At 35.2% G+C, this 72,089-nt stretch overlaps 1 protein-coding gene across 1 annotated transcript; it reads left to right on the top strand.

Annotated features, from left to right (window-relative positions):
* The first annotated feature begins 26,799 nt into the window (after window positions 1–26,799).
* On the top strand, window positions 26,800–27,345 carry LOC115884649. The gene has a single exon (XM_030903305.1). It carries the CDS (start codon window positions 26,800–26,802, stop codon window positions 27,343–27,345), a length of 546 nt encoding a protein of 181 aa, XP_030759165.1.
* Window positions 27,346–72,089: the final 44,744 nt, after the last annotated feature.

Raw genomic sequence — 72,089 nt, 5'->3', positions numbered from 1 at the left:
GAAATATATTTATTCAAATCTTAGAGTCATGTAAAGTGATCTGAAAGGAAGCCAAAAATTCAATAATATACAGGGTGTTCCATTTGAAAAAAATCATCCAGGTCCACTCACACTTTTTTGAGCCACCCAATAGAAGTTAAAATATTTTCCTGAAATACATCCTGATATATACTTCAGGTTTGCACTTAAACAAAATTCTCAAGTTTTTTATTCTAGGAGCTACAGATGCCCGACGCACTATTGCCGGACCCTGTATAAGATTTTCTAATAATTTGTATAGAAACATTGCTAAGAATCAGAACTTTGATTGATTTTCTATTATATCAATTTTAAAAAAGTTAGGTATTTATAATTTCCGTGAACAGTTGGTGCATTATGTCTGTCTCATCCTCCTTCCTATCTACGTCTCTATGAGAGTATAGTGACATTGTGAAGCAATCGCTTTTACTGTGTCTCTTCCATGTTATTCTGTCTTGCGCAGCAGTACTGGCGCTCGTGCAGATTATGATCTATTATTATCTTCATTTGGTCCACCCACCGGTTTGAGAATCTTCCTCTAGGACATTACCCGTTTACTTTTCCTTCCACAATTAGTTTTCTAGGCCATTGATTTTCTTGAATATAATAATAATAGCTCTCGTATATAGCGTTTAACGCCTTGGGAGTAGCAAGGTACAGCTTGCCATACTTGCCACGCTTCAACCGCCTCAGGATTGTGAATCCCAAGTACTCATTTAAGGCTGAGTCGACCTAGGTACCCAAACTATTTTTATTTTAATAAAAATAGTCGGCTGATGAAATGCCGGGTGTGGGGATCGAACCCACTACCTTCAGATTGGTAGACGAAAGCCTGTACCTCTACGCCACCGAGCACCATTTTTTTGAATATACGGCCAAAATATCGCAAATAACATTGGTTAATAGCATCCGTTGAGGCACCGACCTTGTGAGGAATGAAGACATTCTCATTGCAGAAGAGCTGGTCTAGAAGAATGTGAACTCGAAATCATCAAGAAGAGGAAAATGGCCTATTTGGGACACATACTACGTGGAGAACGCTATCACTTTCAGCGTCTGATTCTCCAGGGAAAAATAGAGGGAAAAGTGGAATGGCCCAAAGGAAGCTATCCTGGCTGAGAAATATTCGTCATTGGACCGGCATACAGGACTTCCAAGCACTCCAAGTCGCTGCAATTAATAGAACCATCTGATGAGGAAGAAAAAAATTATAGAAGAAGAACGCTTACTCCGGAATCCGCACGGCACCTTAAGGAGAAGAATAACATCCGCAAACTTCCACTAGACATAGCCATTCCAGACTTAAAGAAGGCTTTCAGCTCGATATATCCTAAGGAAATAATAGAAGCCCTAGCGAAACAAGATATTGTTAGGCCTTATATAGAAACGCTCGCCAATATATACAAAGAAGCCAAAGCAAGAGTAATGATATATAAAACAACCCCAGTGTTCCCAACTGGCAAAGGATCCTGTCGTACATGGAGACGCGATATCCCCAAAGCTGTTTACGGCAACACGAGAAAAAAACTTCCGTTAACTAGACTGAACGAACAAAGGATTAAAAATAGATGGAGAACCATCTAGTATTCGCTGATAACCATCTAGGATTTGCTGATGACATAGTCCTAATTGCCAGTAGTTCTGAAGAATTACAAGCAAAAATTAACGAACTAAATACAACCAGCAATAAAGTAGGTCTCAAAATGAAATTAGCAAAAACTAAAGTAATCTACAAAGAACTATTAGACAAAAAAGCCATTCTAGTAAATAACACAGGAAATAGTGGAAGAATACAGGGTGAGTTTCCTACGCTGTTCTCTATGGGTATCTCGGAAACTAATGGAGATAGAGATTCGGTTAAATGGGGAAAGAATTGCAGTTTTGTGGGGTCATAAATATGCGCCTTTCAGATTTTTGAAAAAGTGCATGGCTTACTAGATATTTCGAAGAAAAACAAATTTCGTTTTTTTTTAAATTGTCCCTAATTCCATTATAAGCTATTTTAGACAAAAAGTTTTCAGATAAAAGTTGTAGATAATTACATCCTTAATGAGACTGTGCTTTCCGTTTTCTTCTAATGCCTATCATTTTTGACATATGACACAAACATATGTTTTTTTTTTTAAATGGAAACCATAGTTGGCCATGACTTCATAAAAAGCGCCATTTTTTAAGTTTTTCAGCGATATAAGCTATAATATGTTTTCTTCGAAAAATTACTAAGTTATAACCAATTCTTATCATTTTTAAACAATTTTACTTAGTTAGCCATGGAAACAAGTTTAATCGTCGTTGCTCTCGAGGTACTGAGAAGTTTAATTAAGTCGACCGGTCCTTCTATGAGAATAGGTAGTAATTAAGTTTTAAAAAGATGCGTTTAAAACTCAAAACAATGGCGGATTTTTTTGAACATTTTCTAAAATAACTTAAAGTGTATGCAGCGATATCAATTTTTTAAGTTTCAGTTTGTGTAAGGGACCATTTAGTAATATATTCTGACTTTTTATAAGTTATAAATCATAACAGAATAAGAATACCATGCAATCTAATTGAAATTAGTCAAGAAAGATAAGAACTGGCTATAACTAAATTTAACTTTCCTAACATGTCTTCAAAACCGTTCTCTAAAAAACGTAACATTCACCGGTCAACGTATCCTCGAAAATGTAGTGTCAAAAAAAGTTGAACCAATCATCCTACACGCTTTTCTTCATTTGGAAAATTCATATTTACAATTTTTGCTTATTTTAATTTACAAAGTTTGGATGTGGCAGCTTCACATTTCTGAGAGCAAAGGCGATTAAACTTGTTTCCATGGCTAATTAAGTAAAATTGTTTAAAAATTATAAGAATTGGCTATAACTGAGTAACTTCTCGAAGAAAACATATTATAGCTTATATCGCTGAAAAGCTTAAAAAATGGCGCTTTTTATGAAGTCATGGCCAACTATGGTTTCCATTTAAAAAAAAAACATATATTTGTGGCATATGTCAAAAATGACAGGCTTTAGAAGAAAACGGAGGACACAGTCTCATAAAGGATGTTATTATCTACAACTTTTATCTGAAAACTTTTTGCCTAAAATAGCTTATAACGGAATTAGGGACAATTTTCAAAATAGTCGAAATTTGTTTTTTTCGAAATATCTAGTAAGCCATGAACTTTTTCACAAATCTGAAAGACGTATATTTATGACCCCGCAAAACTGCAATTCTTTCTCCATTTAAGCGGCTCTCTATTGTAACAGGGGGAAATTTTGAGGGTCGGTTTGATGAAGTAAAAGGCGATAGTTTAAGTTCCTCGTGTATTTCTTTCTCTCTCTCTTTTGTAACTCTTTGCTATAATGGCTAGAAAATTATATAAATGATTTGCTGATCTTAAATATTATGGATAAATCTTACCTAGCACCAAGTTAATTCATACAAAATATAATAACTAATAAGATGTATGGTGAAATTTTAAACCACAGGCTGCCGCCGTTATTTGCAAAAGTTAAGAATAAATGTAGAAATAAATTTACTTGAATCGAAGAAATTTTTTATCCGCATACCAGATTTATTTAATAAAATGGGTATAAGCGGCGACATCTACAAGACGGATGTTTGAACGCATTGAATGTTAATAAGGTTTACTACATTTACACTAAAATATTCCCATGTAGTTCCGCAATTTAACAACAAATAATCAGTAACCTAATATATTTTGTTTCACTATCTCCAGTAGTTTCCGAGATACCCATAGAGAACATCGTAGGAAACTCACCCTGTATATATATTTGGGACAACTAATACACAACTCGGGATCTCTACTACCAGAAGTCAACAGGAGAATTAAGTTAACATGGAGTACGTATGAAAGAAACTCAATCATATTCAAATCTATAATATCACTTTATCTAAAGAAGAAAACATTCGACCAATGTGTACTACCACAGTCATGATCTATAAACATAACACTTAAAACGGATATTTTAAGGAAACTGCAGGTCGCCCACTGCACAAGGGAACGAAATATGCTGGGAATAAGCAAGAAAGACCGTAAAAGAATAGAGTGGATACGACAAAAGACCCAGATAATAGATGTCATCGACAGAATCAACTCCCTCAAGTGCCGATGGGCAGGACATTAAGAGACCTAGAAAAAGACGAAAACTGAGATATGATATTAAGAAATTAGCAACTTGGGCCCGCATATCCAAGAATAGACAACAGTAGGTCCAACTACTACAAAGATATTATTTAAATATGTGAGGAAGATTACACCATAATTAGAAATGGTTGAATAAGCTGAAAATGATGATAATGATGATACGAAAGTGCCTTTTAGTTTGTGTTCTCGATATGAATAATATATATTGTTTTAGAGGTTGGAAGAAACTAACCAGCTGTAGCGCACAGATGGTTGTAAAAATAACTGGATAACTAAGGTACTGGTACATCACTACTAGTACTGGTAGGTAACTAAGACAGCTATCAAAATATTGCGGCGTATGGACTTAAACCTGAAAATACTTAGTGTGCTAGATACATTGCTGTTTCTATAAATCCTGTTAAACCAGATATGGGACAATTTCGACAAAAGACATCAAAAAATTTACAGAACCACCTTATAGTACCCATATAACACAACACAATCCTATAGATATCTTGAGGATATCCACCAAGGATATAGTAAATATCTTAGGAATATCCAAAAACCAGAGGAGGGTATTTATGGGATATCCAGATGGGACAAAAAAAGTCATCTTCAAGACATCCCTAGGCAAGCCTTTTACGATTATTTGGGATATTTATAGGATAATACAAGGATGATGTTGGGAGCATTATAGAATATTTTTGGACATTATATGAGGAATGTTATTTGACAATACTTACTTCATCCTTAGTTTATAGTAAAAACGCTCGCGATTTAGTTTTATCTAGCCACATTTTGACGTTATTCATTGATATTTTTATTAACAGCTCTAAAATATACCTACATATTATTTCAATGAATTTTGCGTCAAAATTTAGAAGTCTATTTGTATGAGTTAAGATCTTTCAATTTATACTGTACCATCGAAAAAAACGACGACGAAAAACGACCATATAATTTTACATACAAAATAACAGCAATCTTCATTTCCAAGCCACCTCTGACGCCGTTTTTTTCGTTCGTATGGTATTATACCAGATTATACTACACTTTATGGAGTCTAGCAGCAACAGTTTACATCAAAGTTAGCACACAGGATACAGGTATATTTCTAACACCACACATTCCAAAAACTCACAATTTAAAAAAAAATAGGATTTCTGTTTGAATAGATCACACGAAATGGGTTTAGGGATAAAGAACAAGCGTTTTTCAACAAATTTTCACCTATAATTTTGTCACAATTTTTTTATTGTGAGACCCTGAGTCGTTCTTGGTTTTGGACATTAGTTGAGGTTAGGATAGAATTTCTGCTAGAACAAGGCTAGAACTATGAGTATAAGAAAAAACTAAATCAAACTCAACCAGTTTTTGTTAGTTTCAGTCATTTTTAAGCCCATTCAATATCGACAAACGACAGAATTTCACTAAATCAAAGAACTGAATAATACACGATGCAAAAAATAAAAAACAACTGTCGAGATGGATTGTGGGATATTTTTGCGCGGGCGTTTTAAATTCTCTGTATTACTGGGAGTGGCTAAGCTCATAAATATCTGGTTATCCAGAAGATACCAACAGGATATTTTGTTGCCTCGACGTAATATATATCTATCTATATGGTTTATTGCATTTTATGTAATATAAAAAGTAGTACATTATTTATTTTTCCTAAATATCTAGACGATATTGTTAGGATATTTTATTATCATGAGCATGTTTGGATATCTCAGCTGGATGTACATTAGATATGCGACAGAGATATCCATAGGATATTCTATTCTGAGACATCTACAGGATTTCGGGATGTCTGGAGGATATCCTATAGATGTATTTATAAGATGATCTTATAATGGGACATTCCGACATTTTATGAATATCCTGCGGATATTGTGTGTTATATGGGTATCATCTCCTGATGATGCTTACCTATGCATCTCCTGATGAACCACGTATAGTATCATCTCTTGATCTGCTGCTGATGCTACTACGTTAGCATCATCAGTAGATGATTAAAAATAATAATTTAAAAATTGAGCCTCTATAATATATACACTAAATTTGCATTGTGACTGAGCATCAAAATATCAATAATCTTATATATTTATTGGTATTAATTTATTTCAAATCATTTTCAGTCTTATTATATCAAGTCAATATCTAACAGCAAAATTATTAAAATTTAACACACATGTTTAAACAATATATTCTCTTAATTATCTTACAAGTCTTAAAACTAAAACTCAGCTTAAAGTCAATATTTGATAAAGATATTACAAAAAACATTAACTTTCTTCAGTAAACATCGAGTAGACGTTAAATAAATAGAAAAAGGTCTCTTGTAGAAATGTTCTCGTCTTCCTGATTCGACTGATGTGTTTACAAGACGTTGCAGATTTTCGGTTGGCAAAGGGGCGGTATGAGAAAAGAGATGGGCCGAAACCTATCCAGGAAATAGTAAATTGTGTACGTTCGGGCACGCGGAATTTATTTTTACGAGGCCGGAAAATCGTTCGCCTATGGAGCAGGGAAGAAATGGCAACCATCGGAAATCCTGCCGAGGAGATGGAAACATGCAGTATTACAAATATATAAAATATGTCACAAGCTCTCAGTAGTATTCTCATTATATACTCAGATGCAAAAAACGCAACGGATTTTTTTTTCGTCAAATTTAAAGTGTTACATTTTTTAATTTTCAGCCCTATTTTCATTATTTTTTTAGTAAACTGTATATAAATATATCTACTTTAATCATTTATAAACTCAGTTTTTTATAAACTTTAGTATTTGGCTTATTATATAGGATTAATCAAAGAGCTATTTTTACCTTAAATCGAAAACACCCTGTACAATAAGGTTTACCACATTTTAACCTTACCGTTTTTGAAATATTTAGGTTTTTGTCAAAATACATTAGTAATAATTTTAATGCTTTATTTCTCTAGGCGTATTAAGTTTTAAATTCAAATATTGTACTGAAGTATTTCTATGTACTAAGTTGTGTGTTCCATTAATATAAATTATACTACCTTATACAGGGTGTCTAAAAATTTATTTTAAATAATTACTAGCTTTAAACGTAATAACTTGTTTAATTTAAATGGAACATTCTGTATATTCTATAAGAATCAGATGGGGCACAATTTCATTGTCTATCAAATTGTATTATGCAATTGTGTGATATTCCTATCTGTTTAAATCTTCGTAGAAAATGCATTTTCTTATAATTCAGACCTTATTTACCCATGGAATACTGACATTATACTGACTCATTTAATATTGACATTTAGATCATTTTTAAAGATGTAGGGGAAACTGGGGTAAGATGACGATTGGGGTAAGATAACTATAATGCCAAAATTTTCCATTATAAATAAATAATTTGATTTGTAAATTTGGCAACATCTAAAGCGTAGCATGCGGTATTAAGGAAAGACAGCCATTTGCCGCAGCAGTTTGTAGTTTAACGCACACGTGGCCGAATTGTTTTTCTCAACGGTTGTTATAATATTTTGGCTAAAGTTTTTAGTGGTTGTGCTTGTTAATGAGTAAGTACGATTTTCAATATTTTTACAAATAATATCCTGATATTAAGAGTAAACAACCAATACTTGGATGTATTGATATCTTTTTGTTTCAACTTAGAAATAAAAAAATAAGGTTATATGTGCATGGGGGGTCAGATGGCGGGGGTAAGATGGCGACATCGTCAAAAGGGCATCCATAACTCGAAAAAAAATGTCTGCCTCAATTATAAGTAGCACGCCTGTAAGGGAAGCTTTGGAAATAAAACAAAATGAACAAGCAGAAAAAGAGATGAAAAGAAAATTAAGATTGGAAAAAAAGGCTATGAGAGACAAAACAAATGAGGTAAAGGAAAAGAGAGTAGAGAAAAGAAAAAAAAACGTCAAGGACCCATACGTGACTACGATGAGGCTGGCCCAAGTGGTGATAATTCTAATAATCAGAATATATCTAATGGAAGTCACTTCATGTGTCTGGGATATAATGAATTATATGCAGATCCTCCAATTGAAAATTGAATGTTCATCTTGTTCGTTGTGGTGGCACGAGGAGTGTTCTTCTTTTGAAGATGGCGATTATTATTGCGATTTTTACATTTAAGTCATCTTACCCCAATGTGTTCGTCATCTTACCCGTTATATGGGGTAAGTTGACTAAATTGACTTGTTTTTTGTTTTTGCTTTTTTAGAAAAAATGATATAGTTTATGTGATATTTGTTACCTATATAATATAGCAAACATGTTTGTAGTTTTGTAGTTTCAATATTGTTTCTTAAAATAAATATTTTCAAAGTTAATTTAAATTAAACAAGTTATTGCCGTTTAAAGCTATAAATTATTTAACATAAATTTTTAAACACTCTGTATGAGGTAGTATTATTTTTATGAATGCAACACAATAACTGATCAATAAATAAACTTCAGTAAATATTCAGTATTAAAAACTTTTATACCCTTGTAGAAATGAAGCCTTAAAAATTTTACTGCAATTTCACAAAATTGAAAATATTTCAAAAACGGTAAGGTTGAAGTGTGATAAGCCTTAATCAAATTTACCCTTATTTTAGTCGTAGAAACTAAAAATGTAATAATGTACAGGGTGTTCCATTTAAAAAAAAATAAACTTAGAATTTTTTTGTTTATTTGGGACACTCTGTATCTTGTAAAACTATTTTTAAAGTGCAGCTCTAATCGTTTATTAACTACAATACTCCGTTGCGTATGTGGTGAACAACCGTGAATTAAACTTTACTTTAAATTTGACGAATTTTTTTTTCGTTGTGTTTGTTTTGCATCAATATTGTATGAGTTTAATACAATATTGTATAAATTTAATGTGTTATTAATGTTTAATAATGCGTATAATATTGCATTTCTTGAAAAGACTTCTTCTGGGTTTTTCGCTACTAGAAGAAAATCTGTAAAATAATAAAGTATTTTTTATAAACACCACTATATTGATCCAACGGAGACCAATTTGTCAATGGTATTTTATTAATAAAGCAGATTTTTCTAACTGACAAAAAATTAACGTTTCAGAAGAATATCTCATCTCGTCGTCAGAAGCAAAAAAACACAAAGAGCAAATTAAATAATAAAGAAATTTATAACATAAAACATTTTTTCACATTTTAATTGTTTATAAAATAATGATCAATTGGCTTGTCAATTTATACTCTTATGAATCGTACAACAATACTTTTTTTATTTAATAACCATTAATATTTTCCAATGACTAATAAATTTCAATCTGACAACCTATCTCTTAAACAATCCGTCTATAAATAACGAATTATTAATACTAATTTCTAAATTTATGTTATATGTCTATAGAGATATTCATCGGTCACACTAGTCCCATAAGTACTTTATTTAATATGTTAAGATGTATTAGTATCGGAATGAATCTCTGATCAAAATAAAGATGTTATGGAGAAAAAAGAAGTACCTTTATCGATTGTATGGGAGGGAGGAAGTTAATTCCGACCCTGTAGATCTATCGTGTCCCCCTTTCTTGAATTATAACTCATCATACAGTATCATGATCCAGAGAACGATCTGAGAAGCCAAATTAACAGAGCATCGCCCATGTCAGGATGTCTGAGGCAAATAGCGCGGACAAACCGCCCCCCCCCCATAACAAAACAGACAGCAAAATTAAAATTTATAAGACCTGGAAACAAACAAAACCAAAAGCATGTTGAGTATGGGGAAAAAGAAAAGAGACATAATTAGAAACACAAATATCCGACAACAATGTGGAATACAGGATGTAGTGAGATGGTGTAAGCAAATAAAAAGACAATTGATCGCATACGTAAAATGCATGGAAGAAAACGCATAGCTCATGAAGGGAAACCCGTGGGTAAGAGACAGCCGGAAAGACCTCCAAAAAGATGGAAAGACAGTTGGCAGTCCATCTCCCAAGAACTCCTTCAGAGGCAATCGTAAAACTAATAGATCGACTAGATCTCAAATAAGTAAAAGAAGAAGATACAGATCAGAGCTTTGACAAAAGCCCGTATCTGAGACGATTTTACAGAGGTTCTTCATCTCCTATATCAGTCGTACCAAAGTTTATGGCATGAATGGTTGTCGTCGTCATCGCACTCAGTGCTGAGTTGTTCTGGTGGTTCCCCATTTTCACCACAGAATCTGTATTCGCCGTTGTTTCTTAGCTTCAATCTACTGAGAAGACAATGTTCTGTTAAAACCCGTAGCGATTAAGAAATATTTATTTATGGTACTAGTGTGTCCATATGTGTACTAGTGTGTACCATATAAGTCACGCTGGGAAATGTTTAGCTAATTGAGCTAATGTTCTCAAGTGACTTATACAGGGTGAGTTTCCTACGATGTTCTATGGGTATCTGGGAAACTACTGAAGATAGAGAGTCGGTTAAATGGGAAAAGAATTGCAGTTTTGCGTGGTCATAAATATGCGCCTTTCATATTTTTGAAAATGTTCATGGTTTACTAGATATTTCGAAAAAAAAAACAAATTTTGGCTATTTAAAAAATTGTCCCTAATTCCATTATAATCTATTTTAGACAAAAAGTTTTCAGATAAAAGTTGTGGATAATCACATCCCTAATAAGTTTGTGTTCTCCGATTTTTTCTAAAGCCTGTCATTTTTGACATATACCGCAAACATATGTGTTTTTAAATGGAAACCATAGTTGGCCATGACTTCATAAAAAGCGCCATTTTTTAAGCTTTTCAGCGATATAAGCTATAATATGTTTTTTTCACAAAATTAATGAGTTATAGCTAATTCTTATCTTTCTTGACTAATTTCACTTAGTTAGCCATGGAAACAAGTTCAATCGTCGTTGCTCTCAGACCTGTGAAACTGTCACATCCAAACTTTGTAAATTAAAATAAACAAAAATTGTAAATATGAATTTTTCAAATGAAGAAAAGCGTGTAGGATTATTGGTTCAACTTTTCTAGGTCATACAATTTTGGGGATACGTTACTTACGTTTTTTAGAAAATGGTTTTCAAGACACGTTAGAAAAGTTAAATTTAGGTAATCGAGCATTAATAGAGTAATCCAACATGACTCATTATGACACCCCCCCTCCACAATAAAAGAAATGTTGAAAATTATTTATATCATTATTATGTAGACTCAAGGAGAGAAAGAGGTGGACCAATTGCATAGGCCTCCTCGATCACCTGACCTATCCATTTTAGTTTTTTTTATGCGGTATGGTTAACAACAAAGTTTACAAAAAAATTCATGAATTAAGAGAGGCACTCGAAGAGGCGGTACAGAGAAGATTAATTAAGTTGACCGGTCAGCAAGATGAATTTATGTACTCAAAACAATGGCGAATTTTTTGAACATTTTCTAAAATAACTTAAAGTGTATGTAGTGATATTATTTTTTTAAAATTTTAGTTTGTGTAATGTAAATTGTAAAGAGCCGCTTAATAATATATTTTGTCTTTTTATTGTAGGTTATTTAATATAAACCGAGAAAAAACATGTTTTTGTTTTATTTTTTTTATTCGTCCCTTCAAATTGTGTTACAAAAACTGTTACATAACATGTCCTCTAACAAATATTTTCATAATACATAAACATCATTGATTTTATAAGGGTATTATTATTAGTATTTATCCTGGTTTTTGTCGACAATAAAAACTCAATCTTGTAATAGAACATCAATTTTATATTTCGTAAAATTATTTTGATACAAATTCAATTTGTCAATATTCAAGTCATTAATATATTGATAAACAACCCAAATAATTCCTAAATATTTTATTATAAAAAAAACTGTTACCGGTAAGTTTGTAAAACACATTATGGTTTGTCTTAATACTAGAAAAAATCATTTATTTTTTGCACAAAAGAAGCTTGTCGATCCTTAATTGTCCATAACAAAATTCTGTATGTACAACATACATATACCTAATTTATTATTAAGAAAATTAGATTATATGATCTCAGAATTTTAAGAAAATTTTTTTAAGATAAAATAGTTTCTTCTCAACTGTAATATTGTAAACTTTGGCCTGTATTTTATCTATTTAAAAACATGGGATTGACAATCCCCTTACCAAAATACATACTGGAAGGTACTGATTAAGTTTCATTGCATCAAATACCTTTGCTATAAATCCTGTTATAAATCATAACAAAATAAGACCACCATGACAACTACTCGTAAGTTAAATTAATCAAGAAAGATAAGAATTGGTTATAACTCATACTGCAATTCTTTCCCCAGTTAACCGACTCTCTATCTCCAGTAGTTTCCGAGATACCCATACAGAACATCGTAGGAAACTCACCCTGTATGTTATAACACGTGAGTGCCATATAAAATTTTATCCAACAGCAGAACTGTTTCATGTCCAATCTCTAAAGAATAATTGATTTAAAAGGATCTACCAGTTCTACTTTCATTGTTGCGAATTAATAAATTATCAGGGTGCGTTTATGTTACTATGCAATATAGATGTGCGTTTGTTTTGTAAATAATAAATAGCACTGACATTAAGACGTCATTTATATAAGTCGCGATTTTTTATCGATAAAATAGTGAATTATCAACCAGCAAGTCAGATTTTAGAGAAAAATGAAGGAAGATCTTCCGCAGGAAATTATTGACCAGGCAGAGGCGGCTACAGCACAAATGTTTTGCCTACCAGAAAAGTCTCGTGGCCTATATGATTCAAGAGAATTCAACGCGTTTGAAGAGTAGACGAAAGTAAAACATATCAAAGGTATAAAAGAAACTATCTTGCTTGCTTACTTCTTTGAACTACAAAAGAAATTTGTTCCATCATTCTTATGGACTAAATATTAAATTATTATTATTTTTAGTATTAATTTCATTTAATGTTAATGTCAATTTAAATAAATAATTGAATTAGTAATTTATGAATAAAGCGTAATAATTTCTATAAAATGGTGTGGCTTTGAAGTTATAACACACTAGTTTGTTATAACTTCAAAAACTCACGCGTGTGTTATTATTTATTTTATATGCATGTATTCATGTGAGTAATGTCTGTATAAGTAGTGGCTGTTGGATAAAAAATATATTTCTTACTTAAATCAAAGAAAATCTTCGATTTTTCTCGTTCGTAAGTCCTGAAAAATTTATTGGAGTGGCTTAGACCATGGGAGTATTTACATTACAGGATATGGATGGAATCTTCTAGGTTCTTGGGTTCTGTTTTAAGTTGGTTTCCACTTGGGAAGCAGAACAGTTCTGGTTCAGATAGTGGAGTGTCCGCTCCTTTTCTAGCTTGTTCGATTGCTTTTTCATTACCTTCTATCCCTTGGTGGGCAGGCATCCAGAATAGGAGGACTTTATTTTCCTTGCATAATTTGTTCATCTCCTCTAGGCATTATTTGACCAACTTCGAATTGATGGTTACTAAGGATCGCTATAAGATAAATTGTACGAATTTTTTGATAGAGTAAATTTCTGCCTGAAGTATGCTGGTGTACATTGTTTCGGATTATTTACTTTTCGGCCCAAATACTCCTATCCCTTCTTTAGTTTTGGAAGCATCAGTATACCAGATTATTGTATGGTCTTTAAACTACTGATTAAATGTTTCTCTCATCCAGTTCTTTTCGTTGCTCAATACTACGGCAAGGTGTTTTTCAAAGTTGTAGATTCTTGGTATGTCATCAACTGGGAGAGGAATTTTTCTTTTGAGAGTGTTCCAAGCTCCTAAGACATACATGCATACATACTGCTATTACTCGCTGACGAGTATTTGACACGCATCAGGGGAGGCGTTTTCTTTCATGAGCTTTACTGTGACTGAAAAGCCCGATACGTGATGTTATCTGTCTACCGCACTCCACTTAACTGAGTTTAAAATTCTCCTCCATTCCGTTCTATTGTGAGCTGCTTCTTCCCACTCATTCTGCTTGTTAATCCCCTTTAAGTTTTCGTGGAAAATATCCTTGTATTGTTTTGAGTTTACCGTAAAGCAGAGATTTTGGTATGCGGTTTTCTTGCATTCTGCGTACTTGACCAGCCCATTTTAAGCGGGACTTTGTAATCATGACTTCAATACTCTCGCAGTGGGCTTTTTCAAGGACCGATATGTTTGAGACATTTGGACAATGGAACCATTTGATTCTTAAGAGTTGTCTAAGATGTCTCTGTTGCAACTTGTTTAATGCGTTCATGTGTCGGCGGCACGGTACCCAGGTTTCGCTTCCATATAACATTGTGGGGTTTATTATTACTCGGTACACTGCAAGTTTCGTTTTTGTTCTCAAGTCATGATTGTAGAAAACCCAGTCTTTTAATTTCGAGAATGCTCTTATGCTGCTAATCCTGTGCTGAATTTCAGAGTCGATATTGGCCTTTTCCGAAATCAAACTGCCGAGGTAATTGAATTCCGCTACATATTCCAATAGTTCTTCTCCAATTTTTATAGCATTGTTGTGATCTTCTTATATATGTATATATCTTTTTGCCCTGAGTCTTTTTATGTTGAACAGACCGCCGTCTTATCTGTATCTAATGCCCAAACCTCTCTCCTCCAGTTTGCTGTCAACTACAATGGAGAGCGCTGCCATGAATATGTTGAATAGGCGAGGCGTTAAGACACATCCCTGCCCAAGCTCCTAAGATGAACCTTTATGGTTGAGTGGATTTTAAATTCCATACAGAATAATTAAATACAATATTAAACCAATCCAAAGTGTGTTTCAAATTTTCACCAAAATCACAACAATTTTTTTTCATTTATTAAATATTTTTTACAATTATTTTTAATTTCTGATATGTGTCAATAGAACCATTAAACTGTAAATTGTTATTACCAAAAAACATTTACTTTACCACTAAACCAGAAATAATGTCTTTTATCTTAAACCCATACCGCATCGCCACAAAACAGGGCTAGATTGCTTTTAAGATGAAGCCGTGAATGACGGCCCTAGTGCAATTTACGAAAAGTGCCCATAAATATCACCCCATCTCCCTTCGGTCTTATTGCTCTGCCTCTGACAGGCCCGCAACAATAAAATTGATAAAACATTCAAGGCCATTAGTGTCGTGCGGACGAGAATTGCGACCTGTGGTGTACGGAAGAGCGGCCATATTAAACTTGCCAGGAGCCGGAGTTATTACGGAACAGGATAAGTAAATTCCCAGCTAATTTGTTTTTTTTTGGATGGGGGAGATAGAAATGGGGATGAACGGCACACGGGGATGGATGTAGAAATGAGAATATACTAGTAAATTGTTGTTAGAAGTCAATTATCAATAGTCAAGTATACTTGGGTTGACTACCTCACAATTAATACGTAATGTTAAATATTAATGATATTTAACAAAATTTTGGTTGCACATCATAATTCGACCACCAGCAAAATTCATAAGACGACTCATGGTGTCACTGATGACGTGCAACCAAAGTTTTGTTAAATATACTATAGATATGACGCTCCGACAATTAAAAAACAGAAAAAGTCCTGGACTAGACAACATTCCGAATGAACTACTTAAGAATGGAGGACAATATCTAATCCAGCAACTAACTAAACTAATTAAACATATCTTTCTCTATCAAAGAATACCCGACGAATGGCGAACAAGTACCATTATCCTCATGTTTAAGAAGGGGGATAAAGAAAGGCCAGAAAACTATAGAGGCATAAATCTTCTCAGCACAACATTAAAAGTAACAATAAAAATAATAACAGCATTATATCTCTATTAGATTAGCAACAAGGATTTAGAAGGGGTAGATCATGCACTGATGCGGTTTTTGTTATAAGACAGATTGCAGAGAAATCGATTGAGTACAACAGACCAGCTTACATGTGTTTCATAGACCTGCAGAAAGCATTTGATCGGGTTCAACTAGAAGATGTACATTTACTTTATGACAGACAAATACCCCATAACTTAATTAAAGTCATACAATATAGAAAATATATACAGTGCTAACAAAACCCAGGCTAATATCCACGGGGATCTTACTGAACCAATACCTGTAGAGAAAGGCATACGATAAGGCGATTCATTAAGCCCACTTCTTTTTAATATAATCATGGACGAAATAATCAAACAAGTGCGCCATTTAAATGGATACAAAATGGGAGATCGCAATATGACATTTCTATGTTATGCCAACGACGCTGTGCTATTCGCAGAAAATGAGGACGACATCCAAAGACTAGTATATCGCTTCAATCTAGTAGCAAAATCTTATAACATGATAATCTCTCTATCCAAAATAAAGAGCTTCACAACATCAAAAATACCTATCAGATGCAAGATTGTCGTGGATAACACAATAATACAGCAAGAAATGAAATTTAATTATCTCGGTATAGAGTTATCCGGTGATGGCGATATTGAAACAGAGGTTAGACAACAAACAACAAAAGCAATGAGAGTGGCTGGATGTCTGAACGACACCATATGGAAAAATAAATACATAGTTGTCGAGGTCAAGTCAAGAATATACAAAGCTGTCGTCAGACCCATATTATATTACCCAATATTAAAGATTGGATAAAATGCGACCAAGCAAACACGGACTACTACATCACGCAAGCCATGACTGGCCATGGAGTATTCGGCGAGTATCTGCACAGGATCCGCAAGGCTGACTCACCTAAATGCTGGTATTGCGAGATGTCAGACTCGGCTAACCACACACTATTTGAGTGTCACGCGCACGAAGATTTACGGGAAAACGCAGAAACAGTATGTGGTACGAAGATTACTAGAGTAAACGTCGGAAACCTTCTAATATCATCGAATAAAAATATCGAAGCGATTTGCGGCATGTTAAGGAACATTATGAAGAAAAAGGCGAAGGACGAAAAAGACAAGATCTGGGTAGAGACAAGACCAACATAGAAGAATGATAAGTCTCTAATATTGATGAAATGCTTTCGGCGGTACCGAGATTGGCGAGCTTAGATCACAAATGGGTTTTTAGTGGGTAGACCCTGTCGCATGAGGGAGATCCCCACACTCCGACCCTAAAGGCGTTTCCCATCTATAAAAAAAAATGTCGTCAGACCCATAATGACCTACGTTTTCCTTCTACATTTCCCTGTACTAGTCTTTTTTTTCTTGTCTTGTAGTGTGTCCAGAGTATTTCAGTATTCCTCGGCGACATATTGTGGACAATTTAGTATAGATGCATTTGTGCGTGTCTCTGTCCATGATATTCGTCACATACGTCGGCGTCGCTAGCACCACATTTCAAATGCATCTATTTTTCGTATGTCTGATGTTCTCATCGTCCAGAATTCTGCTCCGTACAGGAAGATTGAGAATATGAGGGATTTTACAAACATGATCTTCGTATTTCTTTAATCTTAATTGATGTTCTTATCTCGTAATCTTTCCATGTTCTTGTGAGGTTACTCATGGCTCCTCGTGCCATGGCCGTTCGCCTTTTTATTTCCTTTTCGCATCCTCTTTGGTTACTTAACACTAGCTACTAGCTATTAAATTAAAGGATTTTTAGGATATACACTTTTTTTATGAATGCTTTTTAAAAACTTCAAAAATATTCTTACAACATGACACCCAAAATCTCAACAAATCGGAATAACGGTTCTTAAAATATCTGAAAAAGAAACGTGTTTATTATTTTATAGTTTGATACCCTCTAGCAGACAAACGAAGCACTTTTGTATAGAGGTAAATTGTGACCAATGAACATATTTTGATTCTAAAAATACGTAGTAGTTCTGTGTCCACGGAATACTGAGACACCCTGTATATTTTATTTCAAGTTTTTACACCAGTGAACTCTTATTTGTAGATGTTACTAAAAAAAATTACTTAATCTGAAAATATAAGATGTCTCTTATCTCCACAATCCCCACTCGGCTGCTCCAAATTAATTTAAGGAAACTTCACGCATGGTTTAGTTGTCTTGGTCCGAATCAAGAAGACGCGATCCAAGATGCCGCCGCGCCACGCTACTTCCGTTTCTGGTGGCGAAGGGTTTGTCACGCGAGACTCGAAGCATACGGAACGTGGACGTCTTCCCTACCCTGCTATCCCTCTCCGCCCATATACGGTCACAGAAACTGAGAAAGAGGTCTGGAAGTGACTCGGTTAAGTCCGGGGGATCCTTTTCTACGACGGTGACAGTTCTGACTGTGGAGATGGAATTTTGCGTGTTTATAAATTAACGGAGACATTTCGCGGGTTTTCTTGGGGATGTTCTTGTCTCTGTGTATCAGAGACGATTGACTGGAATGTTTTAATTTTAGGATAGATATGATATGATGACATCCAATGTAGATGTTCCATAAATACATATATTTCAGACACAGCTTAAGTAAAAACCAGCTCGGACAGTGTAGCGTGCCGCTTTGATCTTTTTACGCTCGGATTTGCGATTCGAAAGAGGGGGAACACTGGAGCGGCGAGCTCTCTCGCCAAAACCAAGAGCCGCGTAAGCGCCAGTCAGCCCAGAGATGTATTAAAAAAAAATTTACACGTGACGTAAAAAATTATTCGACTTGTGCTAGAACATAATTTAGATACACGTTTTTTAAATTGTTGACTTTAAATAAATATGCATTCTCAAAGAAAAACATTTAAAAAACAAATAAATTAATTTATTTCTAGAAATAACAGCAAAATGAAATAGGTACATTGATTACTTATCGTTATTTACGAATGTTTCTAAATTAGGAGCTTTCGGTTTTTGTTTGCTACATTTAAGTTCTTATTAATATTCTTTAAGGTATAATAAATTCTAACTTTTGCGTATAATTTTAACAAAAAATACATTATAGGAAAATTTTGATTGATGGTTGAATTTAATTGTCTGAAATAATTTAACGAATTTACATAATATATTTTCATTTAAGGAAAGTTCTTCAAAATTGTTCTGAAAAATTTTATAAAAAAACTTTTTTAAAAACAAGTTTTTATTTAAATACACTAAAAAGAATAAAATAAACTTTTATTATGAACTTATAACGTCATTACACAATTTTAATATTATATAAAAGCTTGTCGCGAGATTTGAGTGTACATTTGCACTCATAAAAATCTGGTACGACAACTTTATCTTGTAATTCCTGGTCTAGTGGTCTATCATAACAGAAACTTTGAGAATGAGACAGGGTAGACACAGGTTTTAGTTAATTTACTTGTTTATCGATGTAGAGAAATCTCGCGACAAGCTTTTATATATCTAATATTAAAATTGTGTAATGACGTTCTAAGTTTATAATAAAAGTTTTAAAGAAAAAGAGTTTATTTTATTCTTTTTAGTGTATTTAAATAAAAGCTTGTTTTTAAAAAAGGTTTTTTTATAAAATTTATCATCTACTTTTTAGTTATGCTTGTTTCTCAGTGCCACACACTTAAACTCAATTTTTTTTTCTTAAATAACTTTCTATGGGTATCCTAATAATATGTATATCGATTTTCATTAAAAAAGGAGAACTTAAAAAAAACGACAGCTGTCAAATTTGACAGTTCAAATGTGAGACAAATAAAATGAAAACCGACTATGGGGTAGGGGGCATCCAATATATCGATTTTTATCAAAATCGGACAAATTTGAAATTATTTGACAGCTGTCACATTTGACAGCTCAAAATTTTTTTCTTTCATTTTAGCCCACGGCCATCATCGATTTTTATCAAAATCGGACAACTTTGAAATTTTTTTGACAACTGTCAAATTTGACAGCTCAACATTTTTTTTTCATTTTCGCCCATGGCCGTCCTATATATCAATTTTTATCAAAATCGGACAACTTTGAAATTTTTTTGACAGCTGTCAAATTTGACAGCTCAAATTTTTTTTCTTTCATTTTAGCCCATGGCCATCCTATATATCAATTTTTATGAAAATCGGTTGACTTTGAAATTTTGACATGTCATTAAACTGTCATTTTTTCAAGATGGCCGCCCATATATTTTTTTTCATATGTATATACCCACAATATACCTATACAGGTTGTTAAATTGTTCATTACTCGCGGCAAGAGTTTTATGGTTGAAATAACCTCGGCCCGCTCGTCGATAGACGACGCGACGGGACGAGTCGGCAGAAAAATCAATAATGCATACGTTCTCAATAGGCAGTGTTGCCATTCTGTTTCCCTATAAGTAACTGTCGAGTTAACAACCTGTATATATATATATATATATATATATATATATATATATATATATATATATATATATATATATATATATATATATATATATATATATATATATATATATAACAAATCAAAAACCTCAAAAATGCCGCCATTTTGACAGCTGTCAAAAATTCGGGTCATGCCTTGCAAAAAAATGTATTATCATCGGGACTGAACCTACATGCCAAATTTCAATCTCCTACAATAAAAGAAAGTGGTTTTAATTTAGCTTACAAGATTTGCCCCGAACAAACATACATACATACATAGATAGTTACATACAAAGCAAGTTAAATAAAAGCTTATAAAACTAGCCTCCAATGAGGAAACTAAATAAAAAAATGGTCACTTGGCATTAGCAAGCCTCCAAATAAGTAGTCTTCATCGTTTTGAAAAGCACTAAAGTGTGAATATACTTTTGAATTGAACATTAATTTTGAATTGAATTGAAAATTAAACAGACTATATTTTGAATTATTTCCATAATTATTTGTGCAACCAGCAGCCGCACATCCCGGAAAACCTTTTCCCATTCCATCAATAAAAATAAAATTGAAATAAAAGCACAAATACCTATGGTTAAATATAAGAAAAAAATTCACAGTCCTTTACAAAGATGCAACCGGGGGGGCATTGAAAATGATGAATAAAAACGTAAAAATATGATTAGTGTTAATATGAGTGTATTACATACATATGTTTAAATAACGAACTTAACAAAAAACAACAGATTTAAAGATTCACTGAAAAAGTAGTAATGTTAAAATTAAATAAAACATTATCAATAATAATTATGCGATTGCACCTATCCGTAAAACAAGCAAGCAAAAAAAAAAGAATTCTTACGGAAAGTTACACTTTACGATATAATGTTTTAATGTTAAAGGCAAACCCCATTTAAACACAAAACTTTTTAATACCTACTACTGTATCTAAAAGACTTTTTTTTTAAATTATTAAATTCTTAGCCACGCTTCTGTTTTTCTTGGCTGTTGTGCGTCACGTCACAGATTAACAGGCCAACGTTTGCACCACAACGCGATGCTGCAGACCACTAGGTAGACCGGTCGTAGAAATTTATGTTATACAACTTGTAGTCAATCTACACAAATATTATCAAAAACTTTTTTTCTTTTAAAACGTGTTCAGATTTTGTAAAAAGTATAAGTCAAAATCGCAAAACTTAAATTTGATATGAGTTTCTTAGTTTTTAACTAATATAGTGGCGAATTACAAAAATTCCTTTTCAATGAAAATTAATGAGTTAAATAAGATAATTTAATAAATTACTAGCTTTTTCGCGCGACTACGTTCGCGTTACACCTCGAATCGTTCATGCATTGATTTAAATGATTTTTTACTTCTTTATAGCTAGTGAGCATAGATGTTTTTTATTTTTCATCTTTTTTTTTATTTATTAAGGGCACTAGTACTCTCTTTATAGGTTATTTTTTATTCTTTGAAGGATAATTGAGGAAGATATATTTCGTTATGATGTCACTAAATAAACCCTTGTATAAAATTTTATACTGTCTGGTTTATAATGTTATAATATTGCATTTTCGTACAGCAAATTTTCATTCCCTATTCTACTCCCTAAGGGTATAAATTTCATAAGTTCGCTTTACCTTTGTGCCAATTTTTATGTGTATAATCCAGAGTCACCAAGTTTTATATAAATTTTTACTAACTTTACCCATTTGGTTGATGAATTTCAAAAATTTCTTCTAATTCTTTTTGTAGGATTTCATTCTTCTAGACCAAATAGTAAGGAATTTTCATACAACAAACTGTTCCGAGATAATTTTACTCTCTAAGAGGATGAATTTCCTAAAATCGCTTTGTGTAGCTAATTCACTAATGTCGTTTAAACGAACCTTTGTGCTAATATTTATGTATCTAAAGCTGGCGGCATGAACTCACTCTAAAATATCTAAAAACGTAATATATAATCTAACTGACACACCACTGACAATGACAAATAATTTATTTCTGGAGGTATTGTGTGTAGGTGTTTTTCAGGTATGTTTTAGTATTTAGTCGTTTTACACAAAGAAATAGCCATTAAGCACTATAAAAATACTTCATAACAAATCTACACATATATACCTTTCATTTAAAAAAAGAATCATCAAGATTGGTAAAGCGGTTTCGGCGGGATGGATGCAACAAAAAAACCCTTTGAGCTTTTATATATGTATGGATTAATTATTTTTCCAACATATTTTACTTTGCAAATTTTTATAAATATTCAGACTCGCCAATATCGTACTCCACCGTGTCCAGCCTGTTTAGCCAAACGTAGGCCGATTCCTCTTCGGCGGCGTCGTGACCCTGGCCGAAGGAAGAGTCTTGAAGACGCTCATCCGCGCATAGGAATAAGTTGACTGCGTAGCGTATTGCGTATTAATCGATTCTGAAACTTTCTATCTCGTGTATAACATGTTACGCAAGTTTATTATTTTAATCTCGATTTTAATAGATAAATGTGTGAAATGCCACCTGAATATCTTCCGCCATGACATGTTTTTACTTTTTTGTTATGGTAAAGTGATTTGTATAAACTTTATTCAATAACGTATATTTTCCTCCATTTGTGATTTTTTAATTTTAAGCGAAAATTAAGTATAACATTTTAGGAAAAAGAAACACTGTAATATTTAAAAGAATAAGAAGAAATTAGTCTTATTTTGAAAGGAAAATATAGAAAAAACTCTTTCTATAGAAAAAGTCTTTATACTAACCAGAATCCGGTGACATATACGCGGTCTCACCGGAAACATTACTTATTACTTCGCATAACTTGAAGAATATCTACTTTTAATAATGAACACTTCAGAAATACACCAGTAAAAACATTTATTATTTGAGATTAAAACTCGAATTAAATTATAAATATTAGTTACCTATGTTGTTATAGCTTTTATAGGCCTGTTTAACGACTTAATAAGTTACCTAGCGAAAAAATCTGTGCGCGTACCTACCACTATTGTTACAGGTTAATTCGTTAAAGAAATATGTTACACAAGTTAAAAACGCTAAAATTTTAATGGTATTACTTGTGCATTATTGGCCTTATAATGTAATTTGTTGGAATTATATCTTCTTTAAATATAATTAGACTTTTTAACGACTTTTAAGTTACCTAGGAAAAAATCTGTGCACGTACCTACCAGTATTGTTACAGGTTAATTCGTGAAACAAATGTGTTACATATTATTCGTGGTATTAGTGGTATTATATTGGAATCAGCTTGGCATTAGTGGGGCATTATATGAGAAATTTGGTATTTAATTTGTATTTTTGGCATTACTTTGGCATTAGTATACAGACATTTGTCAGCGGTTTACTCCTTGTAGATAATCAAAAAGTTTTTTGATAAAATTTGCTTTTCATGTCAGATCATTTCTATGAAAAATTACATTAGATTTTTATTAAAGACGCTGGGTAATTAAAACATTGACTAATAAACCTTGTCCACTTTAAATACGGGGTCACGAAATATCCTCCTTGGAGTGTTTGGGTTAAGGGGTGTATAATAAATTAATCGTTGTTTTATAATAAAAACCATAAAACATTTATTTGTGAGTAAAATAATGCAATGGTTGGATATCTCTCCTTTATAATTCGGTGACTAAAAATACACTAAAATAATTAGAAAAAAAATCTTGTACTTATTTAGTAATTACGTCAATATTAATTAATTGACTTTCTAGTCTATTTTATTTTATGTACAAATATATTATTAAATTTTAAGCATTAAGTAATAAAACACTTTGTGCCCTCTTATATCGTAAAAGGTTACGAAATATACTCCTGGTTACACCCCTTACAGAAAACAGTGTAAGGGGTGTAAATAAATTGTATAATCACTGTTTTTTATAATAAAAACTATAAAATATTTCTTATTTGTGAGATTAAAAAAACAAAACAATGCATTGGTTAAAATAAGTACATTCAATACTGTTTTCAATTGTTAATTCAATAATGTGTTATAACATAATATAGCCATTACTATTATACTATTATTATTAAAATAATATGTGTGTAACATATTTCTTTAACGAATTAACCTGTAACAGACATTTATATGCCCAGTATATTTTTGTTTAACAAACCAATCAGGAAAAATCCAAAACCTACCGTTATAGGAGGTATAAGACGATTAAACTTATATAATGACAACTACTTATCGGATAACAAATTAATTACTACTGTCAGCTAGTTCAGCTACTGTCTAGGTAGAATTTACCTAGAGTACCTACACCTACCTATGATGATGTAGGTAGATTAAAGCTTATTTTGACGTTACCTCTCACTTCGGTGTCACAAGCTGAATTTTTCAGGGATGGAAGTACAGTACATCACAGTACATGATATGGGGACCCTTATTCCGAAAGTAGTACAAAATTAAACAGGGTAAAAAGGCACTATCATCAAAAATCGATATATTAATACCACCGTATAGAGAAAACAAATACTTATTTTTTGATCCAGTACAGAATAAAGTCTTCGTAGGGAGTAATTTTTTATAATTATTTACAAAAAAACATTTCCATTAGCGCTTATGACCAAAAAAAAACTTTAAACATGAATAATCATTTCAATCATGCGAAAATTTGGTTTAAAAATAGAGATTTTTTTTTAATATAACTTTCATTTAACGAAAAACGAAGGCCTAAATGAAAAAAAGAAACAATTTAAAAGTTTCGCTCATGTCTTGACAAGGTATCAAAGCAAACCCCATATTTTTTGCTTTTAAACTAATAAAGATATATCAATAAACAATTAGCGATGTAATGGTTTTTGCGCGCGCTGGCCGACTGCCGCCGCTGCGCCGAGATTTCCTATACCCTTGTATATATGACGTCATGGTGTGGCAAATGTAGCATTTTAATTCGATTTGGGCTCCCTTATATAGGATAACAGAAACATTTTCAGTGTTAAAAATCGAATTAAAATCTTCCGTAATACGGCCCTACGCACCACCGGTGGAGGCTATGCATCGACTGAATGAGGCTGACTGTCGGTCGCTTAATTCATTTAGCGCATCGTCGGAGTAGGGCGTTTTAAATTCGAGCGTGGGAAAAATTGGCGATTGTCCAAGCTATATTATTCTGTAAGCTGTGTTTCAGATAAGATTAATTAGTTTTAAAAATTGGTTAGACGTATGATGACTACATAAAATATAACTCTTTGTCTGTGGCGGTATGTGTATCCAAGGCAAGGGATATTTTTTCATAAATTTCAGTGAAATAACTAAAGTAAACCTAGACGTTTTTGAAATAGCTGTTGTTACGATGATATTTCGTTAATTACATCTCGTTTTATGTTATATTGATAAATATTCCACAGAATTAATATGCGTAGTAATTAACACGCGTTTATAGTAGATATTTAGAAACAAAACTTTTCACTCAAACTGCAGGAATATAATTTTATTACAATATTTTGATGATTTAATTATAATGAATTAGTATATAAAATTGTACATGATATGTTTGTTTACGGCCTTAATTGATTAATATAAAGTTAGTATTGCTTGATGAGTAATACTGGTACTCAATCATTTACTCATCATAATGATAAGTATTGCTTGATGAGTAATACTGGTAACATTATCAATATATCCGCTCGGGAAAATTATTAATTGACCCGATGTTAACAAAAGTATGGTCCACGGACAATCTGTAAACAATACTTTTATTAGCACCCAGCATGGTTTCATATAAATCAATTCAACTAGTACCGCATGATCGAAAAAAAACGGCGTCAGCGATGGCTATGAAATGAAGATCGCTGTCATTTTATATGTAAAATTATATGGGAAATGTCAACGATCGTCATTTCCAAGCCAACTGGACTCCATTTTTTCTCGATCATACGGTATTTATTATGAAGGGATGTAGACAAAAACTAGAAAAACAAAACCAAATTCGTAAACTAAACTTCGCTGCAGTCTACAGTATAAATGTTACGTTACCATAACCAGAAATAATTAATAATTAGACGATGTTTTAAATAATTTTGTGTATATTTTGTTCATGAGGCGCAATACCGTGGATTATAAGCCGATAAATGGTAGACCGCTAGTTAGTCACTGTTTTATATGTTTTTACTATATTGCAATTAATAATATTAGATATTAATTAAAACTAAATATTCTTGTGTAACTTTCGAGGAATAGCCAATTTCATTTACCATCGGTAACTGTTTTTAAATCAGTTTATCCATCTTTACATATTTTTCTGAAGCCACTACAACGTTTGACCTTGATTGCCTTGTGCTATTTCCAGAAATATTTCGTAAAACATTTTGGGATAGTGTAGCGGCTGTTTAACAGATGAACAGAATCAATATCTCCATGATGAGGCAGTCGTGATATTGATTTAAAACGATTTTAGAACTCAATTTTTTCTTACGATGTTGTAAGATATTGTAAGATTTTTTTATAAACTAAAGACTATTGTTCCTCGAACAATGAATCTCAAACAAACATATCTGATTTCTCCGCCGCTGGTTGATTTACAGCAGCCCAACAAACTTGCAAATAGTGAACTCAGTGTCCAGTTTGAAAACACTACTCTCAAACATAATAAAAACCCAAAGTACCTAGGTGTTACACTCGATAGAACACTTTCGTTTAAAGAGCACTTATCAAAAACAGCAGACGAGTTGAAAACAAGAAATATAATACTAAATTTGTGCGGAACATCTTGGGGTGCTTCAAATTCTACTCTACGCTCGTCAGCTCTGGGTCTCGTCTATTCAGATGCCGAATACTGCGCTCCGGTATGGCTCAATAGCCCACATTTCCACAAAATAGACGCACAGACCAATAATACAATGCGAATGATCGCTGGTGTTATTAAATCCACACCCACACAATGGCTTCCAGTACTGAGTCTCTGTACAGAGAGTTTAACAAGATATTGGACAACAGAGAATTGCCGATCCATACAGACATCGAGGATGCTAACCACAACCGCCTCCGATCTAGAAAACCACCCACCAAGACCGCACTAAATGCAACTGAAGACGAATGGAGCATCACCGACGCTTGTTATCGGGAATGGACGTCGTAACAAAACAGTGACATGCCATGCAACACCAACTCACCACCAGGTTTCGACTTACCAAGGAATCTGGTGCACGCTAAACAGAATTAGAACGCAGCATGGCAGATTTGCCTATACTTTACACAAATGGGGCAAGAGTCCAAGCCCCTTCTGCGAGTGCGGCAAAATCAAACCGTCAAACATGGAAATCAAACCGTCAAACCGTCAAACATGGAGGAATGTCCTATGAAACGGCTTATAACGGTAGACCAGAAGATTTCCTATTGGCAACTCCAGAATCAATAGATTATATAAATTTGTTAAATGTTGGTTTGCAATTTTTTTTCTTTTTGTCATATACGTACTTTCCGTCTTAATATGCCATACGCTAAATAATAAATAAAATAAATTGATTTAAAAAAAATTTAGGACGCAATTTTTTTTTACGATGTTGTAATATATTGTAAGATTTTCACGAACTAAAGACTATTATTCTTCGAACAATGAATCTAAAACAAATATATCTGATTTCTCCGCCGCTGTTTGATTTACAGCGGCCCAGAAATAGATATATAAAAAGTGCCTGATATAGTGACGTATATATTTCAGGGAAAGGCCTTCTGGCGTGACAGTGACTGATATGGGCTGGCACTGTCTCCGACAAGATAGATTGTCCTTCACAAATCCATCATTCCTCTACAAACTTCGACTTAATTCGTCCTCGTTCAAGATACGTTTATTTATAGCGTTCCTTGTATTCGATATTTGGTTGGCTGGAATCATATCCTCATTTTCATTGTATTCTGAGAGACAAAGAATTTATATAACTCCGACATTAACTAAATATAAAAAATGTTCTGAAGTGTAAAATTAAATACTAATAATAAAGGAGTGTGAAATAAATAATGCTCCTCAAATATATTACAAATCACTTAGTATACCGTTCTTTCTTGTATTTTTTAGCATTAGATGTTTTACATTATAAAGAAAAACATATTAACATCCTAATCATCATCATCATTTTCAGCTTATTCAACCATTTCCAATTATGGTGTAGCTTTCCTCACATATTTAGAGCCTCTCTTTGTATTTGAGCCCATTTTTGTCTAATTGTTGGCTATGCGAGCCCAAGTTATCCCTGCTAACTTACTAATATCATGGTGCCATCTCAGGTATGGTCTTTCTCTAGGTTTCTTGATTCCTGCACTGAAAAAAAGGACCTCTCAGTCGAAATGAATATGACTTTGACCCAAAAGATTGGCGCTTTTCAATAGGACCAAGAACGACGTTTCTTTGCCCAAAGCATTAGCTATCTTTTCATAAGCTTTAAAAAATTACTTTAGAGAATAGAAGAATCTATCTGTCCAAAGTATTTCACTTTTGACCCAAAATTAATATGCAAAGAAGTTCTTGCTATAAGAACAATAGTTTATTTGATTCATGCAAAAATTCTTGATTGAAAAGGGACATTTCTTGATTAAAGAGACACTTTTCTTAAACCAATAGCGAATACCATTGACGCAACTAAAATTTTTTTGATCTAAGAGAAGTCTATAAATCATATACAGGCATAATATTACGAGGTATATTATTTTCTGATAAATTTAGGTTTTCCTAATCTGTAGTAAGTAAAGTGATATTATTTTCCTCGATAGTAGTTATTTCTGCTTCTTCATTTCTTGGTATTTTTTGGGGTGGTTCATCACTCTACAAATTACAAAAAAATGTTACATCACGATTAATCAAAGTAAAGCAAACAAATTATTAAAATTATAAGCTTTGGTCCCATTTTGAATTTTTTAATACGACGACTTAAAATTCTAAAATTTTTGTAATTATTTGCAGAAAAAAATCGATACCTATATTCTTATTCTATCTATAGTCACGCATGCATTATCTAAACAGGTGCATTAGGTAAATATCTCTTACCTTCAAATATAGCAAATAAATGCTCTAATTTCCATTTTTTCAGAAACTCCTTTAAATAATACATATATCCTAAATTTGTCCATAAAAAATGACAAATGCATGATAACGATCACTAATTTGTTATACGATATGCGTTTAAAAAGCAAATTATGCAAAATTTCAAGTAGAAAATTCCAAGCAACAAAACCCGTGCGTACTATGATGCCGCGTACGCAGTGCGTACTGCCGACTGATTGCATATACCGTCCTCGTCATCGTCTTTGCGTGTCGTTATTATTTTTCATCAAAAGAGTATTTAGCTATTGGAAAAATGGCCATGTTTCTTGAATGAAGTACTTCCTAGCGTAGTTTTGTTAGTATCTTAAAACAAAAGTACTTGGTTGAATGAAAATAGATTCAAGAGAAATTTTCGAATTTATCAAGAGAACAAGTTTTCTTAAGTTAAGACAATTTTTCTTCAGGCAAAATATTTTCTTTTACGCTAAAATAAATTCTCTTGCCAATATTTTTTTTTTCAAGAACGATGACGACTTTAGTTCAAGTCTATCTTTTTATCAGTGTGGTGGGTACCATGCTGTAATTTTTGTGGTCTATCTGTTGTCTGTCCTGGCAAGAGGTGTCCTGCCCACTGCCACTTGAGGGATTTGGTTCTATGGATGACATCTATTACCTGGGTCTTTCGTCGTATCCACTCTATTCTTTTACGGTCTCTCTTGGTTATTCCCAACATATTTCGTTCTATTGAGCGTTGTGCGACCTACAGTTTCCGTATAATGTCCGTTTTAAGTATCCATTTTTCGCATGCAGATAGGTCATGACTGGTAGTACACATGTCGTGTTCGAATGTCTCTTCATTAGATAAACTGGCATCCTCGGTGGCATCCTAACATAAAATTATATAAGTAATAAACAAACTTCCATCATCCACTTAATACTTTACTGTACTAGTTAATTCGACAGATGTCAACTAGTATGAAAATAAACAGATGTCCAAACTTTTGTAGTACCTAGTACCCTCATATACAAGACTAGTTCTACTGAATATATACAGTGTCGCAGATAAATTCAGCACCATAAGGATTTTTTTTATTAATTTATTTAGGTGATATTTGATTATTGCGTTACTTATTACCTTGAATTCAGTTAAAAATTATATTAAAATCTGACCAGTTTGACATTTAAGGAAATAAATCAGTAACAATAGGTTTTGAAATGAATGATAAAAATTTCAAAAATTAATTTTTGAAATTTTTATTTTTGCAAATGGTTATTTCATTTTCATCATTTTACATAAATATACCATTTTGAGAGAGATATATATATACCAAGAGAGACCATAAAAAAATAGAGTGGATGCGACAAAAGACCCAGGTAATAGATGTCATCCATAGAGTCAAATGCCTCAAAAAGGCAGAACACCTGGCAAGAAGAAGGGACAACAGATGGACCACAAAAATTACAGCATGGTACCCACGAGAAATTAAGAGACCTAGAAGAAGACCGAACCTGAATTGGGACCATGATATTAAGAAATTAGCAGGGATAACTTGGGCTCGCCTAGCCAACAATACACAACAATGGGCTCAACTACAAAGAGAGTATATAAATATGTGAGGGAGGCTACACCATAATTGGAAATGGTTGAATAAGCTGAAAATGATGATATGAGTCTATGCCATTGGTAACAAATGCGGGAATGAATTTTACATAGAAACAGGTGACTTTTCCTGCAGTTGGGGACTATGTTTATGTAGATTTTAGGGTACACTACTAAAGTATATCATTAGGCCATTTTTTTTAAATGGATAAGGCGGGTTTTGCAACTTGACTTCTCAAATACTATCATTTCCGGCAAAGAACTATCTACTCAATATATTTATTTTTTGTCAATAATGACATGTATTGGCTATTTTCATTCTAAATATCTTGAAACCCGTTGCTCATAGCTATTTTTACCAAGATACATTTTTTATGTAGAAACTGACAAAAATTAATATTTTTTACTCACTAGTTTTATACAGGTATGGACAAAAAGTTGTTACTCTTTGAAACTGTTAAAACACATGAAGGTGACACCCCCTACAAATAAGAGTCATATTGACATCGAAATCAAATTTCTCATGTCTAAAAACGCCCAGACACAATTTTTTTTATCGAAATATCGACTATAATTCAGAAATTACTTGGAAAAACTCGAAATTAAAATGAAATTTCTACACCCTGTATCTCCGAAACAAAGCATTTTAGGACACAAATTTATACGAACTTTTTTACTTATTTTTATCTGCAAAATACCCAAGTAGCATTTTCACGACTTGCGACCACATGTTTACTAAACACAACGTTGGATTAGTTACAAAAAATAGTTAACTCCCTACCTTGGGTATTAAAATAAATTTAAACGTTTTTATAACGTTGTGCCGACGTTGGACTAGTACTACAGCAAAGTAGAAGCTTCTGCGACGTCGAATAAACGTTGTCTTGTAACCTTTTTTGCTTAAGTGATCTTTAGGTGATTCGGACAACGTAGTTACAACGTTGGACAATATAGAGTTTTCCGACGTCAGTTTCAGGACCTATTCCAACGTTATGCAAACGTCGTCTGTTTTACTAATTCCAACGTTGTTTAGATTTCCTTATTCTTACGTTGGTAGGACGTCGAGTCACTACCTTTATGCAACTGTATTGAACCATAACCTTAAATCTTAAATTTTCACTTCATTGTTCTGTTCAGTCAGACAGTTCAGTGCTGTTTTTGTTTTTATAAAAAAAACTTAATTAAAATGGGACATAAGAAAGGTACATAAAAAACTAAATTTAAATATATATCGACATATATTACCGATAGTTTATCCACTCCCTCGTTTATTTAGATTATAGAGGGCGGCACAAGCTAGATTCTAGGATGACTAAATTAGGCAATCTTGCGACTAGTATACTACCTGTTAAGGCCGAACTGCGACTTTATTAGTCCAGTATGCGACTACTCGAACTACTCCATCTTAATCTCCAAAACAACAAAGTGAAAACCGCCATGTTGTTAAATAAGAAAATATTTCGTTCCTAAAATAGCAATTCCTGCTTTTTGAATCCATTAACTTGAAATATTTGACCCTAAAAAACACGCGGAAACAATTTTTTCGACTGCGAATAAATTATTTTCATTTTACTAAAAAAAAATTCAAGAAAATTTTTAAAACTTCTTTAATTTTAAGGCCCATTAGTATTTTTCAAAGTAGAAACAATACATTTATCAATAAAGTTGTTGGCGTTTAACTTTTTTGCCTTGGGTATCGAGTTACAGAGTCGGTTAAAGCGTTTCACTAATTATGATCTTCAAACATCCTCCACACTTAAATACTTTTCTTTTGTTTTCCTTCACTGCCATCTGACATATGTCTCTAACTAAATCGTAAAAATAATATTTTTACTATAATTATCCCAATTTAATATAAAACGCGACTTAGACGCCATATTAGTTTTGTATTTCTGTGAATTAGGATTTTAAACAACGTTGCAGTTTGTACTAAATTAGGCTTCTAGCCAACGTCGGTATCCAACGTCGTTTCGACCCAAAAATTATTCTCCAAACTAGTGCAAACTAGGGTTGGCACGAGGTTGTGCCGACGTTGCGCCCCGACGTTTGGTCGCGTGACACAACGTTGTCCCGACGTCCAAATGCTGCTTGGGTATGCTGCGGAAGTTTCCCAAATATATTTCGGACCACCCTGTATAGTATTTGTTTATACCGCTTCATCCTCAAGTATTGTCCTTCGAGTTACCTATTCGACATAACGTCCGTTAAACTCATAACTCAGCCTGCACATACTGGCCCACTATAACACAGCACAACTGTTATTACCGTGCGAAAGACGACGGAAGCTCCGAACCGATCCGTCACATTGCCGAGACGGGCCGGCAAGATGAAACACGGACGCGCGATGCGTCGTTGCCGCCATATTGCCCGTTTCGACGTGAATTAATTTGCCGGATTCGTCGGCGGTATCGGCCGTAAGTCCGGTCCATGCATCAAGCGAGAAGGTGTCGCGAGATAAACGACGACCCTCGCTAACGGGTTTTTCCTCTTCGGACGGTAATGAGTCGTCGCAGGGCTCGCCCGTGATTTGTGTGATTAATTGTTCGTGGCTCGATACTATTCAGATACAATAGCGTGTCAAACATACGCCTTTGAGTCGTTTTAAACCATTAGTAGAGTGGTTAATGTGGTCGTGGTGTTCTTTTGTAGGGTTGCAATACTAAGTTGAAGTTTAATGATTTTATATTTAAATACCTTTTTTGGTCTATAAATAAGTATTTTTATCCATTTATAAGACAGATTGCAGAGAAATCGATTGAGTACAACAGACCAGCTTACATGAGTTTCATAAACATGCAGAATGCATTTGATCGGGTCCAGTTAGAAGATGTTGTACATTTACTTTATGACAGGCAAATACCCCATAACTTAATTAAAGTCATAGAAAATATATACAGTGCTAACAAAATCCAGGCTAATATCCACGGGGATCTTACTGAACCAATATCTGTAGTGTAGAGGAAGGCATACGACAAGGCGATTCATTAAGCCAACTTCTTTCTAATATAATTATGAACGAAATAATCAAACAAGTATATACGTCATTTAAATGGATATAAAATGGGAAACCGCAATATGAAAATTCTATGTTATGCCGACGACGCTGTGCTATTCGCAGAAAATGAGAACGACCACCAAATGGTCGTACAAAAGTAGTATGTCGCTTCAATCTAGCAGCAAAATCTTATAACATGATAATCTCTGCATCCAAAACAAAGAGCTTGACAACATCAAAAATACCTATCAGATGCAAGATGGTCGTGGATAACACAATAATACAGCAAAAAATGAAATTTAAATATCTCGGAATATCTATGGAGTTATTCGGTTATGGCAATATCGATACAGAGGTAAGACAACAAAAGCATTGAGAGTGGCTGGATGTCTGAACCACATCATATGGAAAAATAAATACATAGGTGTCGAGGTCAAGTCAAGAATATACAAGGCTGTCGTCAGACCCATAATGACCTACACAGCAGAAACTAGACCGGATACAGCAAAAACAAAAAGATTCTTGGAAACAGGCGAGATGAAAATCCTCCGCAAAATCACAGGTAAATGGCTGCTATATAGATAGAGAACGAAGGGACAACATAAGGCAAACATGCAAGGTGCATATCATTAATGAATGGGTATTGAACAGAAGGCGCGAATTGGAAATTGTATGGAATGAACATACAAGCCGAATGGACGAGGGAAGAATAATAAGGTCAGCTCGAGACAAATCACCACTGGGAAGAAGAAGTACGGGAGGGCCAAGAAAAAGATGGTGTGATAACCTTACCATCGATTGAAACTGTAGGCATGATGTGAAGAATGAACAGGCAATCTGCCTATTATAGAGTAGGAAGAAGAAGGAAGAAATATGTTTAATCCACAATCGAATAATAATAGGAGTTGTATCCACTCATATGATGCGTTTAAAGCGGTGTAGATGTATATTGTATGAGAGGAAGGAAGTTAATCACCGCGACCATATTATATATCTATTGTCTCCGCCTCTTCAAATTTGCTAATGAGCCACCCCCGTCCCATTTGAAAAAATTGAGATATGATTAAATACGTCAATCAATCCTAATTTATGTCATATACACAACCAAATCACATTTTTGTATCTGAAAACTCAAAAAGTTATAGGGGTGAGCCACTTTTGAGACGCACTCAGTATGTCGTAGACATAACGCAAATTTAGGCAAATTTGCCTAGGCATTTAATGTCTTCAGCTACTTTAACTTCGCCAATGGGATATATTAAAAACCAATTTTTAATATATCCAGTTTTGGAGCCTTGTTGTTAAACTCCATGACGTTCGTCTATTAGAAACCAGACAATATTAGGATGATCTAGTGGTCCTCGATCTACTTTTGGAACTATAACTGCAACATGGCTAACTAACGCAAGTTTTTCGAAATATTCTTTCATTTTTTGATCGTGCATCGGCCGGCGTATGAATCCACCCTCTGCTTTAGAATATTGTTCACTTGAACTCAAGTGAACATTATTTGCTAGTTATAAAACAGGGACTGAATAATACATCTAAATGACATAGTTTATAATTATTATAAATCTTATATCAAATTATCAAATAATCTGCTAATATTATTAGGAAACGCAAATATCCCATTTTCCATAATAATAGTATATTGTTTTATTAGGAGTAAAAATGATACTTTTCGTGGGGAGGCTGTACGTTTGACAGGCAAGGCATAAAACAAGTAATTTATACTTCGAATCGAACACGCTATTTTTCTTCAAATGTCATAAATGATTTTTTAAATAATTTTAAACGTTGCAAATTATATAAAAATATTTAAAAGTAATACCTTGTAAGTAATTATATATCGGGAAATTATTGTTACGCTCGTTGAATTTAGCACTTTATGGCAGTTTAATAATACAGTTTCGTACTTTTGTGCTTAGGCTAAATGTGCTTCACATTTATTCCTAAGCATTAAAATGGCGTTTTTATATTCTCAATCACGTCGCAAAAATGAATACTTTTTTCGCAATCGAAAAAAAAATTGTAAAATCACCCCCATCTTATAAAGATAAAATCAAAGATTAAACATCACTTGAATAGATAAAAACAAAGCAAATAAGAAAGAATATCATTTTATTTAACAATAAATTTGGGTTCGTGTTGTCTGACAATTAGCACATATTTTTTCCTTATACAGTATAGTTTACGAAACCTTGTACCCAGCTAATCTTCATAAAATTATCGTAATCTGACAGAGACCCAATGCTTTATGAACTCAGTGATTCCCTAAGCGCTATTTATTAGAGATTCCATGATTCTCTCATTGCCATATCTTTCATATTTAACATATTACAATAAGCTTCTTCGTAAGCAATATTATCTAAAGAATAATAATTTCATATTAAATGTTTATAGGATTCGAGAAAAGACATCATCAGCAAAACTAATTAAAATTCCAATAAACATCATTAATAAAATATATCATAAGGAATAATAAAAAAAATCTAGGATATAATAGTAAATTGACTTAAAAATAAATTATTTTTTTTATAAAAATCGTTTATATAAAGTCGCTTAATTCTTTTATAGCACTGTTTGCTGTTACATCATTCGAGGTGTTTTCCACCTTTTTTACAACCGAGTGCTGTAGCCAGCGAACGCCACGACATTACTTATAGGTTCTTGTGACAGAAGGAGATTCACAACAACCCTGTGGCACACCAAACAGAAACAGTTAACTTCTAAGCTCTCCTTTCTATGCATCACTATATCCACCCTCCATGGACACTATAGAAGCTCGATCTACCGAGAACCTTCCCGTGATCTACGCAGTAGAATGCCCTGCTGGTATCACAAAAGATCCCAATACACTCGGCCACCTCTAGACCATCAAATACTTCTTCCAGAAACTCTAAAATTCTTGTTGGCCTACAAACCCTATATCCATGGTATCTAGTCTTGAGATACTATCTACTTCTAAATGATTTAAAATTCTAAAGAGCATAGCATATTATATAGACATTCACCCTTTATTTCAACCTCTTAGGAGATGAATTTCTAAAAAAGTCGCTTCTAAATACTTACTTTCGTCACTTAAAGAACTTCTGTTTAATATTTTACATATATACCATTATACATTTATACTTCTAGGAATAATTAAAAAAAAATCACCCCCCAGCTTCACACCCTATCCATTAATCGCTTCTGACTGTTCAATTACGCTACTTAAGGGATCTCTGTGCAAATTTTCATTCTGCTAGCACTGATTTAAATTTTTTGTATACAACATTCACCTCCTCATTCCACTCCCTTAGAGAGTGCATTTCCAAAAATCGCCTTTTAGTGCTCAATTAAATTACTCAAGGAGTCTCCTTGCAGAATTTTATACTCCTAGAGCAAATTTTAATATATTTTTATACAAACTTCCATCCCAAATTTCACCCCTTAGGGGTCTAATTTCCAAAAATCCATGGCATGAACGGTTGTCGTCTCGGCGCACTCAGCGATAAGGTATTCTGGTGTTTTCCCATTTTCCCCATAGAATCTGCATTCGCCTATTCGCCTGTTTCTCAGCTTCAATCTACTGAGGTGTTCGTTGAGGAGACAGTGTCCTGTTAGAAACCCCTTGACAATCCGAAGATTGTTTTTACTTAAATCAAGAAAAGTCTGCGATTTTTCTCGGTCGTAAGTTCTGAGGAACTTTTTCGAGTGTCTTAGGAGGAGGATTCCCATTCCAGGTTACGGATGGAGTCTTCCAGGTTCTTCAGTTCCGCTTTAAGTTGGTTTTCGCTTGGAAAGCAGAAAGGTTCTGGTTAGTTAGTGAATGTTCGCGTCTTTTCTAACTAAATCGTTTGCTTTTTCATTGCCTTCTATCCCTTGGTGAGAGGGCACCCAGAGTAGAAGGACTTTATTTTCTTTGCCTAATTCGTTCAGCTTCTCTAGGCATGCTCTGATCAACTTTGAATTGATGGTTACTGACTTGATCGCTTTTAGAGCTGCTTGACTATCGGATAAGATGACTTTGAATTTCCTGTTTTCGATAGTTCCTATATAAAGGCGGCATCCCACGGCAAGCCACGAGCAAGACTCGCCGATGCACGAGTCGTCGGACCGGGCAGCTATGGGGCAGCTCGTCATTTTTGGCGCGGTTTGGATGCATCCGCTTTCTGTCGGTAAACTTGACGATACTCAAAGGAAGGTGAGCCTCTTCGAGCTCGGCTCGTGTTATGTTCAACCCGATTCAACGATCCTCGAAACGAGTACGACGGAGGTTCGGTTCAGTATCAGTGTCCTCTTGACTTTTGCTGCGAACGGTTGGCAGGATGACGGAAAAAATAATTATGGAGTGGTCCTTGGTGCTCGAGTTTTTATCTTTCTACGAAGGTGAAGCGGCGATATGGAACCCAAGAGACCCAGACCACAAAAATAGGAACATGGTCCATGATGCGTGGAAACGAATTGAAGAACAAATGTCCAAAGAGTTTACGGTGACGGAATTAAAAAAAGGGATAACCTAATGGCTTCTTTTCGAAAGCTTTTATAAAAAGTCAAAGACACAACAAAAACTGGGTCTGGATCCCAGAATGTATGCAAACCTGATTGGTTTGCCTTTGAATTCATGTACCGGTTTTTGCACGGTGTTTATATGTCGAATAAAATAACAGATTCGGAGGTAAGTTGGTTTATATAATTTCTGTCTTTACTTTACTATTATGCTACTTAAAAAGTAGTCAATTTTCGGAAAATTTTCTTACAGGGTAAACTTAACGGGGTAGAAATTTATGTTTTTATACAATAATTCTATGTACAGGGTAGTCCAATAAGAGGGGATGGCGGCTGTAACTCTCCACCAGCACCTTTTTCTTAGCAGTTGTTGCTGGTTCAAAAAATTACCCAACACGATGTAATAAGCGGCTGCAACACAAGCTGCATTTCGTCTTCGTCGATTATACATGTTCATGTCGCAACACCACTGGCACGACTAAAAACTAAATTTGCCAAACCAACACGAGCCTTCTTCACGACCTTTCACGCGTCGTGGGATCGCATCCATTTGCCAAGCCCAGATTAACGAGCCAAGCCAAGGCGAACCTAGACGAACTCAAGCCACGAGCCAGGATCGCCGATACGCACGCCGTGGGATGCCGCTTTAAGATAAATTGTACGCATCTTTCGATAGCGTAGATTTCTGCTTGAAGGATGCTGAGCAGGTGCCTATTGGTTCGGAGTATTCAGTTTTCGGACCAAATACTCCTATCCCTGTCCATGCTTTGGTTTTGGAAGCATCAGTATACCACATTATGGTATGGTCATCAGTATCAGTATACCACATTTACATGCCGAGCAAACGTTTCCCTCTTCCAATTTTTTTTATTGCTCAATACTACAGTGAGGTGTTTTTCAAAGTTGTAAATTCTTGGTATGTTATCCACGGGGAGTTGGAGGTTCCAGAACGCATTTAAACAAAACGTTTATTTTTATAAAAAAAATATTTCTTAGATATCATTCTTCTTCTTCAAATGCCTTCTTCGTTGCGAAGGTTGGCAATCATCAGTGCTATACGTATTCGTGACACAGCCGACCGAAATAGTTGGTTTGTGGTGCACCCGAACCAGTCACGTAAGTTTCTCATCCATGAGTGGCGCCTTCTTCCTACACTTCTCTTTCCTTGAAATTTTCCTTGTAATATCAGTTGGAGTAGGTGGTACTTTTCTCCTCTCATGACGTGTCCAAGGTACTGAAGTTTACGCTTTTTTACCGTTATGATAATTTCTTTTTCCTTTTTATTCTTTTCAGTCACTTTATCGGTCCATTTTACCCTAAGTATTCTACGGTACAACCATATTTCGAATGCCTCTAGTTTCCTTATGTCAAGTTTCTTCAGAGTCCAAGCCTCTATACCATAATACAGCACCGACAAAACATAGCATCGCACCATTCTGATTTTTAAATCCAAGCTGAGATCGCTGCCACAGAGCACTCTTTTCATTTTCACAATTGTTGTTCTCGCCTGTCCTATTCTAGTTTTAATTTCTTCAGAACAGTCGATATTTTTATTTACAATTGTACCTAAGTATTTATAGCTGTCAACTTTTTCTATGGTGTGGTTATTTATATGAATTTGTGAATTGTTTTGTGTTGTTTTGGATATTATCATAAATTTTGTCTTTTTACATTTAGTGACAGTCCGAGCTCTTCACTCGATGTATTAACTTTATCTACTAATATCTGTAAATCGTTTAGGTTGGCAGCCATCAGGATCGTATCATCCGCATATCTTATATTGTTGATGAGTGGTTTTAGAATTTAGAATGAGTGGTATATTGTTGATAGTCACTCCGTTAATTTTTAGTCCTTTCGTTTCATCGTCCAATGCTCGTTTCATTATTTCCTCTGAATAGAGGTTAAATAACATCGGTGATAGCACACACCCCTGCCTAACGCCTCGACGGATTTCTATTTCTTCGGTGTTATTCCTTCTATTTTACCACTGCTTTTGATTAAAATAAAGATTCGTAATAATTTTTATATCTCTGGTGTCTAAGTTCTTTTCTTTCAGAAGCTGGATAAGTTGTTCGTGTCGGACCCTATCGAAGGCTTTGTTGTAATCAATGAAACATATATAGAGATCCTGATTCATATCCATACATCGTTGGGCGAGAACGTTCAAAGCAAATAGAGCTTCTCTTGTGCCTAAGCCATCTCGGAAACCGAATTGAGTCTCGCTGATATCCTGTTCTAATGTTTTGTAAATCCTGTGATTTATCACCTTCAGAAGTATTTTTAGCGTAGGACTCATTAGACTGATTGTTCGAAAGTCTGTGCATTGCCTTGCATTATGTTTTTTCGGGATAGTGACGAACGCTGATAGCAACCATTCCCTGGGTATAATACCTGTTCTGTATATGGTGTTGAACAGATCTGTTAGACTGTGTATGTTTTCCTCTTCTATCAACTTCAGAATTTCAGAGGGTAACTCATCAGGCCCTGCGGCTTTTCCATCTTTTTTGATTTTTATAGCATGGATGACCTCTTCTTTAGTTATTTCCGGTCCGCTGTTTTCTTGTTCTGTTACTATTCTGTTTATATCTCTCTCATCATCGAACAATTCTATTATGTAATTCTTCCACGTTCTTAGTTTTTCTTCCATTTCCATAATGATTTTGCCATTCTGGTCAGTGAGTATTGACGGTTGTCTTTTTTTCTGTAATCCTGCCAGTTCTTTTACTTTCTTGTGGACATTGAAGCTGTCATGCTTTTCTTGAAGGGCTTCTATTTCTTCTTTATTCTTCTATTTTTTATTTTTTAGATATCATTACATATCGATTATTAATTTAAGGCATTCTCTTATCAAATTCGAAACGCCATTCGTATAATTATCGGACGATTTAGAGCCGGCCGCATGTTTTCCCAGTAATAAATAACGCAAGTTCGTTATGGAAGTACGGAAAATTGCGGCGTCAGTCGGCGGCGCGGCAGAGCGGGGGGAGCCATAACTTCGAGGACCCCCCCATTTAGAAGACGTCGTTTTTATTATTCCCGCGCAATATTTATAGCGATCATATCGGGAAAAATAATGCGAATTCCCTGTGTGACTTGAGTGAACACGGGCTTCAATCAAGCTGCGCTCCGACCGATATTAACTTACGGCTAATATTTATGGGCAATTTGGTGTCATTTCGCAGGGCGCCGATATCGCCCCCCGATAACCGCCCGCCGATAAATCAACGTAATGCGCTATTATTGCACTGTCGGCGAAAGTTGCGGGCTATAGTCTGGTGGAGGGGGGAGGCAGGGAAAACGACGTTCCTTTGCCGTCCCTATACGCTTTTTGGACGCTTTTACTGTTTATGACTGGACGGATGGACATAGAGCTGTCGAATATTGGTTGTTATCGTGATCTATACTATACTATTTCTGCTTGAAGGATGCTATACAAGGTGAGCCTTTAGAATAGAATTTAGAATAAGTGGGAGGGGGGTTAATCTTTGCGACCTTAGAGATCTATTGTGTCCCCCTTTCTTGAGTTATAACTCATCATACAGTCTCAGGACTTCCTACGGAGACCCGTGTCCTTCACAGTGGAGGAGCTACGACCCAGGCCGGGTAGACGAAACGGTAGCTTGTGTCGCCTGTTGGGTTTAGAGGTAGGAGGTAGGCTCCCGACCCTTGGAGGAGGTGGTAGCTTGTATGCCACTTGCGGAGGATGGTCTCACGCAAGTCTCAGCCACCTCTGTTCCCAGTGTCGCTAGGGGGTTTCTCCACAGCTTCACCGGTGATGTTTTTATTACTATTATTACCAGATCTCATGAGTCGCTAGGGACAGTCGGTCCACTTCTACAGAGCCCTGCATGTAGAAGTAAGGGGTAAAATACAATGGGGTGCCCCCCGATGCCCCAAGGTTGAGGCTGTCCGTAGCCCCGCCCGGTATCGTTATATGTCTTGGTGCAATTCCCTGGCCACGACACTACAGTCAGGGATAAGACGATGAGTGAGATGCTTCTTAGAACAAGCCAAGTGCTAGGGGGGATTCCTCCCAGCACCTGACCAGGAGCTTCCCCACCAACGACAAGGTCTTGCATCTCTTAGGGGAAGAAGGTGAGTCTTAAATAAGTTCAAATATTTTAAGGGGTATTTTTGGGTGATTTTTTTTGGGTAATTTTTTTTTCTTTCAGTGTGAAGAAGGTAGTATAATCTCAACCAACGGAGGCACAGAGCAAGCTATTATAAATAGAATAAACAAAGCCAGAATAACATTTGGAATGCTCAACAATATTAGGAGATCCAGACGTACTCAACTTACTAAGCTTAAGATTTTCAATTCGAATGTCAGGTCAGTATTATTGCTGTATGGTGAGACCTGGAAAATTACATCGCCATTAATTAACAAACTTCAAGTTTTTTTTTTAAATGGAGCTTGACCAACAAGAGACAGGTGTATAACGAGATCAAACTTAGGAAATGGAGGTGGATTGGTCACACTTTAATGCGAAGCGGCAACAACATCGCTGGTAGAGCTATGGAGTGGAATCTACAAGGCAGTAGACGAACTGGCCGTCCCAGACACACATAGCAAAGGGCAATTAAAAGGAAATCAAAGCAGTAAACCGATCATGGCGAGATGTCAAATCAATTGCCAACAACCGAACCCGCTGGAGAGCGTTTATTGAAGCCCTATGCTCCACGTAGAAGTTAAGGACAAAATGAATGAAATCAATGGTCCAGAAGTATCTACTGCCAGTATTAGTGATGGGCATTACGATTATTTTTAGTGAATCGAATAACACGATACAATTTCTCATACTTGGTGCTCGAGTTTTTATCTTTCTACGAAGGTGAAGCGGCGATATGGAACCCAAGGGACCCAGACCACAAAAATAGGAACATGGTCCATGATGCGTGGAAACGAATTGAAGAACAAACGTCCAAAAATTTACGGTGACGGAATTAAAAAAAGGGATAACCTAATGGGTTCTTTTCGAAAGCTTTTACAAGAAGTCAAAGACACAACATTAAACTGGGTCTGAATCCCAGAATGTATCCAAACCTGATTGGTTTGCCTTTGAATTCATGTACCGGTTTTTGCACGGTGTTTATATGCCGAATAAAATAACATATTCGAAGGTAAGTTGATTTATATAATTTCTGTCTTTACTTTACTATTATGCTAATTAAAAAACGGGGTAGAAATTTATGTTTTTATACAATAATTCTATGTACAGGGTAGTCCAATAAGAGGGGACGGCGGCTGTAACTCTCCACCAGCACCTTTTTCTTAGCTGTTGTTGCTGGTTCAAAAAATTACCCAACATGATGTAATAAGCGGCTGCAATACAAGCTGCATTTCGTCTTCGTCGATTATACATGTTCATGTCGCAACACCACTGGCACGACTAAAAACTAAATTTTCCAAACCAACACGAGCGTAGAAGAACTGGTCGTCCAAGACACACATGACAAAGGGCAATTAAAAAGGAAATCAAAGCAGTAAACCGATCATGGCGAGATGTCAAATCAATTGCCAACAACCGATCTCGCTGGAGAGCGTTTATTGAAGCCCTATGCTCCACGTAGGAGTTAAGGACAAAATGAATGAAATGAATGGTCCAGAAGTGTCAACTGCCAGTATTAGTGATGGGCATTACGATTCTTTTTAGTGAATCGAATCACACGACTCAATTTCTCATGTTGAATCGACTCCTACGATTCGTTCATTTGAACGAACCACATGCACAATTTACGTTTCATAAAAACAAGAATCGTAACTGGCACTAGGTGAGCGGGGGGCACGTTGTTACACGGGTAAGAAGTTACATGCTTTTTTTACCAAGATTTTAAACTCTTTGATGGATACAAGTGGACTCATTTGTTTTCTTATAACATTGTGCATTACATAAAAATGATCAGTGACTCGCCAAGCGCCAAGCTGCTAAGTTGTGTGCATGTGTCTCGATTTGAACCAAGTAAGTAAACAAATCCTTTACGAAATTTTTGATTCCTGATGTCTATACTTTTATTTTCTCAAAAATGTTTACCTTGAACGTTCATAATATATCTACCTTTAATTTGCAATGTTGTGTTCTTCTACTATCGATATCCATTAATGCTAACTTCAATTTATATTTAAAAACGTGCCATGGGGCAAGTAGTTACAATTTTTGTTACATGTAACATCTTACCCCAAAAAATTACCATGCCTTTTATTGTACCGTTCGTCTACATATTTTAAAAATTCTAAATATTCTTTGTTGTAGAGAAACTATAACAGAAAAACAGAAAGAGGTACAACTAGTCAAGAAGTTTATGAATCGCAAGATGTACTGCAGAATAAATCGAGCATTCGTAAAGCAAGCAAAATGTTTAATTTGTGTCCGACGTCCTTATCCAGGTATGTCAGAAAAAACAAAACAACGAAAGTTGTTCATTGGGTTACGTTAAACCTAGATTGGTATTCTCACAAGAAACAGAACATAAATTAGCTTCTTATCTACTCAAAAGTTCAGAAATATATTTTGGTTTACTACCAACAGAAGTTCTAAAACTAGCTTACCAATATGCTGTAAAACTCGAATTAACAAATACAAAGCTGACTTCCCCCCAGCGGGCTTAGAACTAATATGGCTGGGCCGGACTGGTTTAAAAGTTTTATGGATAGAAATACTCGACTATCTCTACGAACACCAGAAGCTACATCTTTGACTAGAGCAACGTGGTTCAACAGAACTAACGTTAAAGATTTTTTTGACAAACAGCAAGGCTTACTCTAAAAATATGAATTCACTGCTTTGCGCATATGGATCGTTGACGAAACAAGTGACACAGTCAAACACTTATAACACTTGACAAAAAGGAACACTTATAACACTTGCATGTGCCATAAATGCTGCTGGAAAGTCAGTTCCGCCGATGTTCGTGTTTCCCAGAATGAATTTTCCCAGAGACACGGTCTTTTTCTCCACATATATTTTTCTCCTATGATACGGAGAGTTCAGGTGTACTTGAGAAACGAAAGACAGTGTTGTGTTTCTCGGCAGAGTCGTCAGGGAACGACCGTTACGACAGAGACAACCTATCTATTGCTCGTGTCGCACTCGTTATAACCTAAAACAATAACACAACAATAACAAGACAGTGTCTGACCGCATGTTCCAGCTATTTATGAATGAGATGCTCAGTCTATATTTTATTTTAAGTCTATGGTTCATTGTGAAAAAATTACATAAATTTTAGTAACTTTTTAATCCTATTTTAAAAGCTGAATAGACATACTAACGATAAAATCAATCAAATGTATAAATTATTTAATAGCTTTTGTCAAATTGACAATTATCTAAAACTTGTAACAACATGCCCCCCGCTCCCCTACCGGCGATAATTTGGTAGGACAATTACTTAAAGGGCCAGAAAAAGAAATATACAGTTCTTTCACTTATTTTTCAACACTTTATGACACTGGCGTAATTGGATTGATTATTTTACCAATAATATTAAATTATCACCCCCTGCCAGTATACTTCAAAATACTCTACACTTGTTGAACTTAAATAATTTTTAAAAAAGTTCATTGCACTTTGTCAATCATTAAAAAATAATTTCTCTCTCTCTCTCTCTCTCTCTCTCTCTCTCTCTCTCTGTCTTTATTCCTACAAGAGGAATGTAGTGGTTAGGTGATGTATGAGATTTGTCTCCATTATTCCCTGTCTTGTGCTTCATGTACAAGCGTGTGCAGCGGCTTGTGGGTGATCTATGATAGCTAGTCTATCCATCGGGAGGGCGAGCGGCCTCTTGGTCTTCTTTCCGGAACCTTGCCTTGTATAATGAGTTTTTCCATACAGTCAGTATCCCTCCTCATAACGTGACCGAAATATTTAAGTATACGTGATTGTATATGTAGGAGTTGAGAGAGGCAAAAAATAATTTAGGAACATCCAAATTATTTTATTAACAAAAAATAGGAAGTGGTTTGATTAGATACAATGCGTAGTCCTTGCGCCGGGTTAACCTAATCTTCATAAAGTCATCGTAATCTGACAGAAACCCGATGCTTTATGACGACCGGAGGGAGCCGCTTAGCAGTCTTTATGTGAGGGACCGAGGCGTTCCCACTAAAAACAGTCCGGACTGGAGAAAGAGAGAGACGGCCGGCGTTGTTTATGGGACGGTACGGGCCGTCTTGTATCGTACGTACTATATAGACATGCGAAGTCATCGCTTATGACACTTTATGGCGGCCGACGAACCACCTGGACATTCAATTAAGTGACGCGGCCAGTAAAAAAGCCGGACTTACGTTGTTTTCGAGGCGAAGAGGCGGTCGCCTGTCGATTTATCTCTAATATATCGTTTTGATTTCTTTGGCTTTATTACGCGTACAACGAACGTCGCAGTGCTTTATTCAAATGACCGTTTTCTCTTGGGGCCGGTAATAAATGCGCCAAGGAACGGGCGGGAGACGTTTTTTCGACGCCAACGTAATGGAAACGAGAGATATTCGCGAAATATCTTTATAACAATGTCCGTTTTCGAAACGACATAAAAGAGTGGCCGGTCGGTCGAGTGTTGGTGTTTACTTCAAGTTTTATGTTTGTTGTGTGGTATATTATTCGGCATTAAAATATATCTTTATTGGCTTTATTGATGGCCCCAATTGACAAAGTTTCGAGAACAATAAAATGGAATAATTTAGCTTTTATTTTCCCTCTGCGAATTTAATCAGAAGAACACATCGGTTCTCAATATCATATTTCCAATTGAAGAAATAGGTATACTCGTATTATAGTCAAAGGTTTGCCTTTAACTATAACTATATTTTTACCTCAAAAGCTCCATCACCCCTCTAAAAGTCCTTTCGGAAAACGTTGCTTAACTTTTAAGGAATCGGATTTAAAGTTACAGAAAAGTTTTATGCTCAAAATGATAGTTTGCATATGGGTTCATCACTTTCTCAAGTGATAGCGAATATATATATGGAATGGTTCGAGACCAATGCCATTAGTACCACAGTCGTCAAATCCCAAATCTGGCTATGATATGTTGATGATACCTTTATAATCTGAAACGGAACCGATAGACAGTTGGATTCCTTTCTTAATCATCTTAATTCGCGGAATAATTCAATCGGATTCACAAATGAGAAAGAGAAAAACTTCTGTCTACCGTTTCTGGATGTTTTTGTCAGTAGAAGCGATGGGTCCATTAGCACTGCTGTATATAGAAAACCCACACATACGGGACAATACTTAAATTCTCAGCCGAACAATTCTAAAGCAACCAAAAGAGGTATAGTTAAAACACTATGTCACTGACCAATAATCTCTGAATTCTGAACTAAATAATATTAAAACCGATTTGGAATATTGATATTTTAGCTTATTTTTAAAGATGTAATAAATTTTCAAAGGGTACAGATACTAATATTGTCGATATAGTTCGCTTATTTAATTAAAAAATAAAAAAACGACTTTTAAATATTTTTTGTTAAAGAGGACCAACTAATATGATCCCAGTATTCAAACTACATTAATTAACTGTTTACGTTGTAGTAATAATTGCTCCAAATACTAAAAAACTGAATTTTGTGTGTGTATTAGACAGTGTGGTAAAAATTAACATCTTATAAATTTTATTTCATTTATTGACGAATGCTTATTTATAAAAACAGAGACATTTATTTTCATAACTTATTATTATATAGGTCTCGTCTCCATAAATAAGTACAATGTAGTTCCCTTTTCTCCGTGCGGCGACCACACATTTTAAAGCCTAAACAAACAAATTTCAACATGCCCCTCGCTTCCCTGCTCCCTTACCTCATTACATGCCCTTGCATCATTTCTTATTTAGTCTTTTTTTGTGTGCGGTACGACCCACATCGAATATCGCGTAAAAGATATCGATCGGATCTCGCTCCGTAGAGCGGAGTGTTTTAGATTATCTTAAACGGTGGATAAGCGATTAAAGTTATTAGAAAATAAAAACATGCATAAAAGAAAAAGATTAGTGACAAGTTCGGAAGAGGAAAGTGTAACAAGTTTTGAGAGGCAGGCGAATAGTAGTGATTATTCGCAAGATTCTGAGGACGAGATTAGAAGCAGTGTTTGAGATGTTAGAAATAAAGGTAAATAAACATATAACATATACATATACAATACCTGAATAGTAGGGGGAAATTTCTTCTAAGCTTGGGTTTCTTCTAAGGTATTGTGGGTGAATACCTTAGTGAATGCTTATATTATCTAGATTTTTCCACTTATCCTTATATTACACTAATATGGCAGAGTACGTTGGTGGTTACTCTAGCTTGGTTTATAGGACATTAAATTTATTCACGTTAATTGTAGCGGAGTACAGTGGTGGTTACTCTAGCTTGGTGTGTAGGTATTGTTGGTGAATACCTCAGTGAATGCTTATATTACCTAGTTTTTTCCCACTTATTACATTAATACAGCAGAGTACGTTGGTGGTTACTCTAGCTTGGCATATATAAATTATTGATGAATACTTATCGCATGCTGTCTTATTATACTAATATGGCAGATTACGTTGGTGGTTACTCTAGCTTGGTTTATAGGACATTAAATTTATTCACGTTAATTGTAGCGGAGTACAGTGGTGGTTACTCTAGCTTGGTGGGTAGGTATTGTTGGTGAATACCTCAGTGAATGCTTATATTATCTAGTTTTTCCCACTTTTTACAGTAATACAGCAGAGTACGTTGGTGGTTACTCTAGCTTGGTTTATAGGACATTAAATTTATTCACGTTAATTGTAGCGGAGTACAGTGGTGGTTACTCTAGCTTGGTGGGTATGTATTGTTGGTGAATACCTCAGTGAATGCTTATATTATCTAGTTTTTCCCACTTTTTACAGTAATACAGCAGAGTACGTTGGTGGTTACTCTAGCTTGGTATATATGTATTATTGGTGAATATTTATCGCATGGCTGTCTTACTACAATAATATGGCAGAGTACGTTGGTGGTTACTCTAGCTTGGTTTATAGGACATTAAATTTATTCAAGTTAATTGTAGCGGAGTACAGTGGTGGTTACTCTAGCTTGGTGTGTAGGTATTGTTGGCGAATACCTCAGTGAATGCTTATATTACCTAGTTTTTCCCACTTATTACATTAATACAGCAGAGTACGTTGGTGGTTACTCTAGCTTGGTATATATGTATTATTGGTGAATACTTATCGCATGGCTGTCTTGCTTTTATTTTCAAAGTTGGTAGTCCCATAAGGGCACGTTGGTGGTTGTCCTTATGGAGTGACGTTTTGCTAAGCTAGCTGTATAAGATTTATAAACTCCTTAAGCATGAGTTAGCCCAATATGTGTTTACATATCATGATATTTTCTTATAGGTGAAAGCGCTAGTACACTTATTGAAAAAGGTATTGGAAAGAGCCTACCTAAACCTTTCTAGGAAGGTTTATTAGCGGTTTTAGGAGATAAGGTAGACGGGAAAAATACCACGACACCACCGATTGAACCGGAAATTGCAGAAAGATACATACACATCGCAAAAACCGGCCTTGAAGAACCCGTTCTTAACCTATTAATGGAAAAGTACCCCTCTCCAGAGAATGCCACCTCTTTAGGACCACCACAGTTAAATTTAATGGGGAAACAGGCCATACATGATAATGTGGAGTGCAGAGATGAAATTGGCTAAAATTCAATCAAGATTAGCAGCCAGTTTGTCGGCTATAGGCCAAGTAATGGCAAAAATTTTAGAGGAAAAGGGAAAGGGGGGAGAAAGGAATATAAAGCATTATATAGAGACCCTAAACGACACAGAACGTTTTATAACTGGTGTTATCCATTCCAAGTCAATATCGAGGAGGGAACTAGTGTCTTTCGATTTAAATAAAAATTGGAAAACCACTCTAACGGAATCCCCTTTGGATACCTGGTTATTTGGTGAGGATTTGGAAGGAAGATTAAAGGCGGGCAAAGAGTTGTCCGCCTTTAACTGTCATCCAGTCAGTTAAAGACTGTCAGAAGTACTCCAGGAAGAATCGTATCAAATGCAGCCAGATCTCGGTCCACGCCGCATTTAAACTTCAAAAGTCTGCCTCAACATCAGCAGGGAGGGAAACGGGACAGACTCAATGTTCGAGAAACTTCCTACAACCGCCCACGTCAAAGGCGGACCTGGAACCGAATACAACACTTCGGCGTAAGGTCGCGTTCTCAGGGAAGATGTATAGGGATAATAGATGTATTATGGCATGGTTGCAAGGTTTTAAAATTCCGTTTGTGACGAGACCATCACATAACATAATCTCAGGTAGACATAAATGGTCGGTGCAACAACATAAGACAATTGAGGGCAACGTTCGGAGATTGCTTAGTATAGGGGCTATTTCTAAGGCACAGCCATGTAAAAATCAGTTTATTACAGAGATATTCACGTTTCAGTTGTTTATTTAGATGATTTTTAATTACTAGGAGATTCTTATGATGCATGTTTAGCAAATGTATTAGAAACAATTGGACTACTCGAATATGGGGTTTATTGTAAACTATAAAAAGAGTATTATCTCCACAAAAAATTGTGACGTTTTTGGGGTTTAAATTAAACTCTATGGATATGACTATTTCTGTTCAAGAGGAAAAAATCACAAAAATAATTTTGCATTTAAAAAAGTTTTTAAGATGGAAGAAATGCACTACAAGGGAGTTTGTAAGGCTAACAGGGAAGTTGATATCCATATGTCCAGCCATAAGTACGGTTATTTATATACCAAATTGTTTCGAGAGAGAAAAAAATTTAGCGTTAAAGAGTAATAAAGGAAATTATAACGGAACTATGAAAATTTCTAAGAAGTTATGTGTTGATACCGATTGGTGGATTCGAAACATACCTATTAGCAAAAACTTATTATCATATAGTAAATACTCTATGGAAATATTCTCTGACGCATCAGATATTGGATGGGGTGTTTGTTGCAATAACATAAGTTCTCAAGGTCTCTGGCCTACCTACGAATGAGAAGAACACATAAATTTTAGGGAGTTACAAGCTGTTTATTTTGGCTTGAAAGGCTTTGCTAATGACTTATCTAACGTTTCTAGCTTGTGCAAGGTAGACAGTGTTGTCTACCCTATATGCCAGTGCAGTAGTGTTACTGCACTGGCATATACCTATATTACATAGAACATAATGTGTTCAATTTCCAAGTTAAACAATATCCCTCGAATAATTTGGCAATGGTGTGAGGAAAGGAGATTATTTATCGTAGCCTCTTATATTAGATCTCAAGAGAATAAGGAAGCTGACAGGGCTTCCAGGGAATTTAAGGTCGAGACAGAATGGAGTTTAGCGAGCTGGGCATTTGGGAAATTGGTCACTATAAGTGGGGTTTACCGGAAATAGATTTGTTTGCTACGCATATAAATGCTAAATGCAAGAAATACATATCGTGGCACAGGGACCCAGATATGTACGCCATTGATGCCTTTACAACAAACTGGGAAACATTTTATTTTTTGCTTTCCCTCCATTTTCAATGGTCCCAAAGGCTCTGCAAAAAGAAAAAAAATTATTTCTGATCAGGCAGAAGGTATAATGGTTGTACCCAACTGGGTTTCGCAACCTTGGTATTCGGTTTTAAGGGCGATGTTAATAGATGAGCCGATTATTTTTTTAAATTAATAAATATTTACTTCTTTTAGCGGATCTCCCCACCCGTTAGCCAACATCTTTCTCTGACGGGAGGTCCGGCTATCAGGCAAGCCTTGCTCTTAGGGAATGTTCCAGAAGAAGCGCTGGAAATTTGCATGTCTTCAATAACAAGTAACACCTTAAAACAGTCTAACTCAGGGCTTAAATAATGGTGGGAATTTTGTAGCGTTAAGAACTTAGATCCCTTCTCGGTTTCGGGTTCCAACGTTCTAATATTTTGACTCAACTCTTTAACGAAGGCGCATCTTTTAGCTCATTAAGTTCTTATAGAGCAGCCATAGCACAGATAGCGGGCCCAGACCTCTTACAAGATTTTCGTATGCAAAGGTTTTTTAAGGGAATATATATGTTGAGACCTAATAAGCCCAAGTCCGAAAATACCTGGGATCCTACGTACGTAGTACTTAATTATTTAAAAATAAAAAATAATTATGAGTTAACCTTGGAGGGGCTTACGCATAAATTAGTGACATTACTGGCCTTAGCATCGGGTCAACGTTTACAAACACTATCGCTTATTGATATAAGGGAAATTTTTCGGAAGTTAGGGGAAATACATATAAAAATTAGCGCAAGATTAAAAACATTCGGTAGAAATAAGCCGCAACCCTTTTTACGCTTACCTTATTTCAAGAAAGACGCTAATTTATGCGTAGCTAGCACGTTAGTAGAGTATCTAAAACGAACAGAGAGCATTAGAGGAAGTATAACTTCTGTTTTCGTAACAATCAAGAAACCGCATAAGAAAACATCCACTCAAACCTTGGGGAGCTGGATTAAAATTGTCCTAAATAAGAGTAGGATTGATACGGATCATTTTACCGCTCATAGTACACGGCATGCTGTAACTTCAGCAGCTGCCAGGAAAGGGTTAAATTTTGATACCATCAGACTCGCTGCTGGTTGGTCTAAAAATTCTAGAATGCTCGCTACTGTTTACAATAGATCCTTGATGGATAATGAGAATAGTTTTGTTGAGAAATTAATCTTTATATATTTTTCAATATAGAAATGGGAGAAAAGATTATGTTGTTGTTATTACTTTAAAAATCTACATTGTACTTATTTATGGAGACGAGACCTATATAATCACAAGATTAAACGAACTTACCTGAAGTGAAGTTCAATCTTGATTATATGAAGGTCTCGTCGAAATAAATAAGTTCCCTCCCACCCTCAACCTCAATTTACAACAACATAATAAGTATCTTTAAAATTGACTAAATAAGAAATGATGCAAGGGCATGTAATGAGGTAAGGGAGCAGGGAAGCGAGGGGCATGTTGAAATTTGTTTGTTTAGGCTTTAAAATGTGTGGTCGCTGCACGGAGAAAAGGGAACTACATTGTACTTATTTATTTCGACGAGACCTTCATATAATCAAGATTGAACTTCACTTCAGGTAAGTTCGTTTAATCTTGTGATTATATTGATTTCTGAGCCAAATCCACATTTATTTAGAATAATTTATTAATTAAAACAATTTAAAGGTATGTAATTAACTAATTTTTGGTAGGAAATAATGGTGGTATACTTAATTGGTATACTCTTTTACAAAGATTTAAATAGTTTTTTTGTATGCCAATAGGATTGCAATATTTACCACCTGTACGTTTTGTACATATTATGGTACTATAAAAAAATCGGAAATGTCAATATTTCATGGGTATAGTGATAAATGAGGTCTAAATTGTAAGAAAATGCATTTTCTACGAAAACTTGAAGAGATGCGTAAAAAATGTATATATATATATATATATATATATATATATATTATATATATATATATATATATATATATATATATATATATATATATATATATATATATATATATATATATATATATATATATATATATATATATAATACAATTTGATAGACAATTACATTGTGCATCTGATTCCCGTAAAATATATAGGGCGTTACATTTAAATTAAACAAGTTATTGCGGTTTAAAGCTAGTAATTATTTAATATAAATTTTTGGACACTCTGTATAAGGTAGTAATATTTTTATTATTGCAACACAATATCTGATCAATAAATAACCTTCAGTAAATATTTAGTATTAAAAACTTTGATACCCTTGGAGAAATAAAGCCTTAAATTTTTTACTGCAATTTCATAAAATTGAAAATATTTCAAAAACGGTAAGGTTTAAGTGTGATAAACCATAATCAAATTTACCTTTATTTCAATCGTAGAATCCAAAAATACAATAATATACAGGGTGTTCCATTTAAAAAAATACAACTATAATAATTTTTACTTATTTGGGACACTCTGTATATTGTAAAAATATTTTTAAATTGTAGCTCTAATAGACCTTCAAAAAACCCAAAACTTACAATTTGTAAAAATCTAATCGTTTAGCTACAATACTCCGTGTCGTATGTGGTGAACAACCCTGTATAAGCTCAGTAGTTTTAGGATTTAGTTTAGTTCACACTTGATAACGGTCAGTAAGTGGGGGACTCGTGCACCAAATTTGCACACAAGCGGAACTCAAGAATCTAGAAGACTGTCCGTAACCTAAAGTGGGAATCATCCAATAGGAAACACACTCGAAGAAATTTCTCAGAACTTACTACCGAAAAAAATCAAAGATTTACCTTGATTTCAGTAAAAACAATCTTCGGATTGTCACAGGCTTTTTAACAGGACACTGTCTCCTCAACGAACTTCAGATTCGGCAAATGCAGATTCTGTGGAGAAAATGGGGAAACACCTCATCATTGAGTGCGCCGAGACGACAGCAATTCGTGCCATAAACTTTTGTACGATTGATATCGAAGATGGAGAACTAACCTCTGTGAAGCCATCTTAGATACTGGCTTTCGTCAAAGCCATGAGACTGTATGATGAGTTATAGCTCGTTATAACCCAAAAAAGAGGGACACACAATAGATCTGTAGAATTGCGGTGATTATAACCCTCCTCCCATACGTTCTACAATAGAAAGACTGGGCACTAGGCTATAATTTAGCCAGGTTGATGGCTATATTTTAGCCATTTTTAATTTAATTCATTGGTTATCGTGATTGTCCTTATAATACTTCCTACGTTTATTTATTTATATTATAGTTTTTTTTTATATTTTTTTCATCCAACATTTTTGTCAAAGTCTGTAAAGATACTTTTGTGTCTCTGAATAAACTAAAAATGTATTGCATCGTAATTGTACTTAAATGGGTATGGATTATTTTACGCCACTAAATAGACCTTAATGCGGCATAAAAATTATATATTAACAAAAATATACACTACAACACAGACAGCGGTCCATAAAAATTGCCATCTCGGGCCAGTTTCCACAATCAAATCGCGTAGCCGGACGTATCTAGGCTAGGGGATTATCCAGCGACAGGAGCTGTCAGCCGCAGACCGTCGGCCAACATCTTCCAAGAGGATTCGCGGACGGGGCTCTCTCTCCGCTCCATTCAGTCACTGCTGGACTGAGTCCAGTCGATAATGGGCTGGTCAATCAGCCAGAAATGTCACATAATGGACTTCGCCGGCGGACGATAACAATTCGGCTGACGGATTTGGAGACGGTGTCGTTGACAGAGACATACAGAGGAGTATTTCCGTCTTAAAACTGACCATAAATCGAAAATTTAAACTACAGAAGCGGAAGCTCTAATTTATTTTTACAGCTAAATAACAGTATAAGGTGGGTCAAATTAGATGCTTTTAAAAGGAAACACCCTTTTCTATAGGAGATAGACGAAAACTAATATCGGTGTTTGGAGCTCAATTTTTATCAAAAACATGATAGTGAAAACCGCAAGTTGTTATTCATTCTAGAATTGTTGAAATGTCGTCAAATGTTTTAGAAGTTGTTGAAGAATTAATTGCTTCACCGTTTCCATTCAGCATTCAATTGGATGAAAGCACCGATGTGTCACAATGTAGCCAACTCTTGGTATTTGTTCGTTACATACAACAAGACACACGTAATATTAAAGAAGTGTTTTTTTTGCAATTCACTTTTAGATACTACAAAGGCTTCAAATGTTTTTGAAATGGCAAAAAGGTTTTTCAACGAACAAAATATAGACTGGAAGGCTAAACTTGGTAGTATCTGCACCGATCGATGGAGCTCCCGCTATGCTTGGTAATACGTCTGGTTTCGCAGCGTTGGTCAAGAAAGAGATCCCTCATGTCATAATAACTCATTGTGTCTTATATCGACATGCCTTGGCTTCACGGACTTTACCTACATTTCTGAAGGAAGTTATGTCTACATGTGACAAAATAATTAACTTCGTCAGAGCAAGAGCCTTAAACCACCGCGGCACCGCCTGTTTAAAAGACTTTGTCAAGAAATGGGGTCAGAACATAAGTACTACTTTACTACACAGAAGTTTGTTGGCTGTCAAGGGGACAGGTCTTAAAGCAATTGTTTGAGTTGAGGACAGAAATATTACTTTTATAAAAGAAGGAAATTCACTGTCTGAATATCTTGCGTATTTGGCAGATATATTTACTCAATTGAATGAGATTAACTTGTCTCTTCAGGGCTCTGCGGTGACCATCGTGGGTGCATCTGAACGGTTGAATTCTTTCATATGTAAACTGCCATTTTGGAAGAAAAGGAGAGTTGAATCTGGTAACTTTGCAAATTTTTCGATGTTAATAGCACAAGGTGACGGCAACACGATATCAAAAATGCTACAGAAAGGGGTGTCTAAGCATTTGGATACATTGCAAACTTCTTTTGAAGGCTACTTTAACTTAGAATCGCTTGAAAATGAAACGTGGGTGCGGGGTCCATTTATAATCGACACGGATAATATCAGCGATGAAGATCTCATTAAAGATGACTTAATTGACATGAGATCAAAAGAAGTTTTGAAAGCTGAATTTCATGCAAAAGATCTTGGCCAGTTTTGGTGTTCTTTAAGTCAAGCTTGCCCTCTTCTGGTCAAGCGAGCTATGTCCGTTCTGATACCATTTGCTACTACGTACATTTGCGAGGCAGGGTTCTTGGTTCTGGTCTCAATAAAACCAAAAAGTCGCAACCAAATTGTACAAATTGCGAAAGTGGTCCGTGACTGCAAAAAGTTTAAGAAACCCTGTTATAGAGGAAGACAGAATACCATCAACATAAAAGACAGAATGGAAAGGCGAATTAAAAAAAGCAATGATTGAAGTTTTTTATAACAATCGGGTTTAAATAAATATTGTCCTAAGTGCTACAACATTAATGGTGATTTTTTTAAAACCTATTTCACCTGGCGTGCCACTACTGATTCCTAGCATTGCTCTTTCCATGTATTCGTATTTTTCGATGTGAATATTCATATTTTTGCCCAAGATCGGTATAAGAAGGGATAATCAGACACACGAAATTCTACGAAAAATAGGTTTGCCGTGGGTGGCATTCGGTAAACTGAAGCATATATTGAGATCTGATCTTCCAATATATTTAAAAAGAAACCAGTGTGTCTTGCCTGTCCTCAGGTATAGAGCTGAAACACTTACTTTGACAAAAAAGAACATACATAGAATACAGGTCACGCAACGGAAAATGGAAAGGTCTATGTTGAGAGTTATCCTTAGACATAAAATATACTCAAGCATACCATACGAAATCGAACAGGAGTAAGAGATGCGGTGATATCTGTCTTACATCTTAAATGGAATTGGGCAGGACATGTGGCTAGGATAACAGATGGACGGTGGGTAAACAGACTTGTGGAATGGAGACCAAGACACGAGACCTATAAAGAGAAGCGAAGAGAGAAGCAGAAGATGACCTCCTAATCGATGGACAGGTGATATTAAGACAGTGGCTGGAAACTGGCACAAAATAGAAAAAAATGGCTAGAGTTAAGGGAGGCTTTTGTTCGGCAGTGGATGAAATAAGCTAAATGGTGACGATGAGGTTGATGATGATATTGATGATCTTTTACAAACTTTATATTTTTGCGATATGCAATTTTCAAATCGTCGACGACCCTTATTAAAGCCGAAAAAGGAACTCATTTAATTCAGCCTCCGAAAAACTGTTAATTAAAAGGGGCCTTATTATCTCTGCCGTTCATCCGAAATCCTTTTAATTCGCTTAAATTATTAAAAAGCCCCATCTTGCTGCGGCGACTGATGGATCGGCGAGCGATCGGACGTTGACGGTCTCGCAGCGTCGAATTAAAATTCCGGCCGATTTCAGCACGAGCCGTCACTCGCGCCGTCACTTAGGCCAAAGATGACGGCAGACGAGCGACTGACGTGACGGAGGTACGCGTCAACGTCTTCAGCTGTCGCGACCGCCTTCGTTCGTTTCGGCTACGAGGATGTTAATGCCAGGCTCCGTTGCCAAATTGTCGGTAAAAGATAAATCTAAGCGATATGAATTATTACTTATATCTGTATCAAGCAGCAAATTAACCTAATGTTTTAACTGAATTTCAACTTAATCAGCTTCTTTTTGCAATGCTCTGCTCTGAATGTTAACTATAAATCTGTAGATTATATAAAAAAAATTGTTATGATTCTCTTCTGATCTCTAGGTTACATTTTTCAGTCTTGTCCTTTTCAATGAATCTAACAACTTGGAGACTAATGCCCACTTACACCATTTGTAAAAATTTTTTTTAAAGGCTAAACAGTGATTAACAATACATATTTTATTATAGTTAATCACTGTTTAACTTTTAAACAAAGTTTATACAAACGGTGCAAGTGGGCATAAACCCTCTATACCGTGTGGAGCATCGGAACGCGGCACATAGGAAATTCCATGTAAACTTTGAAAAGGTCAAATATTATCTCCCCAGATGGTTTTATGCAAAAATTGTGTTAGATATTTTGAAGAGGCATTAAAGTTATACTGTCGTCTAGAATTTCGTTTTATTTGGAATAGGCATCTAAAAGTTATTTGCAAAAATCTACCTTCAAATTACTAGAAATTTATAATACGACCCAGAGAAAGCTACAATTAAAATACCAACAAAAATATGATTTTGTCATTGTCAAATTCGATGTCATATTTTTTTTTATAAATGCCTTTATTGTCAAAAAAATTTACAATTTGTAGATAAAGGCAAAGTAAACAAACAAATTAGAATACAAAACAAGTATACAAATTACATTGTTAGTCTTATTGTTCAAAATAAACGATTATAAATGTTTACAATGTCAAAGAATAAAAAAAATAAAAATAAGATTCAAAAATATTTAGTAAGTTTATAGTAAATATAGTCATAGCAAACATTAAACTAGTGTTTACAAGATCAAAATCGATTATCAAAATATAAGTAATTTACGGCGTAGAAAGCCTTTTCTAGTAAATAAGATTTCAATGCTTTGCGAAATGAAGAAAATGATGTTATGAATTTGATTTCAAATGGCAGGTGATTTTGCATTTTTTCGAGTTGTATAATATTGAACTTTTAACTAACTCTGAGCGTGGGGTAGGTAGATAAAGATCTTGCTCCGCGTTCCTGAGTGGATAAGTGTGAGATGGCCTTTCTTGAGAAGCTGATACATGCTTACGTATTAGGCAAACGGATTCAAATATAAATAAGGAAGGAAGAGTTAATATCTTTAATTTTTTAAAAAAGTCCTGGCAATGACTTCTGCTGTTTAATCCCAGTGAATATCGAACAGCTCTCTTCTGGAGTTTGAAAATGCGGTCAAATTGAGTCGCACAACACGTACCCCAGAATGGAAGGGCATATCTGAGGTGCGACTCAAAAAATGCATAATAAACAGTTCTAGCCACTGGAAAGTTAAGCTCCTGGAAAACAGATCTTAATGCAAAACAGGCAGGGCTTAATTTTTTCATATTGTGCCATTTCAGAGAATTGTCTACAACAAGCCCTAAGAATTTTACAGATTTTACAACGTCAATGGTGGTGTTGTTAAGTACAAAAGGCTACAGCGAGTTTTTATACGACAAAGCTTTAGTTTAGAAATGTTGAGACTCAGGAGGTTCGCACCAAAATTTAATGACCATGCACCATGCATCGCACCATGATTTTCTATGAAGTGCCGTGCCGTCCTTGTTGCTTCAAGTGAAGTTAGTGTCGTCCGCAAAAAGACATATTTTACCACTGATGTTTATGTTAGAAATGCCGTTAATAAAAAGAAAAAACAAAATAGAGCCTAGTACTGAGCCTTGAGGTACTAGGCCTTGAGGTACTCCACATAAAAAGCTTGAGGTGGCTGTATCGGCTTCTTCTAATGTGATCTTTTCAGATCTGTTCTGATTCTCTTCTGATTTCTAGGTTACATTTTCCAGTCCTATCATTTTCAATAAATCTAACAACTTGAAGATTAAACCCTCTATACCGTGTGGTGCATCGGAACGTGGGACATAGGAAATCCCATGTAAATTTTGAAAGATCAAATATTATCTGCCCAGATGATTTGATGCAAAAATTGTATTAGACATTTTTGAAGAGGCGTTAAAAGTATACTGTCGTCTAGAATTTCGTTTTATTTGGAATATGCATCTAAAAGTTATTTGCAAAAATCTACCTTCAAATTACTAAAAATTTATAATACGACCCAGAGAAAGCTACAATTAAAATACCAACAAGAATATAATTTTGTCATTGTCAAATTCGATGTCAATTTTTTTTTGCTTCCAAGAATTCCTGTGGTTTGAAAAAGGTGGTTAATTTTTTTTCTGCCATCCTCGATATTTCCCTGAGAGATATAGTCCAAAAAGCAGAGATTCGAAGACAGTCAAGAGTAGCAAACATTATAGAGCATATAACAAACTTTAAATGGAAATGGATCGGGTATATTGTGAGACAGAACCATGAGAGGTGGACAGCAAAAATGATTTGGCGTCCAGGCGAAATCAGAGGGAGCATTGATCGACCTCAAAGGCGTCAGATATATCATAAAGAAATGTCCAGAATTTTCTCTCTTAAGTTGTTAAGCAAATTTGATGCAATACAATAATTTTTATTTCTACAATATGAAGCCATCCCCCACTGAGGTTGTTTCTTTAACATTTCTATTTGTTAGTTCAAGGAAAAATATCAACCCAGGATTTGCAATGATTATTTTTCTTAGTCTACGTACACAGAGCCCATAATTTTTTTGGAAATAAAGATGCAGTTATTTACTAATTACGTATGTCCCAATACTTGGAAGAACATTGGTGGAGTCAGTTCTTTGCTATGGTTCAGAGCTGTGGACTCTGAGTGCAGACGCGAAGCGCAAAATCCAAGTTGTTGAAATGGACTACCTTAGAAGAAGTGCAGGTATATCTAGGATGGAAAAAAAGACAAACATCGAGGTCAGGCGTATCATGAATGCATCGGAGGAGACAGTACTGGATCGAATCGAAAATCCAGCTTAAAATGGTTTGGACATGTTCTGCGTATGCCGGAGAACAGGTGGCCAAAAAGAGTTTTTCAATGGGCTCCCCAGGGCAGAAGAAAGAGAGGTAGACCTAGAAAATTCTGGAACGGAACGGTTACGGAAGCAATGGAAGCTCGTAACCTAGAAGCTGATGACGCTCTAAATCGAGATGTGTGGCGTAGGGTAACGGGAAGGCAGCAATAGGCTGTAGTTGGAAATAAGTATTAAATACTTAAACCAAATCCCGTTTATATATATATATATATATATACGTATGTCCATTGAACATTGAAGAACACTGGTGAATCTATGATTTGTGTGTTTGTTTGTGATCGTGAAGCTCGTTCGCACTGATCTGGGTTCATTCATGCTAGTGACGAGAAATATTTTTTGTAGGTCAACTTCAGAAAATCATTCTTTTTTAAAAACTAAGCTAAGTCGAATTTTGTTACGTAGAATATATTACAAGGACATTTTTTCAAAAAAAAAATAGACATAGAAGTTGCAAATCGTTTCTACTAAAATGTATTAAAGGCAGTTTTCACCCTTCTCGTAACCTTTCTATGTGCAATTAACTTATTTTGATTAAATAAATTCGAAGTAATTATTGTCTATGGAATATTGGGACACGCTATATAATCTAAAAATAAACAAAAAAATGCAATGAAAAATAATAAAAACTTAAATATTAAAAACAAATTTAAATATGCTTGAAATCATCAGATTCGCAACTAAAAATATTAACCCAAATACACAAATTTAATCAGTCTAAAAAAATTGGTGTAGCATACATAAATTAGTGGAAAACTACGTGAACTTTGGCAACAACGCTTCATTATGCAGGCCGGAGGATTTGATGAGATTTCTGCAGGAGTGCGGATGCCATGCGAAATTAACAGGAAGATGTCTCGGCAGTTTTCTAGAATATTAACCAGCCGACTGGACTTTTGATGTGATAATAAAGGGTCTGACGGAATTGTTCTCAGGGATCAACTGTTTTTCTCGTGCCGCTTAACGTCAAGATAAATCTTTATAAAGCAAAATTTAATATTTTATCTAAATCGTATATTAATTAACGAGAATATTAACCTCATTATTAATTCACGTATTTTATAGTACCTAGTATTATATTTTTAATGTCAATCTCTTTTAATTAATTAAATTAATATTTAATTGAAACACTATACAGGGTGGTTCGAACTGTGTTCCGGAAACTTTGACAGCATATTCTGCAGATAAAAATAAGTAAAAAAGTTCGTATAAATGTATGTCCTAAAATTCTTAGTTTCGGAGATACAGGGTGTAAAAGCTTCATTTTTGTTTTGGTTTTTTCCAAATAATTTCTGAAGTGACTTCAATATTTAAATAAAAATTGGTGTCTGGGAGTTTTTTGACATGAGAAATTTGATTTTGATATCAACATGTCTCCTACTTGTAGAGGGCGCCACCTACATATTTTTTAACTGGTTTGAAGAGTAATAACTTTTTGTCCGTACCTGTATAAAACTACTGAGTAAAAAAATATAGATTCACGACATTTTTTACGTAAAAAAGGTATCATTGTAAAAATCTCTACGAGTAATGGTTATCGAGATATTTGGAATCGAATTTATCGATACCTCTCATCATTGACATAAATTAAACGTGTTGACTAAATAGTTATTAGACTGAAATCATAAATTTCAAATGTTTTTGTGCCAAAAGTTCAACAGAAACTGTTTTTTCGCATTTTTTCTGAGAAAAATTTATGATTAATTTAAAAAAATAAAAAATTCTCAAATTAATCATTTCAGGCTCAACATGTTTATTTTTTGTCAATAATGACATGTATTGACTATTTCCATTCTAAATATCTTGAGAACGGTTGCTCACAGAGATTTCGGACCACCCTGTATAATTAAAACACTATAAACACATTAATGAATTTGCTTGTGATGGAGATTTAACGTTTTTCTTAAAAAAAGAATAAGCATTTCGCCACTGAAAGAGGTATTAGTAGGATGAAAGATCATTGGATATATACCACCTCCACGTCAGGAGCAAAAAAATACAAAATATGTGGTATTTTACACATCATATTTTGTGTTTGTTGTTCAATATTCATTGGTTTCTCTGTGGATCAATATGAAACTTTAAGCTATTGTTAGTTGGTTAGGTAAACTTGTTTTACGAGTCACAAACTACTTTCTGCTTATATGTATACTCTATAATGCTTTCTTCGATGTCATATGAGCAAGCGGAGAGGTACCTCAGGACTTTCGCAACGGGAATATACAGTATGTCCCCGGATTGTCTTTACAAGAGGAAAAAATTTTTTATTATTGACATTTATCACAGACAGAAAACTGCATTCTTCATAAACATTTATGCTTGTTCTAAAATGGTTAATCCCGTCTATATTTTTCCAAATTTCCATACCGTTTTAGAGAAGATTAAGGAAAACAAGAAAATATGGTTGAATTTTCTAAGCCCTAAAAATTACAACGCGTTTCTATGGTAATATCAATTCGATTTCATTCTTTGATAGATGGTTATTATTAATTTTTATTAATGTTATATTCTTTCCCTATCAACAACAACTTCCCTATATATGTCGCCTTTGTGGATTAGGAGAAGGCTTTCGACTCTATAGAGCTACACGCCATCCTCGATGCCCTACAAAATGCCAGAATAGACTACAGATACTCGGGCATAATATGATCTATTTACAAATCAGCTACAATGACTATCAAACTGAATGACATAAATATCACAAATAAAATTAAAATGGAAAGAGGAGTCCGACAGGGAGATACTATTTCCCCCAAACTTTTTACACTGGCCCTGAAGGACGTATTTAAAAAGCTGAACTGGGACAAAAAGGGTATTAGGGTAGATGGTGGGATGCTTAACCACTTGCGCTTCGCTGATGATGTCGTTGTCCTGGCCTCATCGTTGGAAGAACTTCAAACAATGCTCGAACAACTTCACCACACATCTGCGCAAGTAGGTTTAAAAATGAATTTGTCTAAAACTAAAACCCTAAATGAAAATGAAGAGCAAGTTATTGTTAATGGACAAAGGATTGAGAACGTTAAAGAGTATATATATCTAGGTCATGCCATAAAACTCGGCAAGGAAAATCAAACAACCGAAATTTCTAGAAGGATCAAACTCGGACGGGCAGCTTTTGGTAAACTTAACTTTATATTCAAAAGCAAAATCCCAAATAGCCTAAAAAGAGACGTTTACAACAAATGAGTCTTGCCTGTCATGACCTACGGTTTGGAGACCATGACGATGACGGCACGAAGTGTGAACAGGTTGCGAGTGAGCCAAAGAGCTATGGAAAGAGCCATGATGGGTATCAGTCTTCGCGACCACATTAGAAATAAAGACATTCGCCGACAGACGAGGATAACGGACATCGTAGAGAGGATAGCTAACTCTAAATGGTCTTGGGCAGGACACTTTGCCAGACAGTCCGAGGAAAGATAGGCAAAAAGACTTCTTTGCTGGAGGCCACGCCTAGCAAAACGCCCAGTCGGCCGACCTCCTAAAAGATGGACTGATGATATCCAAACCGTAGCCGGTAAGAACTGGATGAGGAGGGCACAGAATCGAAACGAGTGGAAGAAACTGAGATAGGCCTACATTCTGCAGCAGGATGAGTAATGGCCGAGAAGAAGAATTATATATATATTATATATATATATATATATATATATATATATATATATATATATATATATATATAAGAATTATAAGAATTATATATATAAATGGCTAATCTTACTGTGGGTTGCCCAATAATTGCATTCTTCTTTTTTATTATAGTCCCAACGATAACATCTTTTCTTTATTGTTTTCTCTGGGCTAAGGTGATAGCGGCGAGGTATGTAGAAGTACCTCCGCAACGGTTTGTGGTAGTAACGCTTGCGAATTGTGAGCTACTGCTTAACAAGGTTGCAAATGGTGCCTAGTGCCTCGTTGGCTTCCCCTTTTTTCTTTTTTCAGGATCGCTAGTTCATCGTTGCTGATTCCTCCCGTATTTATGAAGCTGGAAGGCAGAAACACTGAGTGTCTACGGGTAGTCGTATTTTAGCCATGTTTCATGGAAAGATAGAAACGCGTTTTAATTTTAAGGACTTTTTAGGAAAAATTCAGATTTTCTTAATTTTCTCTAAAACGGTATGGAAATTTGGAAAAGTATAAACGGAGTTAACCATTTTAGAACAAGCAAATTTTTTTATGAAGAATGCGTTTTTCTAAAAATACCAATAATAAAAAAGTTTTTCCTCTTATGACAATCCGGGGACATGCTGTAATGAATATATTTAAAAACAAAGGAAGTGCATCAGATTGCGGAAACTACCGGGGAATTTCACTACTGACAATCGCAGGAAAAATTCTTGCAAAAACTTACTCAGGGCAAAGACACGGATAAAATTCATCACAGAATTTTAATACGCTGATGACTGCGCTCTAGTTGTAAAAACATTACAGCAATTACTGGGAGGATACGAGCATTTGGGCCTTAACTGAACATCGATAAAAAATCATAAAAATGCTATAAAAATCGGAGAAGAACTATTGGAATATGTAGCGGAATTCAAATACCTCGGCCGCGGCAGTTTTATTTCGGAAAAGATCAATATCGACTCTGAAATTCAGCATAGAATTACCAGCGCCTCAAGAGCATTCTGAAAATTAAAAGACAAGGTTTTCTACAATCAAGAATTGGGTACAAAAACGAAACTTGCAGTGTACCGAGCAATAATAATCCCTACCATGTTATATGGAAGTGAAACCTGGGTGCCTGGATGTTAAGAATCAAATAGTAACACTATGTCTCAAATGTATCGGTCCCTGAAAAAATTAGCTGCGAGAGCGCTGAAGTCAGGAATGCTAAATCCCGCTTAAGGATGCAACAACTACAACCAAAATCTCTTCTTTATGAAGGTCAGTGAGCTTATATATGGTAAGAGGAAACCGGGCAGACAACTTAAGATACAATACCTTTAAGTTTTCATGGATATTTTCCATGAATACTGAATCAGTGGGAGGAAGCAGCGCACAATAGAACGCAATGGAGAAGAATTGTAAACTCGGTTAACAACGACAACCAAAAAGTAAAAAAGCAATAGAGTAACGAGGTTTTTGAATGTCTCGAGTGCGGAAGAGAAATAACATCACGTAGCGGGCTTATCAGTCACAGAAAAGCTCATGAAAGAAAACGCTTTGCGTAACCATCTTCAGATACGTGTCAAATACTCGTCAGCGAGTAATGGCAGTAGTAGTAGTACTTCCTCTTTGGATTCTAGGCAGATGTATTTTTAATAAAATAAAATAAAAATGTGTTTGTTCAGATTAATTTAAACTGTGCGCAAAATAATTCCAACTTCAGTCTGACGCAAATATCTTGCTGGTTCTTCAACTTTACTTTAGCAAACAAATCGGTCCGGCGGCGGTATTAGAAAAGAGCGTGGTCTCGGCCAGAGAACTGCCAATCAAGAGGCCATCCATCAAAACTATCCATCTACCTGTCCTATCGAGTCTATCAATCAAGACGTATCCCAATATTGGAACTCGGTGTACCGAACCGTAATGGGCAAATTATTAGATCGGTATCTCGTCAGATTATTAAGATATCTCAGACAGATTGTGGCTTTTTGTTCTTTTGGAATTGTCTAGTGCACAATGGGACGGTGTCATTAGGGTCGATGTTTTTTATTGTTCGAGATGATTGGGTAGATTGTTGCGGAACGTGTAAAAATCGGTCCAAGATGAAAGTCTGATGGATATGAAGGATAATATTTAGAAAATGTAGGCGTATAAAGAGGAATGGTTAAATGCGCTAAGAGCTAGTTAAGTTTGAAAACGTTATTATCTAACAGAATTATACAGGGTCCGACAAAAGTGCCTCGGGCCGCCGTAGGTTCTATAATAAAAAAATTAGGAATTTTGTTTAAATGCAAACCTAAATTCAGGAAAATATTTTAACTTCTACAAGGTGGCTCAATAAAGTGTGAGTGGATCGGGATCATTTTCATAAATGGAACACTCTGTATATTATTGCATTTTTCGCTTGCTTTCTGATCACTTTACATAATGCTGAGATATTATTAAATATGTTTTGAGAGTTTCAGATATATTGATAAATAAATAAAAAAAAATTCACCCTTTTTCAAAAAATTATTAAAAATACAAAAAATGTCCTGAAATTAAAACTATAAAAGGTATTTACCATAGTTGGTCTGTACTTACTTTCCTATAAGTATCGTAATATTAAACCATACAGGGTGTTCAAAATTGAATACCAAACTTTCTAAAACATAAAGAAGTTTTTTAATGGAACACCCTGTTTATTATTCCTTCGTAGGTTCAGATTCCGCGTAAACAATGTAGTCTCCGTCCTAGATTCGGCTTAGAGAAGAAAAGTTAGTGGATAGGAGACGTGTTAACTCAAGCTTTACTTTTCTTCAGATTCCGTTTCGAAACATGACCTTGTTTTGATACAGCAAAGCGCATTTTTTCTCTAATTTAACCATCTTTGTATATATGAAGTGAATTCCTGTAGTAGGTATGCATACTTGTTGATCTGGGATCCCTGTAGTATAGTTTTATATGGGGCACCTTGTATAGCTTTTTAGAAAATCTACCGACAATTAAAAAATAAGGTCTGGAATTAATTACTTAATTGCGGATAACAAACATTACTAGTGACAGCATATCGTTAAGTTATAGATTAAAAAAGTGTTTCGAGCTAAAAAGAGACTATTTGCTTTTAAGAATATGTTAACAATGAAGAGATGAAATTTACAATTGATGAGTGTGGAAAATTTAAGACATTTTTACTAAATTTTATGGTATTAATATTTAATTTATGTAAACGAACGTGATGATGATTCAATTCGGTTTGGAATGATTGGAGAATTGGGAGACATATCAAAATCTTCTGACGGAAAATAGAACCGATTTCGTACAAGATCATGAAATTCATCCTGTTAATTCAACCAAATCTGAGCATCCAACACTAATAAGCCTTGCGGATGTAAATAAAGCCCTCCAATAAATGAAAAATGATAAAGCTCCAGGTTTGGGAAATGTTTCATAAAATGAAACATAAAATAGAAGCACAAATAACGGAATCGGAAGAGCAAAATGGTTTTAGACCGGGACGTTCATGTACTTATAGCATTTTCACTTTTAAGCATCTAATCGAAAAAAGGCGAGAAAGGGAAAGGACAGTTCACTTGATATTTATTGAACTACAGAAGGCATATGATACAGTCTCACTAAGTAAGTTGTGGATGTCGATGCAAAATTTGGGTATCAGTAGTTGGTATGTCCAACCAACAAGACAATTATACAAGAATTGCACAGTCAAACTTGGAAACAATATTTCCCAAGTATTTCTTGTAAATAAGGCCTTATTGAAATAAAGTTTATTTAAAGCATATTTAGAAGAGGGACTAAAAAGTTGGAAAACGAAATGCCGTGGAGTGGGAATCCCAGTAGGAAAAGACATTTTGTACACCTTACTCTTTGCCGACGACCAGGTCTTAATAGCAGGAGAAAGAGACGACTCCAGTTATATGTTTAGAAAACTGTATGAGGAATATTCGAAATGGGGCCTAACAATAAACACAAAAAAGACATACATGGTTGTGGGTGATAACGAACGTGAGGATTTGGATGTAAGAATCTGCAGAATTAAAAATGTCTGTACGTTTAAATACTTGGGCGTTACTTTTACAACTGGAAAAAACACTCAATATATTGCAAATAAAGTTGGTAAAGGAAAAAGAGTTATCGGTGAATTTAACTCTTTGTTCTGGAGTGACAAAATTCCCCCCCCCCAAAAAATTTTTTTTTCTGCTATATAAAGCCATTGTAGAATGCATTGCCACTTATGGCGCTGAAACGTGGGAGTTAAACAAAGTAGAGAAAAATAAGTTGCTGTCTCTTGAAATGGAATTTTGGCGCAGAAGTTGTCGCATCTCAAGAATGGAACACATCTCAAATCAAGTAATACAAGAAATTATAGAAGAAAAAGAAACTATCCTCGACGCAATTGGCAACGAAATACTAAGTTGGCACGGAAACCTCCAACGAATGGATGATAACCGATGGCCAGAAAGAATTCATTCATGGACACCAAGCGAAAGGCGGAAACGTGGAAGACCACCACGAAGATGGAAACAGGGCGTAGTTGACGCTATGAATGCAAAGGGCCTTCAGGAAGAAGACTGATAAAACACACAAAAATGGGACACCCTGTACGTCTAGCAATCGCCAGTCAATATAAAAATAGATATCACACACAATAGTCTTAAAAATGGAATGGAAAGACGATATTGTCTCCATATTTGTGAATAAATTTGTAGTTGAATAAATTTTTTATGTAGTCCTGTATATGATTCAATTTGCCATTGAATGAAAATTAGATGTATCTGATTATCAAACAAAATTTTCCATCATCTTGCATTTTCCTTCATTCTTGTCCATCATCCCATAATTGCGATGTGAACTTCATCGGCACTTAATGACCGAACATCCGAAAATTTGCTCTCCATCCGAGAGCCATCGGTAAATCGAGCGCCTTTGATACTTAGTTCCCTTTCAGGTCCGTACGTCGCCACCCGAGCGTTGCGCCGGCCGCGGCCGTCGAGATGACAACAATCGAGTCCAGATGGCCGAGACGAGATGCAAGTCATGGCACGCCGAGATGAACTTGTGACACGCGGGTAATTCGAATCGGTCGGCGATCAGAAAGCGAGCGAACGGACCGAGATGGACGGGCCGACAAAAAAGTAATTTGCGACGTCGTCGGCCGACGCGAATGAAAACTGTCGGGGCTTTGTTCGAAACGGCATCGGAATTGGAAAGTAACGGCGCTTCGAGAACGATTAGATAGATAAACAAATGGTTATCGGAGTGTGATTTAAATAAACTATTTTCGTATGAAGAGTAGATAGAGTGTCAATTCTCCATGTTTTCCAAATCATTTCTCGCTATCTTCTTCTTTCTCTGCTTATCCATTAATTGATGTTTGCGACCACACTTTCCATGGCTTCCCTATCTCTGGCTGTGTGGATCAACGTCTGTATGTTACTAATGCCTGTCCACTGTCTTATGCTCCGCAGCCATGACATTTTTTTCCGTCCCAAACCTCTTCTGCCCTCGATAATTAACTGGAGAAATTGGTATTTATGGTTACGCATCACGTGGCCCAGGTATGCAGTGTTTTTTTATAGTGTTGAAGAGTTCACGTTCTCTATTGATACGTCTGAGCACATCTTCGTTTCTTATCTTGGCCGTCCATGGTATCTTGAGGTTTCTGTTTATGGCACTTGCTTTTAGTGTCCAACTCTCCACGCCGCGCCGCGCCGTAGAGGAGTACTGACCAAACGTAGTATTCCACAAATCTCAATCGAAGCTACAAATCGCTACAGGTGAAAACTTTTTTAAATTTCAGGAATGCGCCCGGGCTTGCTCGATTCTGCACTTAATGTTCCTGTCAGATGACCAGTCCTCGTGAAGCCAAGCTCCCAGGTACTTGAATTTTGCGGCGCGTTCTAAGAATTTTCCTTCGTATGTTAAGCTGACGTCTCTAAACTCATCCATCTCTCTCGTGACAACCATGAATTTAGTTTTCTTTGTGTTAATGGCAAGTCCCATTCTTTGACTACATTCTCCTACCATACTAACCAACTGTTCTAAATCATCCATGTTATCCGCAGCCAGGAGTGTGTCATCGGCATATGGTATGTTATTTATCCAGACTCTATTGACTCTAATTCCAATCTCCTTGTCCTCTAGCGACTCCAGAAAGATGGCCTCTGAGTATATATTGAACAAGAGCGGCGATAGTATACACCCCTGCCTTACTTCTCTACGAATACAAATTTGGTTGGTTAGGCCGTTCGCTAATTTTACCCGTGCTGATTGGTGCCAGTATAGGTTTTCGATACATCGGATGTCTTTCTGATCTAAATCCAATCTCCTGAGAAGCTGCATAAGTTTATGATGTTGAACCCTATCGAAAGATTTTTTGTAATCTATAAAACATAGACATGCGTTCTTTCGCTGGTCGTAGCAGTTCTGCACTAATATCTGCATCGCGGCCAGTGCTTCTCTGGTGCCTAACCCCTGTCTAAATCCAAACTGTGTGACTCATGACATCCTCACACCTTCCGTACAATCTCCGATGTATTAATCTCAGGAATATTTTTAAAGAATGACTCATGAAACTATGGGACTGATGAGTCTGTGTTCTTCACATTTTCTCACTATATTACACTAGATTTTTGATCAGCCTGATCCACTGCTACCTTTTCAGATTTATTATAGTCCTCTTTTGATCTAGGTTATATTCTCCAGTCCTATCCTTTTCGAAAAGTCTGATAACTTGGAGACTTAATCCTCCATATAGCTTTTTGTCAATAGCTTATCATCGTCTAATACATAACACCGTACATTTGCCAGACTGTTGCACTGACATAAAATATATTCTGTTGTTTCTTCTTCTTCAAGTACCGTCTCCTAACGGAGATTGACTATTATCATGGATGTTTTGATTTTATTTGGGGCTGCTCTAAATCATCCATTAGACGTAATTCCATATCATTCTCTGAGGTTCTTCAGCCAGGATGTTCGTCTTCTGCCTCGACAACGTCCTCCTTGGATTTTTCCTTCCATAATATTC

This window comes from Sitophilus oryzae, unplaced genomic scaffold (assembly GCF_002938485.1).
Source record: "Sitophilus oryzae breed Bouriz unplaced genomic scaffold, Soryzae_2.0 scaffold_306_pilon_pilon, whole genome shotgun sequence".
NCBI classification, from domain to species: Eukaryota; Metazoa; Arthropoda; class Insecta; order Coleoptera; family Curculionidae; genus Sitophilus; species Sitophilus oryzae.
Note: the sequence above shows the minus strand (reverse complement) of the source record. Positions and strands in the feature narration are given on the sequence as shown.

Bases quoted from the DNA above. Each gene is read 5' to 3' on its own strand.
- LOC115884649 (XM_030903305.1), top strand. From the start codon at position 26,800: ATGAATCTCAAACAAACATATCTGATTTCTCCGCCGCTGGTTGATTTA.